We start from the raw sequence: 72,089 nt of genomic DNA on the forward strand, positions 1-72,089 counted from the left end.
TACCCATGCTTACAAGATTCGGCCACATTAGATTAAAAGGCTTGAGAAGCTTGGAACTTAGACTAAATGTACTTATGGTGATTCTCATGATATGTATTGATATGTTAGTATGAAGTTTAACCTTTTCATGTTGCTTGTAACCTGGAAACATGTTGCTAGGGTTTCGGCCATGTTAGGGTTAAAGGCTTAGAGAACTTGGAACCTAAATCAAATATGTTCAAGTGGTTTCTTATGGAATATGATATGAAAATTGTTAGGGTTTTTCATGCTTATATGTTGTTAATAACCCAAAAGGAGGCTTAATAAGTTTCGGCCAGGTTATGAAAAGGGACCTAGAAAGCTTGGAACCTATACCTAACATGCTTAAGATGCCTCTTATGTCATAAGAAATGATAGATGTTTAGGGTTCACATGTTCTTTTGTTGCTTGATAACCTAAACCACCTCTATATGTTTCGGCCACCGCTTGTCACTAGGGATAGAGACCTAATTTTGTGTTCTTCCATGAACTTCACATGCAATGCTTTATGATATGTGGAGAGTATGACATGCTGTGAGGTTCATTTATATATGTTAGGTCCTATTCATGATATGCTGTGTGCTAAGTTTCATGATATGCTATGTGCTTATTTTTATGATATGCTGTGTGCTAAATTTCATGAAATGCTATGTGCTCAAGTCTATGATATGCTGCATGCTAAATTTCATGATATGCTATGTGCTCAAGTTCATGATATACTGTGTGCTTAAGATCATGATAGGTTGTATGCTTAATTATGCATGTGTTCATGATATGCTGTGTGCTCAGAATCATGATATACTGTGTGCTCAATTATACATGCTTTAAGCTATGCCTAAAAGAGTTGCTTCCCTATAAGTGAGATCAAGAGCACTCTTCATGACATGAATATGACACGAGTGATATGGACTATGTAAATATGATATGCTATTTTACTTTTAAAGCTTGTACCAAGGGTCAGCTCCATAAGCGCCCCGGGGTCGATGGACTAAGAAACGGGTCTCGTTAGGGATGGACTCCTAAGTGCCCCTAGGTCGATGGACTAAGAAACGGACCTAGTATATGCCTTGTAGGGTTCAAGACTTGCTACCTTGGACCTACTAGGACGCGCGCATTTATGTACGTGGTACAAGCCGGGATCCCCCCCTTATGTTGAGATTATGTTTAAGTATCTATGCTATACGTTTTAAAAAGTCATGATGCATGTTTTAAAAGTTCACCTTGCATATGCTTTATGAATATGTCATGATATATATGATGATCATGTTATGATATGCCATGCTACCTTGTGTTTATGCCATGATTATGCCATGATATCTATGATTGTGCTCATGATATATATGATGATCATGTTATGATATGCCATGCTACCTTATGTTTATACCCTGATTATGCCATGATATCTATGATTGTGCTCATGATATATATGATGATCATGTATGATATGCTATGATACTTTATGCTTTGATATATGCTTTGTGATTGTTGACATGATATACGGATTTTGTGAGTAGGAAAGGAACTTACTGAGCCATGAGTGCTCACAGCTTACTTTCTTGTACCACAGATAAGGGCAAAGGTTGGATGGACTAGGGGAGCAGCAGGAGGGGCTAGCAGGATGTGTATGGTAGTGACTGGCTAAAGAAGAAAAGTCCTGCTTTCATTAAATATGAGTTGTGCTTGTTTGATATTTTTATGATTGTAACTCCATGACATTTATCATGTTAGTTCCTATATGTCTTGAAATAATGTAAGGTATGACATATGGATTCTATGTTTCAAAAATTTACAAGTAAGACTTCCGCTGTAATAAGTTAATAAGTTGTTAAGTAGGGTAAAGTAACCCCCGTGGCCTTAGCAGGAGGGGCGGGGCGTTACATGTCGGTTCACGGTTTGTCATGATTCGCCACAGTTCAAGAATATTATGTTAAAAAAAATAAAAATAAAATAAAAAATAAACATTAAAATTTTAAAATTACAAATTAAAATTTATTGGGGAAAAAGGCTTGCACTTATTTAAATTGCCTACATATCCCCTTAGGAGAATTAAAGCTCACGTAGCTCTGTTACATTTTTATTCTTTTACATTGCCACTCACTTATATTTCTCGTTCCTGTCGTATTCGTTCCTTCAGTATCAAAATCTTCAACTTCGTCATTTAAAAGTTGCATACACAACGAATATGAAAAAAATAAACCACCAATAATAGGTTGACAAATAAATTTTAGATCATCTATACAAGCGGTATTGAAACTAGCATTATCTAATGATATTGAAAATATTTTATGAGTTAAGTCATATTCTTCTAAAATTAAACATAATAATTGTGCGATGTTATGAACATTATATGATTCATCAAAAATTCTATAGGCTAACAATTTTTTTTGAGGTTCAAAGAGTTATCGATCTAATGGCAAGTCACGCTCATATACGAATGTGTTTGTCAATGATCACTTTAAATATCGGAACATAAAGAAACTTAATTATCTAATTTATTAAATTCATCAATTAAATTTTTTTTTTGTTTTACTGATTTTTTAATTGTACGAGTAAATGTAATTATATGAACACATTTAGCACATGGATTAAGAAATTCTTTAAAAAAATCTTCAAATGTGCATTTAAATCCAAAACTAAAAGAAAGATATTCTACGGAAACAAATTTAGCTAATGATTCTTTTAATTTATTATCCGAATATAAAAATAAATTGAAATTTATACTACCGCTAGTTGAAGAAAATTTTGATAATTGTGTTTGAGAATGGTCGAGTCTCAATTTCGTCGGGTGTTTCATTTCTACATGTCGTTTCAACGACCCATAGCCGCCACCGACTTGAAATTTGTAGGAAGTATTGCAGTGCTTACATTTTGCACGCATTTCTCCCGACAGAAGAGTGGTCTTCTCAAAATATTTAGTGAAAATAGAAGACTTTAGAAGAGGAAGTTCTCGAGCCTTAAGTAATTGCATCGGTACTTCCTTGTGTTTCGGGTGTCGGATTTGAAAGATGCTCGATCTCATCATCGTTGAATTGAATGTTGGGGTCCTCCTCCCGCGGATTCATTATTTTCTTTCCCTTCCGAGCTCGAGATGACGCATCTCCGCGGCCTCCTTCCATTGAAATTGAAAATTGGAAACGAAAGCGTGTAGAGAATACGATATTGAGATTAAGAGTAGAGAAGATGTGTGTGAAAATGATGAAATGAGCTCTCTATTTATAGAGTTTTGATAGTAACAGATATTAAATCATAGTCATTGATAAAAAAATAGTCAAATGATCCTAACCGTTGAAAAAAAATACCAAAAAAATCGCCCCACCTTCTCCCAATGGCTATGAACTGCCGGTTAATCGGCGGTTCAAGTCGTTCAAAAAAAACAAAGGTTGAACCGGTGGTTAATCGGCGGTTCGTCGATTTTGCACCAACAGAACCGGAACCTGTCGGGTCGGTTCCGATTTGACCCGGGAGAACTAGGTCAACGAGCAACCGGCCCCGTTGACCCGGTTACGGGCTCGGGCCGGGTCCAGGCCAGACCAAGCCCGGGGTCGGGTCTAGATCCAATTCATGCATGAGTTGCATGATTTCATGCATATTGCATCAATTTCAAAACAAAAGAGCAGGTTTAAGTTTTCATTGCTGCTCTTATTTAAACATGATCGGTTGTAGACTTTAAAGGACCAGGTAAAAAAAAAAAAAAAAAAAACTCATTTAAATTCAAGTAAGAAAATTTCATTTAAATCAAAGGGTTTACATGTATGCACTACTGTGTAGTATCGGTGGGTGAGGGCGGTGACGCGACGATGCGACAACGACAATGTTAGACAATGGCTATCAGTGTAGGCGAAGAGTTTGAGGGTGAATAAAAGTGGATTCCAAAATATTAGGATTTAGGAAAATAGAAATAGGAAAAGACTCGTCTATTCTTGTGCGATTTTTTTTCTTTTTTAGGGGCACCTTTATAAAAGGAATCCATAATATTTTAAAATTTATAATTATATCTTTTAATTTTTTTCTAATGAATATATTTTATTATCTTTTACTTAAAAAATATATAAACAAATTTACAAAAAAGGATCTCGCCAGAGGTGGGGCCCTATGCATTGGCCCCACTTTTATTATCTATAAACTATTGTAGATGTGAAGTTTATAGTTTAAACCAGCTCAACTATAAACTTCACATCTACATTAGTTCAAGGTTTTTTATTTAAGTTTTTAAATTTTACAAACCTCTCATAAATCTTACATTAGAGATGCCCTTAAATTTTTTAATAAATTTTTTATTGTTTTAAATATATCATATGACAAGTATAAAAACATACTATTTTTTCACAATAAAAAAAACTCTATATAACTTTTCATGAGTCCTACATTACAAATTATAAATTATATATCTGTATTTATTAATTTTTTCATTTAATATCTCTATATAATTTTTAATAAACATTTTAATTAATTATGATTTTGAATTTATTTTATTTATAATTTTTAATTAACTTATAATTTTTAATTTAATTTAATTTTTAATACTTAATTAACTTATGAATTTAATTTAAGTATAGTGCATATTTTTCTTGACTTATAAAATATATTTATTTTTAAAAGAAAAGGTATAACTTTAATTATTGTTAACCATTTATAAAATAAAATATTATAATTAAATATTCATCAAATAATTTATTTTTAAATTATTCTGAAAGGAGAAAACCTACTCTTAACTTAAAAATCTCAAATTTCCTACTATTAACTTAAAATTTCACATCCATAATTATTCAAGTTTTTTTTTGAGATTTTTTTTATTTTACGTACCTTTGACATCTTGATACTCTAAGCGCCCATTTCATAAGCCCAACAAATAGAAGCACGACACATGTAAAATTAATTTTCTTTTGCCGTTTTTCCTTGTTGAACTACACACTTTAGTCATGTTTTTATAGTCAGAAAAAGACAACATTAAAAAAATATAGATTTTTAGATATAATGGGTGTTTTGACTTTAAAAGGTAGAGTGTCTGATTAATTATTTGAAAAACACATGCATAGTTTTTTTTTTTTTTTATTTCCCGGTTACGGTGTGATGGTAGATATAGGAAATGTTCAAATCTTACTTTTTGATATATTACACCTTAGGAGTTTAAAGACAACTCTGTGACGCTGACTCATCCGTCGTAATCCATTAGATGTCTCGATTTTTTTTTTTTTTAAAAACTTTGTGATGCCAAGGCCGTCGGCAGGGGACGGCTTATCGAGTTATAGGATACCGAGCGATAGCTAGGTGGCCTTGGCTCGCTCTGTGAAGGATTCATCTTAATCTAAATTATAATTTGGATGAAAAAATTATCTTAATAAAAAATTATAATTAATTACGATTGAATCTTAACTATAATCTAGTCATAATTATATTGTAGACCATTCTTGATTAAAAAGTAAAAGAGATATGGAGTTTTCTTAAATTGAGATTTTCTTAAAAAAAAATCCATGTGGACCATACGATTTAACTCTGTTTATTTAATCTGATGATGAACTATAAAAGTGTTGGACTAATAATTTGTCGGAGATTTTGAGAATTTACATAATTTAAATATATTAAATTAAATTCACTTATCTGTCAAGATGACCCGCACAGATAATCTAAGACTACCAGCAGAGACTGATTTCTACTAATTATTAAGTGCAGACCGAGCTTCGAGTCTGAGCAGACTGAAGAGTCGGCCGGGCAAATAGTAGATTGATCGACCGGGAAGATAGGTCGAGCGGGCAGTTAGCCTTACAGTGGACGACAGGGCAACCTAAAGGCAGAGAGGTTGAGCGGTCCAAGCGAGCGGCTAGGCGAGTAGACCGAGAGAGCTACAGTTCGATGAGCGGAGCAGCCGAGTGAACAGAGGGTCGAGCGGTCGAACGACTGAGTGAATGAACGGTGGAACGAGCGTCCAGTCGATCGAACAAAAAGACCGATTGAGTTGGAGGCCGAGCGGTCAAATGACCGAGCGAGTTAACAACCCGAGCGGATGAAGTGGCCGGCAGGGCGATGCGGTCAGGCGGGTGAAGTGAACGTCCAGACCGAGCGAGTGAACGAGCAATCGGTCGGGTGATGCGATGGGGCGGGCGAAGTGAACATCCGGGCACGAGACCTTCCAGGCGAGCGAGTGTTCAGCTGAGCGGACTAAACGAGTGGTGGAGCAAGAGGACTTACAGTCGAGCGAACTGAGGCCTGCAATGAACGCAGTTTCCTTAAAACAGATTCGCCTTATCCCCGGCTGTACTTCGAGGTTTCCTTGGGTCGTCTGTTTCTTATGTACAACGGTTAACCGTGATTTCTATCAAGCACTGGTGGTCATGGTAAACTGAGTGGCACCAGACTGCTATCACTGGTATTCCGCCGAGCAAAAGTTGCATGACAAAGGAGGAAGAGAACGAAGGTGGAGAGCTTCTGCCTATATGTGTTTGTTGCTTGTGATCGTAGCATCCTTATATAGAAGTTCTAACCAATGGCAACGTTAATGATCAATTAATAATCATTATTTGCATATGAGTCAACATAGTTCAATGTAATCCGGGTCCTAAATTTGCACCTCTTGTACACCCACATATGAGAGAGAGTCTCTTCCTATACGTTTGCTCACATCATCAATACATGTGAATCAATATAAACCAACAAACATGCCATGAAATTCTTAATATGAGACTAAAATCTTATTCATAATGAAATTTTTATGCTCTTCCATCTCTTCTCCATTTATACATATCTAACAGAAATGACGATGTATTTATTTATTTTAAAAATAGTATTACTAATCATTTATATAGATAAAAATCCTCAAACCTAAGCCATAATCCTACTAGTATGGTCCAGGTTTTATTGGATTCAAAATAATGGCAACTACTTTTGAGTTGGATTATGGCCAACTTAGCCTAGTAGTTGGTGGACCAATGGTGCAATAAAAATTATTGCGATGTAAGTTTAGGATCATGAGTCGCAAGCACCATTTCTGGTGTATTATTGATCCAATATGATTCCATCCTTTTTAAGACTCTACAATGATGAAAAATTCGTGCACCGGACACTGTTTTATTTGTTTTTGCCATTTTATTAGAAGTCATAGCAAGCAACTTTATCAGGGTTGTAAAAATAAGAAGTTGAGTTAAGCTTAGTAATGTTAAAACTTAGTTTATAAGATAATTAATTGAAGTCTAAAAAAATAAGTTATTAAAATAATTATTCAAGTTTGGTTTAATTTTTCTTTTTTAGGTTGAGCTTGATTTAAGTTTTGATCATTTAGATATTAATGAATTTTCAATTCAAACTTATTTATATTTTAAGTTTGTTTAATTAATTCTAGAGTTTGATAATACAAATTGGTATGTTCATTTAAAAGTTTGTTTATTTAGCATTTGATAGAACATATTTTTTAAATATTATTTACAAACGTTATTCATAAATATTATTTATAAAGATTATTCATGAATATTATTCATAAATATTAACAAACTAAATACATATATATTGAAACTTATTTATTTAATTTAATAAATTATTTAAATTTATTCATTTAATTGATCTTTTATATATATTAAATAAAAATAAATAAACTATTATCAAATCAAATACCAAATCTAAATCGAATATCGAACGAATTTACTTATAAACGATCGATTCATTTACCGATCTAAGCTTCGGCTTTCCAAATAATAGAGCTAGCCCTGAGCCCATTGTGTACCTGGGCCTTTTCAGCCCAGCATGGTGCTACAATGCTATGTCAGTCCAAGCCTACATCTCGGCACGGGTCGACAGTAGCATTCCGAACCAAACGGACCACTTCGAAAAGAAAAAAAAAACCCGGTAAAACATGTAGAAAATAAAATCATCTTTTTAGAGTTTGTTTCCCCAAAAAATAATCAACTACAATTTGGGGTCATATTCAAGCAATAAAAAAAAATGTTATTAGATTTATTAAAATTTCAACTCAATGATTAAATATCGATGGTATATAAGAAAATATTGAGAGTTATTTTTTTCTCCTTTATTATTGTTGGAAGATCATATTATATATATATATATATATATATATAATTAGATATTTAATTAAAGTTTTAACTATGTTAATTTGAATTTGAGTTTTTGTTAAGGGCGACCATATAACTTTTATTCCAAAATATTAATTTATTCGGTCAAGAATTTGAATCAGACAAAGACTGGCTGAGATGGTACTGGTGTTGACGGAGAGGTGACTTTGACACACCTAGTGAATGTCCACCAAAAAAATAGACCCCCACATAGAACTTAAGGATAGTGGTGACGAAACCGACGATACTTAGTGTTGGGTTCGAAGCGCATCGGAAGACATATATTGAATCATGGATCTTTCGTGGTACATATAGTTTTACATAAAATAATATAAAACATACCTCGAGTCATCGATAGGTGTGAATAATATCACAGACAGATAAGAGAGATAAGAGCCCCACGTGTGACTCCTCTAGCGGTATCCACACGCACTAGATCACGAACTTGACGCTATCCGTTAGGTACTTGCCTCTTGGATCGACAAAGCCTTGGAAGTACTACGATCTCTTCCGCTACTAGTTGATCAAGATCTCTGAGATAGCGGACGAAACATCCTGGGCTACTAGTTGAAGTGTTTTATGTAAGCCCTCAAGGGCTATGCAAGCCCCTACCTGAGGGCGAATAGGTAATGGTTGGTCTTCTGATATTTCTTGTTACTGGCGAAATGGTGTAGGAAAGAGTTCTTAAAATCTTGAAAGCATGTGATGGATCCGACCGACAATCCGTCGAACCATTTTTATGTTGAGCTAGACAGAGTGTTTAAGAACACTCGACACTTGATGGTGTCGTTGTACTGATGTAACAATGCAGCGTTATGAAATTTATGAAGGTGATCCTCTGGATCCTTGTTACTATCATACTTTCCGATGGCTGGGAGCTTATACCCCTTCGGCAGTTTTTTCTCAAGCACCCTCAACAAGAAAGGCACTTGTAACTCCTCAGGCAACTCCCTCGGCTCCTCCCTGGCAACTATGACATTCTCTTTCTTTGAATCTCTGGGCGGAGAACTCTCGGCTGTGGAGGCCTGGTGTTGCTCCTTCTTGTTGTAATACTCCGGGCAGGGGTCACGATAAAAAGCTTGGGAGAAATCCCCGGGTTGTTTTCTCTTAGACCCCCTATCTGAAGCGTGGGTCTGGCCCTTTAAAACTCTAGGCATCTTATGTGGTTGTGAAGTAGTGGTGTGCCTCTCGGAAGTTGTTCGCCTCTTGACTTCCTTGAACATTTCGTACTCTCGGCTGTCATGGTGATATTGATTTTGCCAGTGTCCTCCATCGTCATGTTCCAGAATAGGCGAAGGAAATTTCCATAGACGACACCAAATTGATCTTGTCCGGAATCTGAGTCAAACGAAGGTCGTCTGAGATGATGCTGGTGTTGACGGAGAGGTGACTTTGACGCACCTAGCTAATGTGCACCGGAAAAATGACTCCTCACGTGGAATTTAAGGATAGTGGTGACGAAATCGACGGTTAGGCCCTACACACACTTAAACAAGTACACAGAGCGTTAGAGACCAGAAGCCAGAGAAAAAAGTCCCCAATGCAGGCCCTTTGACGCTCAAGTCAAGTTTTTTTCCCCGAAAAAAGAACTATAGAAGACGAGTTCGAATGTGCGTGTACCTGCTCAAGGGAGAGGGTCTCCCTTTTTATATGGTGATGCGTACTTCTGAAGCCTGACCGATGTCAGAGAATGTCGGGTGTCAGGGCCTGTCAGGTGAAAGAGGACATACGGTGGCTTCTTATTGGTGGAAGGAAGGTTTTATTTGCATGTGCTAGTAGACCACTGGAATATTCCCTAATGTAGATTAGTTATTCTTTGACAGGAGGTTATGATTCCCTGACATTGTTGTCGCTTAGCGCTTTCCGTCTTGCCTAGGTTCGGCTATAGATAGCTTGGGATGGTCGCTCAATTGTACCACTATGACTGGGTCTTGATGAGGAGAATGAGTTGTAGTGAATTGCCCGGGCTTTATTTGAGACCATGTCGAGAGACCCCTCCTTAATGGTTTGACCGTTTATAGAGCCTTGATCTAGGGAGGTTTAATCAGTCGGTAGCAGGTCAAGAACTAGTCTGAGCTCCATCTCACGTCACAACTCTAGGGACCTGCCCTGACTGTGCCCGATTGGCAATTCTACGTGAGGTGGTCTAACTCCATCATTCCCTTGACTATTGACTACCACATTATTCTGACTTTTGACCGACACATAGCCTTGACTTCTGACTGTCATATTTTCTTGACTTCTGACTGTCATATCCCCTTGATTATTAATTATCTGATCTCATCGGATCCCTCCTTTACACACTGTATCATTAATGTTACACAATACAAGCTTTACTAACCAACTTGAAAAATTCCTAGGCTCCTAACAAAACATAGCACGGGGAAAAAAAAGAAAACTTAGCTCACTGGCCTATTAAAAATTTTATCTCCATGACTTGTAATTAAAAAGCCAGATCACTTGATGGCTCTATGACTACTGGTACCGTCAATAGTGAATTAGATGATATAAAGATCTATTCAAGTCGTTTATCTTGAACAAACTGAATACCCTCAAGAATGACAATCAATTCTCCTTTACTATAAAATATGATTTTGGTATTGTCCTTTCAAAAGTTACAACCATTTGCCCAAGTAGTTTCGAATAACTCCTCCAATTCCACACCGATTATCTTTCTTTGTAAAATTGACATCTATTATAGTCGAAAAAATGATCGATTGATGATATATATCAATAATTCAATAATTCTATAATTGATCATGGCCGAAAGCTCATCAATTCTTTTGTGGCTCGTTGTTAGATTGATGATATATATCAATAATTCAGTAATTCTACGATAGATCATCTCGAGAGCTCATCAATTCTTTTGTGGCTCGTTGTTAATTTTGAGATTTCTAAAGTGTCAATTTTTTAGGAAAAAAATTTAATAAAAAAATTTATTTTAATTTTTGTTTTTAAATTTAAATAAAAATATTTTTTCTCTTTATCAAAATTTATGTTAAGTAAAGAGTTTGACATTTTAAAGTATTTCTTTAAGTGCAGAATTTGTAAAAGTGCTGAACAAGTAAAATGTATGACCGGATCAGGCGACAGTCTCCTTATTTGATTAAACAGTTGACCATAAGCTAGCTACCCGGAAATTGAACCCACCAATTTTCGCATGTCCCGGATGCGGCCCAACTCTCGGAGACTTTCAGCTGCCCCGGGTGGCCCCCACTTCCCTCCGTCAGATCCGCCCGTTGCGATTCTGCAGGACGCGTTTCCGACGACGCGGCAACGCTACCAAGTCACCGTCAACTCTTAACGGCTCCGTCAATCTCCGCCTTCCTGCTGCTCTTAGTCGCGATTCTAGAAAGCAGTGACCATCACCTAATCAAACTTCCCCAGGCCGTTTTTTTACTGGTAGCTGCAGACTCGGCCCACTACTACATCCAGTAAAAGGAAAGGGTAAATATTTGGGTAATTGTTTCGAGTGCAAAAGTGTCGATGAAGAAACCATGGTCCCCTCGGAGGGAGAGCCGATGCAGTTGAACGTATATAAAAAGCTAAGGTACAGGAGATGGCTCGCCCCCAAATCTATCGACGATCTCACGACGAAGTCCACGCTTCGATTCTGAAGTCTTCCAGGTCTGCAATTTCTTCTTCTTTTCTCTTTTTTCTTTCGGTATCCGTTGTGCTTTGTATCGCGCTTTTGTTGTAGTTTTTGTGGCCGATCGCCATTCATATGCTGGTGTGATTTTCGCGGTCGCGTTTTGGTCGCCCGTTGATTCTTTGCTGTTCTACGAAAGCTTTGTAAATTTGGTTTCTGTGTGATTGATTAATAGGAACATTGAAGAAGGAATTTTGGTGGTAAAGAAAGAGGGTGATGGACGACCATGTTGTGTTGCATGTTGACCGCTTGATAACGCCACAAACTATTGAAACAGTAGCAAAGGAGAAGGATCCGACACCTTCTTCTGAATCTTCCAGTCGCCCAGATCCATCCCGTTCTTCCACATCAGGTGTCGTCTCTGGCAAGGAGAAGGGAGGAGAGGAGAATATCAAGGTTTCTGAGGAAGAAGAACCTCTTATTCAGATGGTAGAATGCCGCATATGCCAAGAGGAGGATCACATGAAGAACTTAGAGGTCCCATGCGCTTGCAATGGCAGTCTGAAGGTTTGCAAATTTTAATGGTTTTGCTTCTTTGGGTTGGATTCTTTAATCATGCACTGTCATGCTAATCAGTTCGCCACTTTGCTAATCAGTTTCCCTTCAATCCAAGAGGAATTAGGTGTAGCTTGAATTAGAAGATAAAATGAATACAATATGTTGAGATGGTGTAGATGTGATTACAAACTACTAATAGTTAGCTAGAAGAGTTCAACCTATTAGAATGGAAGATGTAAGAAGTAGAGAAAGGCCGATGAAAACATTTGTCAATTTCGTAACAAAAATGATCTATTAATTTGAATATTAAATTAATATTTACTAGTGATATAGGTGTCTTTTCATTCAGATTAGGATTGGGACAAAAAGAAGAAATACATGCCAGTCCTGTAAATTGTCAGAGGAAATTTGTTCCAATTCTGATTCAAAGACGATCTTTGAAGTTAATAGTTAAATATTGTCATAGCCAGTCGAGAAGCTTATGTACAAGCTGTAGTAGACATCTAAGAAAGTATTCAAGTCATAGTTGATGGCTGTTGTGGCATGATGAGTCTCTCATCTAACCACCTAGACTGTACATAGAATAGTTAGTCACCTGATGTAGTGGATTGTCCAGTTGAACCCTTAGCATACAAGCCAAACTCCTTATGATCCCACCAAACTGATTATAGGTTCATCTTGATGCAATGGACTCAAGACTCATCACATAGACTAAACACATTCATAATATTATTCAGGTGGAGATTGTGGGTCATAGTTCAAAGAAACTTTATAGATTAAGCAGATTGGTACAAAAAGACAGGTGTAGGACAAGAAAGGACACCAGAAAAAGTCAATTGGGGATGATTTCTTGTAATCTAGTGACCTTAGCTAGATTGCAAGAGAAACAGGATAAGATTGCTTACTCTTATTCTTTGTTTCTGACTATTTTAATCTCGGAGAGGCATTACACTTGATAATGATTTAAAGCTACTTCCAGTTTCAGACAAATGTATTATGTAGTTGGTACACTAATAAGAATGGATTTAGAACTTGTAGTTCTCATAGATTATTATCATGGAATAGAACATATCCACTTGTTGCTTTGCTACATATTTACACTGAAATATGCTGGAATAACCCTTTGTTTTTCATTGAAAGAGACTGATCCAAATAACTTAACATGTCATGATTAGCTTAATGTTCCTGCATTTACTTACACTATTTGTGCAGGCAAAGCAACAAGTTATTATACTTTCTTTTTTTCACATATTATTGTATATGATTATAATTTAGCTGATTTTCATGTGCCTAAGATTTTCATCAAATTTACATGCTTAAAATTTTACATTATGCAGTATGCCCATAGGGCATGTGTGCAGCGCTGGTGCAATGAGAAGGGTGATATAACCTGTGAGATCTGCCATGAGGTAAGTTCCAATTCTGGAGATAGTTTCTCAGTATTCTTCTCTTGTGCAATTCATGCTCCTCCATGTATATGATGTGCATTCAAGTATATATTTGTTGATACTGTAATTCATAAGTTTCCAGACATTCAATAACTGTAGGAAGACTCTGAAGTTCTCCTGTCAGACAGGTTTTGTGTGTAATATTTTAGCTATCATATGATGTGCTATAATCTCAACCAGCCTATGCTCAAGGCTAACCTCTGCGTACTGTTTTTCATTTCATCTTGGTCATTGGGTATACCTTGATGTCCTGACTTTTAAGTGCTAATCTGATTGGACTGAGCAATCTCACACTTGTCATGAAACAATTATTGCAATAGTAGGCACTTTGATATGAAAACTTATGTTAATAATGAACCAACCCAAATTGTTGGGCCTTACATGGTTTGATGATGATGACGACATTTGTAACAATTCCTTCTCCATGGCCTGCAGCAATACAAGTCTGGGTACACAGCGCCACCGCTTGCCGATCCTGATGAAACCAGAATAGACATCAAGTATGTTATTGTCTTAAATTTTTGTAAAATACTGCCATATTTAGCAAAAGGAAATTGTATAATTTATCATTATGCTGACTTCTTTGTTCTTACGCTTCTCTCCCACTCTAGTGGTGGTTGGATAATCTCAGGTTCTTCTTTGGATTTTCATGACCCTCGAATTTTAGCAATGGCTACAGCACGCAGCCAACTGGTTGACGCTGAATATGATGAGTATGCTACGAATGCTAGCGGTGCTGCTTTTTGCCGCTCCACTGTTCTAATTGTAAGCCCATTCTTGAAGTAGAATTGGCAAGCATTACTGCTTTCACATATCATTTGTTCTTAATAGCTTCCAGTTTATCTGTTGTTGAAATCCATTGACAACCATAACTATATGTATTTTATCATCTTTCTCTAGTGATTTTTCAGTTGTGCTGGCATTAAATCCTGCAGGTTATTTCCATGTTGTTTTATGTTCTGTTTGAATGATATAAAGCCCACTGTTTTAATCAACAATTAAATTGGTTTCTTTCGTCTTAAATATCCTTGGTTTTTTTTTTGTTTTTATCCTTGGGTTGCCTGCTGGAATGATAGAGTATATGGTCACTTTATTAATCTACAAATAACATCTTAACAACTTAAATGTTATCTTCCTTGTCTATGATATCGTTGGGTCGAACTGCAAGACCTATTGTCATTGCAATAGTCAATAAGTATGTAAGTAATGTAGGAGGTTACTGGCACACTTTTACTTGAAGGATCAAATATAGAGTAGTACTAAGGAACGCTGTCTTTCATTTATAATTTCAATTCAATATCTAGTGAAGATTAAGCTTTTAGTGAGGAATTTCTTGTCTAACTACCAGATTTTTCCTAAACTTATGCTTTGTTTTGTATATCATATCTGTTAACAAACCATGTCATTTTATGTGGAGGCATATGACCGTTTTTTCAATCCCTGTTGCAGTTCATGGCTCTTTTGTTGTTGAGACATGCATTGACTCTTACTGACGCTGATGGAGATGAGGATGATGCTTCCTCATTCTTTTCGGTATGCCAAACTTGCAATACAATATGCTTTTCTTCAAGACTTAGCTTCTTCTGAATTTCGATAACTTGTGACTGTTTTCAGCTTTTTCTCCTACGCGCTGCTGGTTTTCTGTTGCCATTTTACATCATGGCTGGGGCTATAATCATCTTGCAACGTCGACGTCAAAGACAGGTCAGAACTCACTAAATATAAAACTCCAAAAAAAAAAATAATTCTACTAGGTGCAGGATTTGGTTTTCAGTTCGTGTATGATTTAACTTCTAAAAATTAAGTGCTAGTTGTTAATTTTTTATAATTTTGATTTTTTTTTTTAATTTCTTCACTTAGTGGGATAAGACTTGGTTGATGTTGTTGTTGTTGTTTCTCTACGTAGTTTTGAATGACAAAGCAAAGTTCATCATACAGAAATAACAAAGCCATAACCATAATCTATCATCTGTTGTTAGCTCACAAGAGGACCTCTTTCATTGCAACAAGTCTTTGGCATCTGAGTTCCAGCACCACCTCATAGATGGCAACCTATGTCTCAGCTGCCACACTAGGTTGAACGCCTATAACTCTGATCCTGTCCAAACTAACATAATGATTATCGAAGTAATTGGTTATAAGTTAACAATCATTTTTTTTTGGTCACTGGCTCATGTTCAGTTGAATATCAATTACACTTGCGAAGTACCAAGAGCCTATTATGGACACCACCGGTTCCTGAAGGAACTATTTCCTGATCAAACAACTCTGGCCAAAACTTGAGTATTAGAAGGGAGACAATTATGCACATCTTACATCTATAATTAATACTCGCCCATCACAAGCAGGTGAATATACTTAATTTGATCCACACAATCACTGATTAGCTGCCGAAAGCTTGAGTGATTAGGGGGGAAGAGTCGATCTATATGTTTATATTTCTGTATATCAATTTTCTCTACTGAAGCTTCACACGATGTTGGCCTGACAATGCGATGTTATTTTCCGTTGAAATGCACAGGAAGCCGCGGCTTCAGCAGCGACTGGAGTGGCCTTCATATTGCAGTCCGGTCGGCAAAGAGGGTTGCATCTCACATTAGCACCTGATTCGCCTGCCACTCCCCACCCAGACCCAGACCCAGACCCACACTCATAGATATCTCTCAAACATGTTGTATTTACTATTTTCCTTTTTCTTGTAAATGCCTATTTAGAACTTCCTCACTCGGCATTTCTTCTTTTTTTACTGGATGAAGATTTCATTTGTACTTTTTCAAATTCCTCCCGTAAATTAAATGTATGGAGAAAATAAGTGTTAAAGCATGGGTAGAGTTGTGTGCTTTTAATCCAGAAATTTAACCGGAGAGGATGGTACATAAAACAGTTGTCTATATGATCAGGACAGCATGGGGGTCTAAAGCGGTGGGGTTCTTTTCCATCCAGGTACGGTTTGAATGTGACGTTGGGCATTTTCGAATACTCGTGGTGGTAAAATGTGACTATCTTCATTTTTTTAGTGTTTCTATCAAAAATTAAATTATGAATAATTATTAATTTTTAGAATAGTGACCCTTATATAAGGGAATTATTTATTTTGATTATACTGAGATTTAAATTTTAAATGATGATAATATTTTATGTGCTAATTATTAGATGATTATATTTTCGAATACTCGTGAGTTGGAATTAAGATGATAATCGATTGAGATTGAATTTTATTTCCTCTAGAAGCATTACATATCCATCTTTCTATTTATACTCATTAAATAATCAAATATACCATGTAGTAATAAATTTTTTTATTTCCTTCAAACAATTATAATTTCATAAAGATATATTAGAATTAATATTATATATATATATATAATTAGGAAATAAATTAAATATCAATTTGATCTATTCCTAATGTTAATAAAAAACAATTAATAGATTTTAAGAATTTTTTTAATATATATTATTTAATCGGTAGTGATAATCTTACGTATCCTTCTCCAATCGGATATTGATTTCTCCATAGAATTAGAAAAAATTTATCATTCCTGCGTTGAATACATCGGGATCCATGATGCCGTGTGCTTTTTCAGATTTATTTGATTGGATGTTTATGGGATAAAATTAGATATCTATTAAATTAAAAAGGTTAACTTATCATTGGCAACTTTCCCAACGAATGAATAGTGTATGGCAGATGGGCAACTGTTAAATAATAAATTTACATTTTATCCTCTATAATATCAAAAATGAGTTGTTATAATCTTTAGTGATTATTATTTAAAAAAATAGCTTATGATTAACATAGTTCATTTTTTATATTTTATTTTAAATTTAATATAACGTTTAAAATTTTCCATATATATACAATATATTCTTTTTATTTTAACATATCTAATAGCCACTAAAATAATAACAATATATATAATTAAATTTAGAAATTAGGAAGTGATTTGTTTTTTTGGTAGAGGATATCAAATTTAACTACACCAAATTTGATTTTGTAAAAAAATTACTTTTAAAAATTTTATATTAGCGAATAAAAAATTAAACTTTTGTGATATTTGAAATATTTATAGAAAATTTTAAATTTTAAAAAGAATAAATACAAAATAACTAGTTGAGTCAAGACCAATGTGGTGTACTAAAAGTCAAAATAACTAAAAGTTAATTTTATTATTTTACCTGTAGTCAAAATAACTAACAGTCAAAACCGTGTTTAGATATTTCTTTTTTGTTCAGAAAAAAACAAAAAAATACTAGTAGTTGTAAACTTGTAATAATAATAATAATAAACGCGCAGCCTCCCCTGCTGCTCCGCCCCATCGCCTCCTCTCCTCCTCCACAATGGCCGCCTCCTTTGCCATCTTCACTCCTTCCTCCGCCAGAGCCGCGTTCTTCTCCGCAGCATCCGCCGATTACTCTCGCTCGCGCCTCTCGTCGCCTCTTCTTCTGCCTCCTCGGATCGCCAGAACACTTCGGCTGAGACCCGTCTCTTCTTCCATCCCCTCCCCCGTCCTCGATTCTACTTCCCGATCCAAGGTAGATCTGCGATCTCTCAAACGCCCTTCTCGATTTCTCACTTTGCCCTCTTTCCTCGGTTTTGATTTTTAATCTGGTCGTTCGCTTGCAATTGAATGGAACGGTCTACCTATTTCTGAGCAATTTATTTCGAACGCTTTGCCGATAATTGTTCTTTACTTTTGAGTTGTACTATTTCAATCAGAAAGATTGCTTTTTGCTGCCACATCCTTGCAGTTTGATTTCTAGGTTAGATTGAAAGATCGAGAGGAAATTAGTGATCACCATTTATGGATATCGTTAGTGATTAATGCGGTTCCTCTGTTCTAGACTGGTAAATGGGAGTGGAAGTTCAATGGAAATTCTGTGAACGTCTACTTTGAGGAGCACGAGGCGGAGAGTGCTGCAAATGCCAAACAGATTCTTCTCGTCCCCACGATCTCGGATGTTAGCACAGTCGATGAGTGGAGGACGGTCGCCAAAGACATTGTTGCACGAGAGGGAGATGTACGATGCCGTGCCACCATTGTTGATTGGCCTGGTCTTGGATACTCTGACCGGCCGTCGCTCGAGTACAATGCTGATGTTATGCAGAACTTCCTTGAGCAATTTATCAATGCACCAGACGGTCCGTTGGCAAATTCAGGTAGCAATCTTCACTTTAGTTAGTAAAATTGCAAGGTTTTATAATCTTTTGCCTCATAATCAGCTTTATATTTTCTTCGATGTTATAGTTCTCAAGAACTTGAAGGCGTAATTGTCGATGAAAATGATCAAATTGGAAGAATTGTAGTCTAATTCATCTAGTTTTGATTGTTATTAGACAGTAGGAACAAGAGGTTTTCTGAACGAACACTTCTCACAAACTGTGGGTAATTATTACCCTAATTCCTGAAGGAAGATAAGTAATAAATAAATTGTGTTGAATTTTCGTGATGAATGGCAAAAAGAAAATGTTTGTTGCTAAACGGGACAAATCAATGGACGTGATTAGAATTCACAAACTTGCTGATGAATTAATTTAGATTTTTTTGATTCTGTGATGAAAGCAACTGACCAAATAAATTGGACAAGTATATAGTTGAAAATATCCTAACAATTTGATGAACTGGCGAAGGATTAAGGAATATTAGATAATTAGAGAGATCAAAAGGAAACATATAGGGATCGATTGTGGGGTGACTTTCAGATTAACGATGAAATGCTGCACATTGGCACACTACTATAACTTACAATGAAAGCCTAACTTACTGGTTTTGATAAATGAATATCCTTTCCCCTACTAATGGTGTCATAGTAAAGATTGATTGAGGTGTTATTATGCCATTTGAAGGATCTACACTATCTGAGGTTTTCATCTTCCTATCATGTTTCACTTTTCTACACAAGCATTTTGGATGATCGAAGCATAGCAAATGTCTGTGCTAGGATTGCAAAATCGGATTGCAAGATGTATGTATAAAACTCTTGTTTTAACCGCAAAATTTATTGATTCTTCTCTTTATTATGGTCTGAAACTTCTTAATATGAGACTAATATTCCAAAGATTGTTACTTTATATAATTTCACCGAATGCAGGAGGCGAGTTGGTCATATTTGGTGGAGGACATGCCGCAACTATTGCCCTTCGTGCGGCTGGAAAGGGTTCGATCAATCCAGCATCCATTGCGGCTGTTGCACCGACTTGGGCCGGTCCTTTACCTATAGTCTTTGGTCGAGGTTCTGACATGGAAACAAGGTATTATCAGCAAACCAGGAATTATGTCTGCTTATTTCTGACTTTATTAGCTTGCTAAAAAATTATGAGCATATAGATTGCATTTATGATCGATTAACAACCAATGGAAGTTTTTCCAAGGATCCTTAATAATTATATTAGAGAGGAGCCATGGTAAGTTTCTTTCTTTCTTGGGCAATGTACTAGGTATGGACTCTTGCGGGGCACGCTGCGAGCACCTGCCGTAGGTTGGATGATGTACAACATGCTCGTGAGCAACGAAAAGTCCATCAAGTCGCAATACGAATCGCACGTCTACGCAAACCCTGAGAATGTGACTCCAAGCATCGTGGAGAGTCGGTATGCATTGACCAAACGGAAAGGCGCTCGATACGTCCCTGCTGCTTTTTTGACAGGCCAACTCGACCCTGTGAAATCACGCGAGGAGTTCCTCCAACTATTTGCAGAATTGGAAGGGAAGACCACTATACTGGTCGTTTCCAGTGCCAACGCCCCCAAGAGATCGAAAGCCGAGATGGAAGCGCTAAAAGGCGCCGAAGGTGTGACTAAGTTTGTGGAGGTTCCGGGGGCCCTTCTTCCACAAGAGGAGTATCCATTAGCAGTTGCAGAAGAGTTATACAAATTCTTGGAGGAGCAGTTTGGTTCAAAACTCTGAAGAATACAAGAGCCAGTTTTCTTCGATACACATAGTCGACAAATCTAAATTTTCTTCTATCCTTTTTCAATTTACCTCTTGAGTAATCTATGGAACTTATGAAACCATTTGAAAATTATGTGTTAGATCTTAGATGAATCCTCTCTTTATATCATCAATTCAATATGCTGCCTTCAGATAGGCATGATCATGTTTAAGAATAAAAGATTATGGTTTTAATGTATATTTAGGTATATTAATTAATAAATAAGTTACAACTGAGTCGTATATTTATTTGTTGATCATATTCTTTTTTTTATCCAACCCATTTAAATCAAATTCATTCATAAATTTATGAGTGAGTTGTGTTAGGCTAACAAATGAATAAAGTTCTAAGGTTCAATTTGTTTATGTTTAATTTTTAAAAAATAAAATCAATGAACAATTTGAAATTAATGAGTTTGAACCATTTATAAATAAATTTATTTATTAATTTGTGTGAAGTTTATACATTCTTATGGATTCTATAGTTTTATAGTCTAAAGATGACATGTTTCACTTGTAAACATTTATTAGATTATTTTTGAACTAAATTATAATTATAATAATATCTTTTATCTAATGTTGACTAATTATTGGATAATTGAAAATAAATTATAATTGTAATGATATTTTTATCCAATGTTGACTGATTGTTGGTTTATTGGAAATATTAATTATATGCCACTCAAGTTAAATTAATTTAATGGCGTATCAAACTATCTATCAATCAATCATTAAAAGTAGGTTTGCCTAACGATTTTAAGTTCGAAGTAGGCCATTGCTTATTAAATCCGAATTTTCTAGTTACATCTTCATCATTTTAAGGATTATTTCAAAATACTCTTCAATATTTTATCGATATTAAAGTAAAATTTTTATTTCACTATTAACATAAAATTAATACAAGTATTTTATTTTTACCTCTTTTATTTATTTATTTTTAAATTACTACCTAAACTGCTCGCTTGGGCATCTTAACACCAAATAAAAAATTAGATAAAAATTAAATTGGCATCCCAAATAATGTGAATAAAAAAAAACAAAGGTGTTCCTTAAAAAAAAAGAAGGAAAGGGCATCCTATAAGATATTTTATTTAAAAAATACCTTGCTTTCGATGTTATTGTAACGAGTACGATTTAAAATAATTTTGATAAAATTTAAATAATTTTAATCAAATCGATAAAAAATATTTTCACCAAATGGTTAAAGGGTGAGAGAGATTTTTTTCTCCAAGGACATGTATCAATCGAGAATTGACCCTTTGCCTCATTGTAGTAAAGTCAACCTCTAGTCAACTAGGTACCCTGTGCGGACTCAAATTAATGGATACTAATAAATTATCAGATTGAGAGAAAACTAGTTTCAAATGTATGTATAATTTATGTTGAGACAGAGAGGAAGATCATGTTAGACAATATGACAAATTAATCACTTGATGAACAGAAAATGACATTAGTGCAATTCATGCTTATCTCTCTTTCATCATTTTTTTTAGATAAATGAAGTAAAAAAAGGTAAAATACTAGCACCATTCAACTTGGGAATAACTTGTGAAATCTTCCAATTTGAAAAACAACATTTTAATCAATAAAAGTAAATGAACTTTAAGTTTAAAATTAGTTTTTTTTCCCCTAGTTATTTTCTTTCTTTTTTTTGTAAAAGATGAATTGAAGCCTTTTTTTTTTACTGAAAACAATCTAAAAATCAGAGCTAAGTAGTAAGTTAATTTGCCAAGCCAAAGACAACGTTAGAATAATGCTCTAAACGAACCTCAAAATTAAATAAGTTGTTAACATTTAAGAACCACTTTAAAATTATATCAAATTATATTGTGATCACGAAAAGAAGGAAAAAAGAGACAAAAAACAAGTCACCAAATTGCCATCTTAAATGGTTTAGCTGACAACACTTGGAATTTCTAATACCATGCACTCTTTAATTCCTAAATGATCAAGTAGCACTCACTTTGTGTGGTGGATGCTTATCCAATCCATCATAATTACTTTTAATCTGATTCTCACCTTTTGTTCTATGATTTTTTTTATTATTATTTACGATTTTCTCATCATCTTCAGTGTTAAGAGAGATCTGATGAACCCCACCAACCCTAGACAAAGATCTTTAATGAGCACAGTGAACAGGATTCAAGTAGCAAATTTAGGAGTAGAATTTAGAAAAAACAATCAACAACAGATAGCATGCCTTATCATTTATGGACATGTAGAACTAATAATTATGGAGGACCACAAATCTGACAATTTAGTTGGATTAGCATTTATCACTATGAAAGTCACATTCTTCTTGGCTTTCTCCTTCAATTTTGAATTCATTTCAAGTCTATAATTGAATTATATACAAGACATATTATTAGGTGGCACCAGCAGCAGCACTAATTGGGATTTTTTTGGAGTTCAAAGTTTCACAAAGAACAAGAAAGGCGTATGTGTCAGCAACAAGGAAAAGTAAGAAGTAATATTTCTAAATTGAAATAGATCAACAGGAACAACTTCAAAAATTCATCACATAGAAATTAAGTTACCCATGAGTAAAGCAATCACATCACTTTCCACATAAACACATAGCTATAAACTCCTAGACAAACAAATTATTTACATACCTCATTTTCCCCTCATTATCCTGAAGTGCAAGTCCAACTTTTGAGATCAAACAAATTAGAATAAATTAAGACATAAAAGAGTTAAAAGATAAATAAGCATGGAGAAAGTATAGCACTAATTAATCCATCATCAAATCCAAAATGTAGCTTTCACCCTTTCAGCACAACAGGCTCTAAATTAGATGCAGAAAGGCATCTTTGACCTTTCCATAATGTTTATTATATTCCATAAGGAACACAAAGAGACACTGAAGCACTAGATTGCTTCAGCTAATGAAGGAAAGAGCTCACTGTTTAGATAATAAAATATTCCCACTTACAACTTCCAAGGACATGATGATTGAAAGGATTATCTAATTGATTGGGCATCTTGGCTGAATAATTTATTCCCTCTCTGCTAATTGCGGCTAAACGTTTGTTAGATCATTAATATTATCCAAATGATTATTCTTGAACAGATGGGATCCCAAGATATATATATATATATATATATTTTTTTATTTATTTATTTATTGGGATTAGTTAAAAAGGCTAAAACTATTGCAACTTCTAGATTCACTAATACTTTAATTTTGAAAAGCCAAGTCTAGTTCCTTTGAGACACTAATGGTTCATGAGAAAGTAGATACTAAGTCCTTATACAAGAGCAAGTTTAACAGAGGATTTAAACATAAAGTTTGTGATCACTAACAGCCCTATAAACCTAAGTGTAGCAAGCCATGATTTGCTGTTTCATTTTAGTTCTTCATTTAAAACCTTTAAAAAAAACATACTAAGAAGACAAGCAAGAATTCAACAGCTAATGTAATCAACTAAGTTCTCTAATCCATCGTCATTTACCAACAACCTTCGTGGAAAAGATTTCATTTTTATTGAAAAACAGGAAAAGAAGCATTAGCAACCTTAAAACATAATGCTTGGATTCCTCTCTCTTCTCTCTTCATTATACTCTAATCTACTTCATATAAGCAGCTAAACTAAAGTTAACAGTGAACAAAGGGGCTTCAAAGAACTCTAAATTAACCGTGCATGAACTACTTACTGATAACTAGTAGTGAATACTAGTGCAACAACAACAGCAACAGATGCAGAATTCCAAAGGGAGACTGAGCTCAGCTCAGCTCAAGAGGAAAAAGAATCGTTCACCACATGCCCGTTGTTGCCATCAGCATCGTCCCTGCCGCTGTGGTGGACGCCGTCGCCATTGCTGCTAGGGCTGTTCCTTTCTGTTTGGCCACCGCCGGTAGCGCCGCTGTTTCTCCCACGCCGAGAGAGGCCGAGGAAGGTGTGCTTGTTGTTATGCATCCAGACCTTGAAGACGCCCTTGTCGACGCCAATCTCGCGGCACCACTCCTCCACCATCCCCTCGTCCCGCTTCTGCATCCGCCACCCCAGCCGCTCCGACAGCTCCTGCATCCGCCCCTTCTGCTCCGGGCTGAACTTGCTCCGGAACCTCTTCCGCGGCTGCGGAGCTGCGGTGGTCATGGCCAGGGAAGGTACGGCGACGGGCCGTGCAGGGATGGGCAACGGAGAGGGGCCGCCTGGGATGCCGGCGCTGAGGGCGAGGAGCATGTGGGGGGCGGAGTGGAAGGGTGGCGGAGGCGGCGAGCGCGAGACGCGGTGGTGCGGCAGGGGGATCTTCCCGTCTTCTTCCTCCTCCTCTTCCTCCTCCTCCTCATCGTCTTCCTCCTCGTCGTCATCGGTGCCGCCGCGGTCGTCCTCGGCGCCGTCGCGGCGGTGGGGGCCAGGGAGCCGGCGGTGGAAGTTGCGGTGGCATCCGCAGGCGGCGCAGCGGAGGGAGGTGGGGTCCGCTGGGTCGGCGGAGGGAGAGAGCATGAACTCGCCGCATCCATCGAGGGCGTGGCCTCCGAGGCTGGCGGCGTGGTTCTTGAGGCACTCGCGGTACATGAACTCAGCCGCCGGAGCAGAGCTCGGCGGGCGGTGGTGGTGCTGGTGGTGGTGGTGCTTCCGCAGTGCGCCGTTGGGGAGGACGAAAGGCTTGACCCTGGCCTCGGCCTCCGCCGCGGCCTTGGGAGCCTCCTCCATGCCGAAAGCTAGGGCTTCTAAATCACCGAAGTCGATTTTATGAGCTCAATACAAATATATAATAAACCCCTTATTTTTACAAAAAATATATAAAAAAAAATGACTGAGATGATTAGATTGAGGAGAAAGCAAAGCAGAGTCAGTCGAGAAGAAGCAGAAGAGGAGGAGGAAGAAGGAGAAGGAGGAGCATTTAAATTGTTGATTAAAAGAGAGGATAAATGTAAATAATTAGAGAGGAGGCAACAAAGTGGCAGTGGCGCTTGGAGAGCCACATGTTATGATTTTTTAAATTATGGAGGTGATTTTTGCAGAATTTCTGCTCTAATTTTTATGATTTAGGCCAGGCCATATTTTCTTCGTCCAATTTTGATTAATTTCTTAATAAAAAGAATATTTATATATATATATATAAAAGAAAAATACAAATTTTATTTATTTATTATTATTATTATACACCGTTAATAAATTAACCAGAGATCTCTATGCAATAATTAAGCCAAATGCGAATTTTTATTGACATTAACAGCTTTTGTTTCGTTTTCAAATGAAAATATCACCATTGAACAGATTAAAATTATGATAATGACAGTGAATGATACATTGATTTTGTTTTCGCATTTAAGGAATTAAATTCATAATTAAACCTCAACGCACACAAAGAAAAATAATAATAATAGGAATTAAATAATATTAAATTAAGATCGAAGAATTCATGTAAGCGTTAGAGAAACGAAACCTAACAATGAAAATCATAGTTAGCTGACTGGTTGCTAAAATATTCTTCTTTGGTTGAGAAAATTCTGAAAAAAATATTCTTGTTTGGTTGAGAAAATTCTAAAAAAATATTTTATTTTGGTTTAGAAATTTTAAAAATATATCAAAACTCTTATCATTTTAGCTACTGAATTGTATCATATTTTTTTAAAATATTCATAAATTTGTGATAATAGAAATATCCTAACAATTTTATAATAAAAAAGACATTTAAAAAAAGGGTTTAATGAATTTTTCTCAAAACTTTTATTTTACCTATTGTTTCAAATACACCATAGCTTCAAAAATATTAAAACACTCCAAATTTTATAAAACTTTGCCATTATATCTTTGATATATTAATTTGCATTATTTTAATAATTTTAAAACTTTTATGAGATATTTCAAAAGGAGTTAATGATGGCGGCAAATTGAAAAAAAAAATTCAAACTTTTAGAATAGAACACCAAAACCTAGCCTGAAATAAATCATCACTGAGTAGAAATGGGGGAATGCAATAAATAGGAGGAAGGAGACGTCTTAATTGGGGAGCATAAGAGTTGTTGGGGTAATTTATTCTTGAGGGGTGTTACTACAATTGTTGTAAATTTCAGTGGAAAAAGGATATTGACCATACTTACAGTTGCGAAATTATCAAGACCTTCTAACTTTTAAATTTATCAAGAGACATACTTATTTTTCATTTTAGTCCTTCTGTCTACCACTATAATATTGCAATCAAAGAATAATATCATTGTGATGCAACATTTCAAATATCAACACCATGATGATGCTAATTTTATGGTTTATCAGCACTAAAGTGAAAAATCAACACAACATTAGTGTTATTCTTTGACTTACAGCACCATAATAATACTGTTATTTGAAATCCAGCACAATGGTAATATTATTCTTTGAAATTTAATACCATAATAATTAGTCGAAAAGAGTAAAATAGAAGATCCGTCCTTAAAAAAAAATAAAAAGTTAAATAGGCCTTTTAAAAATTACACAATTTTAAATCGTCCTTCGGTCAATTGTTATTAAATTTGCATTTAAGTGAGTTTGATTAGGCATGAGAGGGATTCGGAAATTGTTGTCATCTAGTGTTGAATTAAGACCAAGACCTCGGAGATTGTTGCCTTAAATGGCCCAAATGAAGGATAAAGAATGAAAGATTTGACAAAGTGCAATTTTAAAATAAATAAATAAATAAAATCTTAGTCATTCACTTGTCCCTTTCATGGTGACCTTTCAAACCTATTTATCTATTTTAGGTGGAAAAAACTATTGAATCCTAAAAGTTTCTTAACTAAGAAATAAAAATAAGAAAAGTTATGTGGCCCATACATTATCACCCATCAAATCTAAATGTTTTTTTTTGATATATTTCCAAGTTTTTTGTTTTTGGTTTCATCAAGTAATTACATTTATCAAAAAGACAAAGATTGCAATATTGATTTACTAAAATTCAAAGATTAAATTAGATGAGCTAAAACCATGCAATAAATCCAATAAAGAAAGGCATAACAAAATCTGTGTAGCTTTCAACCTACAAATGATGGACACCCCTAGTGCAGCCTGTAAAAGTAAGAGAATCAATTTAGATCTTTGTGAAAGCCTGATGAACCATAAGACCACTTAGAAATGAATAAAAGAAGAAGAAGAAGAAGAAGAAGAAGAATAGTGAGGGAGAACAGGAGGAGCTTGAAACCTGCAATTCTGGGGTTGTTCATGTGGGTCACTGCTTGTGGAGGTATCAGAAGAGTTGGCAAACACATTAAAGAGCAGAGCACTGAGATCTGATTAGTGCATTGGATCCCCTCCATCTATCTCCACTATCATCAAATCACAAATCTTTAAGGATAACAAGATGCATTCATGTAGCAGTGCATTGGATCACCTCCATCTATCATCCACTGTCACCAAATCACAAATCTGTAAGGATAACAAATGTGTCTGATACTATTGAATGTGCAATAACCTACATCCCAAATCTTTATTTCGGAAAATAAAGTACAATGAATCATGATCTCTTAACATCTCAAACTAGACAGAGAAAAATAAAATCCTCACCTTTAACACTTCTGCTCCCGGGTACTATCAAATTCTTTTAGAGAATAAAATTTTCTTCTTTGTATGCTCTTGCTCTTTCACAATTTCCAAATGATGCTGCATCTCCTAGGTGCCAAAACACTCCATGAGTGAGAAATTCATAATTTTAGCCATCACCATGTACAATATTTAAAACATAAAAAAACCAACTTTTAAAATAGAATTTATTTGACATTTGGACTTCTGTAATTGGCCTGCTAACCCAATGTGATGTGGAATCTAGAGCCCATCAAGTATCACAAGAACAAGGCACAATTAAGTAGCACAGCACTATTAATATTGTTAAGAATAATTTATATGCATGTGCAAAAAGGTATAGGCATGTGGGGGTGTCGCCACATCAAAGGGACAGATGATGGAAACCAATGGAGTTTAGATTTGGATGTGGTGGATTTGCTGGGGCCATGATCTTCTAGCTATGGCAACAAGAGCATTAGTAGAGAGCTCAAAACAAGTGACTACTGACTAGGACCTACCCAAAATCTTTAATGTATATCTTTTATGGTTTAATCCTTCATTGATTGAGGGCAGTTGAACCAGAAAATGAACGAACCATACTTAGATTAATTTTGCTCATTAGTTGGGTTTAAAAACATGGGAGCAAGTAGGGTCCACCCATATGCCATAATAATGTGAAGGCAGAGTAGTTGGACCCCAGTTTGGCCTTTCATCATGTGATGGACAGGGCTCAGCACATGCACCCCCAGTTTTGCCATTGTCCGCAAAGTGAGTTCTCTGATGCTGCTACATTTATTTTCTCCTATCCTAAGGACCCCTGTCTTCCCCCATCTAATCTATAAATATGAACACTTTTGCAACTTCCTATCATATCTCTTCTTTCTCTCCATTATCTATTGAGCTCTAGGAAGCACAATGGCCATGGCTAAACTTGTTCTTGTGCTTGCCATGGCTCTCCTAGCCATGGCCATGGCTGATTCCAGTCACAAGGTTAGCTTCTACTATTACCAAAACATATTCTTGACATCTACAAATCTTCCTAAAGTTTTATAGATCTAAAGCTTTAGTTCCCTTGTTCCAGGTTCTTGCCAAAGCTACTGATGGTTCTTCAGAGCAATACATGCAGGTATTAAAGTTTGCTTTCTAAACATCTTCCTAAAGAAGGTAGCAATACTTATTCTGAGCATTTTTCAGGCTTTAAATGGGCAAGGATCCCTCCGAACCTTTCGTAAGTTATCTTACATTTCATTCCTACTATTCATGTTTCAGGAATGTTTCTTGAGTAATATTAGCTGCTTCAGGAAAAAAAACAATTTACCAGGGTAGTTAAAATCATCAGAAAAATTTACTGGATCAGAAAAAAAATAGTATTCAATGCATAAAAAAAAATAAAAATGGGCAGCCCGGTGCACGAAGCTCCCGCCATGAGGGGTCCCGGGGAAAGATCCATTATACGTAATCTTATCCTCTTTTTGCAAGAGGTTGTTTCCAGGATTCGAAGTCGTGACCTTTTGGTCACATGACAATAACTTTACCGTTGCCAAGGCTCCCCTTCTTAGTATTCAATGCATAGAAAAGTTAAAATTCTAATAGAATAACAAGAAGAAGATGCAATGCGTATCAAATTCATTGGTGGACTAGACGTGTCAGTTTTTTTTTGGATGTTTATGTGTTAAATATTCTTGAACAGAATGCCCATCACAATGTTCAAGGAGGTGCTCTCAAACGCAGTACCACAAGCCATGCATGTTTTTCTGTCAGAAGTGTTGCGTGAAGTGCCTGTGTGTGCCCTCAGGTTATTATGGCAACAAAGGAGAATGCCCTTGCTATAACAACTGGAAAACCAAGAGAGGAGGACCCAAATGCCCTTGAGTTGAATGGTTTAGCTTTGCTCTAACCTTTTCATATTGTTCTAGTGTTTTGTTGCACCTAAACATTTGCCAAGTATTACCATCCAGCTGCTCCAACTTACCTCACTCTAGTTTGTTAGTGTGGTTTGGGGAAATATATATTGTATTAAGAAGCTATATTTATATTTGGCCAGTAATGAGCTATAATTTCTCAATTTTATGGAGAAAGCAATGGTTTCTGAAATTCAAGAAATAGAGCAGCAGAGAGGATAAAATGTGAGAAACTTATAGATGACAAGATTATAACTAGCACTAATATCACAGAATCCAACAACTAAACTGGGAAATTGAAAGATGATTTGAGAATTTTATTCTTAAAGAATGTGAAATGCTCCCAGAATTGAACAAACCTTTTGTACTCAGTATCAAGAAAGGCCACATGAGCTCCTGATCTGCTCCTGAAATTGAAAATGCACACTTGGCTAACATGTGATTCCAAAGTTCCAAAGTGTATGCATATTGCGGTTAGATCCATCATCCATGCCTTGAGGCTCGAAGAACACATTGGACTTGGGAGTTTGTAGAACAAAGAAACAAGCCAAGCAAAAAAATTAGATATCGAGAGGAACTCTATGTCCATAAAATTTCCGAAGACATTTTACAAGGTCCATCTCCGTTGATTGGTATCAGGATCATTGCTATACTTTATCGAAGTAGAAAATAATAAATATGCTGAATCTGAAGACAGACCATTGGCAAGGGTCACCTCAAGTGTATATACTTAATCATAAATTGACAAAAACTTAGGGTGCGTTTGGTTTGCATGTTTTTCATTTTCATTTTTTGAAAAACGCGTATTTCTGAAAAATGGTGTTTGGTTTGCATTTTTCATGTCTGTTTTCTAAAAAAATAGATAGCATTTTCTAGAAAAATAGAGAATGACGAAAAGTTATTTTCTATTTTCTAGAAAATGCACGTTTTTCAAAAAATGAAAATGGAACATGCGTAAACCAAACACACCCTTAGCCTTTCTACTAAATAAAGAATATCTATGGTGATAGAGCTATTTAACAACACATTGAAAAAGGCAATTGCTGAAGAAAAGTATATTATAAAACATATGAAATGAAAAATGTGATGTATGCTGATGCAATTTCACCCCATGCACAAGGATATTAGTTGGAAATGTAGATCTATTTCTTTAAACTAGTTATATTGCAGGTGAATCAAGAAAAAACTCTGTTTGCAAACACAACCAGACTGTCTGAAAGAGCATTGTGAAGTATGCTGCAGCACTAATTAAACATGAGAACGCGGATCAATCGTAGCCTGAGAGAGAGCGGATCGATGCACCTTCAAAGCTTCATGAAGCCGTAGTTGAGACATCGGATAGTTTATCGCATGGATCGCGTGCCCGAACAACGTCAAGTGCCTGCACTCTTCTTGTAGCCCCAAACCGCATGGCCAGCGACCATAGCACCACCGGCGATGCCGCCTCGCATCGAGCCGATCGGAAGCCGTCACAGGGAATCGAGCGGACTAGAGAGGGGGAGAAACGGCGAAACCCGAAAGAAGTGGGCTTTCTCGGTCCAGACCAGGCCCAGAAGCGATACATAGGCCGCACCCAAAATTCCCCCAATAAGCCCTGTTTACTCGAGAGGATGAAAATAAAAATTAATAGAGAGATTTTTAAGGTGGAATTTTTTTTCCTATTTATTTAGTTTTCCTTTTTCTTATTTACTTAATAGATAAACCGATTTAAAAATCTTTTATGATATTTTTTAACTATTTAAATCGGGCGGAAAATAATTTCCTCTCTATGAATGTTTCCCTCCCAACTTGCCTGATCGTGATTTGGCCTCACGTGGGTATAGACGGTGGCCCCGCCGATCACAATCGACGGCCTCCAGCTATGGCTAAAGGGCCGTCAACTCTTTTTTTTTTCTCTTTCCTTTTCATGCCTTTTCTTTTTTCCACTTTACATATCTTTTCTTCCCTATTCCATGCAGTAAAGAGAGGTAAGTGTTTAATTAGGGTTTAGATTTAGAGTTTATTTTTATTTGGAAATTAAAAAAAATCAAAATAATTCATAGATCTACCACCATAAGTTATACCTCTCTAAGTAAGCACAACAAAAACCCCATGAGCATAACCCTAAAAGTGGAAGGGGAACAGTACACCTGAGAGAATGACCTGTGAGTTCATAATAAGAAAAGCATCACTCTCAAGTTTAATTGCCTCAGTGCGTCCATGTGGTGTGTCTGGAGCCTTCCCTCAGTTTAGGAAGCCAAAATACAAACACACACACACAAAGTCCAAAGGATAGATTGATAGATAGAGTATGCAATCAAATATTATTGCACCATAACTTTGCATTTGTATCTGTCGATCTGACACACCCGGCCTGCCCCTCCAAATCATTAATTGCTTTACTGATCAGGGGTGCTGCTGTAGCTGGTGCCTTTAATTTGGCCAGTTAAGAGTAGGGCACCCCCTTATGACAAGGTGACCCTACATGTATTGGCTAGGTTTAAGGTGAGCACTCGCATGCATACCTACCTTTCATGCACGCACAGCAGAGTAGCGATGGCAGGTTCCGAAAATCTCGGTTCTATCGAGCTAAATTAACTATATATAGTGAAGTTGATGCATTTCATTAGGATCGATCATAGGCAAATGAGGTTAGTACTTTGAAGGGAGAAGCGATCAAGAGTCGTGTTCCAGAACATGGTCAATGTGAGTCTTGGTTAGTCCGGGTCAAGATGGTCTAACTTGGGGTGAGCTCGTGTTAATTAGGTCAGACTTGTCCTCTCGAGTTCATTTCTAGGAAGAGTTCAGGTCATTCTACCTTGTGATGAACTCAAGTTAGGTCTAATTGTTCTTGTTGAGCTAATTCAACAAGATGGTTGAGAATCCATCAGTTAAGGAATTGAAGAGTGGCTAAATACAGGAAGACAACGATTAACAATGGCGCATAATAATGGTGCTAATTAAAAACGGAGGCACCTAGGTTACAAATATGTCTCTTATGTTCTATTTACTCTAAAACACAGATGGAAAAGGAAAAGAAATTTATGATGAAAAATTATCGTTGGAGGAAGAGAAAAAAAAGAGTGAAGAAATTCCTTTCTTTTGTTTATTTTGATAGAGGAAGGTGGATATATGTGATTTAATTTTGTAAATAAAAAATGATGCATGCGTAATTTTTTAATACATGATGTAATTTTGTGAGTTAAAATAAATACATGCATTATTTTTTTAATATATGATGTAATTTTGTGAATGTAAAGACATACATACGCGTTTTTTCCATCCGTTATTTTCAGTCTGATTTTGAGATGATCCATTTTTGTTCCAAAATTATTCGTTGATGGATTACGTACGTTTATCTTCTCTTTGAAAATTTTAATGAAATAAACTACAGAAGCTTTTTCATAGTAAAAATCTTTTTTTAATTTTACTTTTACTCTCCCAAATAAATTGACCATTAGAGAGATTTGACATGTCTCATCCATTTTCATATAAAGGTAATAGTGTCAACATATATAGAAGGTATATGAATTTCAAACTCATCATTTTTTACTTTTTATAGTCTCTCTTGCAACTCTTTTCCTCCTCAACTGACTTGAACGTGGAACAAGCCAAGATACACTTTAGCCCCTTCTAATCTCCTTCTAAGTTTTTTCAATTATCATCATCAAAGGCCGACTCATCAAAAATTAATTCACTAGAGACAATTCGTCAGAAACCGACCCTAAAAAAGACAATCCGTCCAAAGCCGATCTAACAAGAGATCGACCCATCAGAGACTGACCTAACAAATGACTGACCCACTAGAAGCCGACCCGATAGGAGATGACCCCCCATGACTCAAGTTGACATGAGATGATTTGATAAGAGTCAACCCATCACTTGATCTCGGATAGGATCAGGGCAATTAGACAATAAGACAAAGTTTAGAAAATACCTAATCAAATAACATTATTTAATTTGCTGATAGCACCCCACAAATATAAAACCAAAACATTATGGGGCCCATGACAGCTTTTCTCAATTCCTCTTTATATCCATTATATAATTTGTTCTTATATATTAACTCTTCATTGCCCTTCTATTTTTATAAAAAATACTAAATTTCATTAAATTACAGGTGCAATCTCCTTATGTCCTTCCTCCTTTTTTCTATTGACCTACTTAAAGTAATCTCCTCCTTGTTTTATTTAATTTTTATGTGAATTAATTTTAGTAAGGTTTAAAATTGCAGGACCATGTCTTCTACAAATCCATCATTAGCCCTTTTAAAATCTACCTAAAAAATAAATTTATCTTATTTTAAAGCCACAAGCAATTAATCATTATTTTTCAAAAAGGTTATTATGTCATATGGAAAACCCATACAAACATGATTAATTAATGTCTTCACCAAATTAATGACAAGATATAAATGATATAATATTATGCACGATGGCAAGCATTATGTATACCTTAAACCTAATTAATTAAGAAATTAATTAATGCAAGAAATAATATTAAGGCTTGGTTGGTTTAATTTAATTAATATGTGGTAGGTGGATTATGTGGCTCGAGAAGGCCCCCATGCAATGCCAAGTTTTTGATGCTTCAACAACATGCCCTTGTCTCCTCTAATTTTGTTTGTTTATGTGTAAATCCATATCGATTCGATCTAGAGAGTGTCATTGTTGTTTGAACCTAAACAAGAATATATTAAGCCAAGTAAAATATGGAATGGATACAAGGTAAGTTTGACTACGTTTTTCAATTTTCATTACTTTTATTTCAAGCTTTTCAAGTTCATTTGATCGAATCAACTAAACCTATACAACCCCTAACACTCAAAATCATTAGGCTAATGTCGCCACATACTTCAAATACTCTACAATATCGAATATATCATTGACTTAGGGGTTGAAAGTTGTTTCACCAAGTTAATCATGAATCCTTTTTCAAATGTTAAGCACTCAAATTAGATGATAATGGAAAAGGTAAAGCAAAAGGAGAAAAAAAAAAAGAAAAAAGAATTGAAAAAAAAAAGAAAGGGTAGGGAATGATTATTGTAGGGAAGGGTATGGGACCCTCTTCCTCATCGCCTATATATTTTTCCTCCTAATTTTTATTATTTTAAAAATTACCAAGGGTCCCACTCCCTGCAGTGTCTTTGGTGATTGAATGACAAAGAGCAGCACCACACGTGGAATCTGACCCAAGTGACAGAGCCAGTAGCAGTACTGGCTGCCAGTGAATTAATATTATTCAGAAAAAAAAAGAAAATAAATAAATAAAAGGGAAATTATATTTAATACGACATTTATTAATATTTTTAAAAGTAAAGGCCTAATTTTAAATGAAATGGTATAAAAATATATATATTTATATTTAATTATTTCGGAGGTGTATTTCTTTTATTTTGTTCATCGTCATTTATATTCCGCTCCTGCTACGTGAACTCGATATCGATCGAGCGCATGGATTCCGGCGAGCCGCCCCGGCGGACCAACTTCCTGCCGCTCCAGCTCCAGTTTCTCGAGAAGAAGGAGCTCGTCGACTCCTGCTCCACCTCTGCGGCGTCCTCGTTCCCGTCCCCGCTCGCCATCTGCGCCGCCGCCGGGCGCGACGAGAACAGCAACGACGGTGCCGCGGATAATTCTCAGCCGGAGGAGGCCCCTCGGAGCAAGCCGCCCACGAAGCGGAGCTCCACCAAGGACCGCCACACGAAGGTGGACGGCCGAGGGCGGCGCATCCGCATGCCGGCGCTCTGCGCCGCCCGCGTCTTCCAGCTCACCCGCGAGCTCGGACACAAGTCCGACGGCGAGACCATCGAGTGGCTCCTCCAGCAGGCTGAGCCGGCTGTGATCGCCGCCACCGGAACCGGTACTATCCCCGCCAATTTCACCTCTCTCAACATCTCCCTCCGCAGCTCCGGCTCCTCCTCCTTCTCCGCCCCCAACTCCTACTCCTCCGCCGCCGCGGCGCCTCTATCCGGCTACCCCCTCGGTTTCCGAAGCGAGTGGGACTTCTCGGGGACGACGACGGCGTCTTCTTCCTCCTCCTCTGTTACTCCCTTGCTCCTCAGCTTCGGTACTTCCAGCGCTTTTATCGAATCCGCAGCACCGGTGAGCTCCGACACCGCCGACCTGGCCAACGCCAGGAAGCGGCGGTGGGAAGAAGAGTTAGTGCGCCGCCGCCGCCACCACCACGAACCACCACAGAACATTAATCAACCCATGGCACAGCCTGGCAGAGTGTGGATGGCCGTGGCAAACCCTAACAACCAACAACCCGCCATCATTACCACTAGCATCACTAATGCTGATCAATCACCGACAACTTGGTCATTCCCAAACGTCGCCGCCGCCGCTTCCGCCTCCAGCGCCACCGCGGCCGTCTTCAGGGGAGCGCTCCCCGGCGGGCTTCAGTACTTCATGAACTTCCCCCAGCCGCCCGCCGCCCCCGTGGCGGTGCTGCCGGCAGCTGCTCCGCAACACGGAGAGGGACACATGGGGATCCTGGCGGCGTTCAACGCCTACCGACCCCCGACGACCAACGCCTCCTCGCCGGCGTCTTCCCACCAGAGCCAGTGAACGAGTACGTACATACTGCGATCGCATGCACGTAGTAGTAGAGTATCATTTAATTTCTTCCCTGTCTATTAATTAATTTGCGGCATGCAATTCTATGGAGACCATGCATTTCATGTTCATTTCATTCCAATTTTTGTTTTTTTTAAAAAAAAACATTTTTCGCCTCTAATTTTTTTTCACAATTAAGTTAATTAAAGACTGTTATATTATATATTTATACATTCAGCTGGTTGATATATATATATATATATATATATATATATATATATATATATATATATATAATTTAAGAAAAAACTAATTATAAATGACATTTTAATTTAATTCTTTAGCTTGATTATATTACTTAGTCATGTAAGCAAACCTGACAGTGAGCAGTTGGCTTTGTTGAAATAGCATGATGATGATCCACTGGAATTGCTCTTTAAATTCCACCTCTTCTTGTTATGGGCAAAAGCTTCAGTTCAAGCTTTTGGCTTTTACCACATGCATGATGCCTCAGCTTTTGGCCTCTACCTCCACTTTCAAACTACTCCATCACCTCCATTTGATGGTTTCATCATATATATATACTAGCTTAGCTTCCTCACTCTTCAATTTATTTCATAAACTTTTTATTGAAAAAAGAAAGAAAGAAAGAATGTTGGCAAATAAACATCTATCATTTCTTCAAATTATTTCATCAAAGAGTTTCACAAACTCAGTAACTCCTCAAACACACTTTTGTGTTTTCATGAATTATGGATGACAGGTATAGCAAAAGGGAGTTTTGATGAGTAGAAAGGTTCGTAATTGATAGGTTTTTGTTTGGTTGGTTTTTAGAAAGATAGGCAAAAAATGTTCATGGAAATTCAAAGTGTTGCAGTTGCTTTGTTTAGCTCGATCTCTTAGAATATCTTGACCTAATTAAGGAACTCATCACTTGTAATTCAATGACAAGTCAAGAGATCAAACCATGTGGAGTATTTTGTATCACTACATGGATTTATATTCCTTTATAGATTCTAGATATACCCCTTTAATTATGAGTCGTAGATGTACACCTTCATTATCATTAGGGTTGTAAACAAGCCCAACTTTAAAATGTTCAAGCTTGTTTGATAAGGTAACCGAGCCGAACTAAGTTGAGCTTAAAATGATTGTTCAACCTTAAGTTGATTTATTTTTTATAAGCTTGAGCTTAGTTCAAGCATGACTTTAACTTGGTTCGTTTAGATATTATTAAATTCTCAATTCAAGTTCGTTTGATTAATATTTGATTATTGAGATTGTTTTTATATTTTAAGCTTGTTTGATTGATTATTGAATTTAATAAGATAAATTTATTTTATTTTTTATTATTTAGCATGTTAATAAGAGTTTTAGAGAAGAATATTATTTACGAATATTGTTTATGAATATTAATTAGCTGAACACATATATATATATTTAAATTTGTTCGTTTAATTTATAATAAGTTTTCAAACTTGTTCAATTGATTGATCGTATGCATATTGAATGAATATACGAAATCTTATGTATATTGAACGAACATAAGTAAATTTTTACTAAATTAAATATCAAACTTGTTTACGACATTTAATTCATTTACGATTCTAATGATCATTTTTATTACTTTTGTTCACGATTGACTTATAATATTATTGGTCTAGAATAATCCATTTTGGACCTCGTCACACTATTTCAGGTTAGCTTATATGATATTAAGGGCGATTTTGTTTTAGAAAAAAAATAGTATTACTTATTCAAGTGTTTATGGATTATTATTGATAATTGTTCTTTAAAATTCAATGACTAAAAATATGAACATTTTAAATTTTAAGTCCCGTAAACTTTCGAAATCAAGACTTTTTCGAAAAGAAGGAGAGAGAAGCTAAAAGGAGAAATAATAAATTGAACATAAATAAGTGAGTTGAGTCACACATTTTAAAAACATGAAATATTAGTTAAATCTATCAGCTTAATTTAATTTATTAATTGTAAAATGATAAATTTAATTATTTAATCTCATTTAAATTTCAATTAAATTAGATTTTTTTTTCTCTACATAGTTTTAAAATTGGTCAATTGCATTATATCAATCAATTTTACATCTTTTATTGATCCTATAAGAAATATTATTTTTACATAATCAGTTAGCGTTCGTACACTTACATTCTTGTTGAACGAGCAGATCTCTTAATTTTATTAAAATTCATTTCATGTCCAATAATGAACACCATGGGGTAACGGAGCTTCAAAGTGTTAATTAGATGGTCACAGACGGGCGCAGTTGGTAAATATATGGGATAATGATTGCAGTGGTCGGAAGAGTTAAGTTTATCATCTCTACCAATCTCTGTCCATGTACTTATAAATTTGGATTTTTACTGTGGTGATAAGAAGAGCTTACTTGGTGCAAATCAATTACCATGTTGAAGAAAAGTTAAAGAGATCAATACGTAAAAGTAAGCAAGGTACAGTGCGGGTGTCTTGGTTGATCGGAGAGATTACTGTACGGTCGGCAGCCGATGCTCTAATTTATTTACCCGTCGAATGGGCCAGGAGCCGTGCCGAACAAGCTTGTAATACAGGCCGATTGAGGCATCCGATCGGCTCTGAGTACGACGTTGGCATTGTATTCATAAATGGACCGTTCGACTAGTGCAAGAAATAACACTAAGCAGGAGGAAAGATACACTACAAAAATAATCAGGATTACCGATGGAAATATCCGTCGATATTTAATATTACCGACGGATTTCCGACAGAATTATAGGTGTCGGAAGCTGATTTATCGGAAATGACATTACTGACGGAATAGCGTATTCTGTCGGTAAAATTCTACCGACTGACAATCATTCCGTCGGTAATAATGCCGGAATAGTAGAATGGAATCGTCGCAAAATACCGATGGAACCTGTGTTTCGTTGGTAAATACCGACAGAAACACAGATTTCGTTGGTATTTACTGACGTAACTTACATTTCCGTCGGTAAATACCGACAGAACTCATATTTCCGTTGATAAATACCGATGGAACTCGTATTGCCGTCGGTAAATACTGACAGAATACGAGTTCCGTCGACAATTTATCGGAATAAATCGTTGGTAATTTTTTCGATAATTTCCGACAGAAGTTAGTTTCTGTCGGTAATCCGTCGGTAAAGGAAAAAAAATTGACATAACATATCGGTTTTCTCACTTTCCCTATTTACAATTTTCAAATATCCAAAGCCATCACAAACGATGGCATTATAGTCCATTACATACAATCCACACATAAAAAAATAATCCACGTACACATATATCATTTAACAATCACATACAAAATCCACACATAAAAATAAAATCCATACATCTTAACAATTCATTCTTCTTCGTACAAACATATAAAGACAAATAAACTAACATTTATATTATAAAAAACAATCCAAATCATCTAAACTAAACAATTCTGAAGAATACAAATACAAATATCCATATATAAATCCAAGTTTATAGAATACATACCGAATACAAGAAACAAGATAATAGAGAAAATCTTGCCAAAAGACAAATATAAAATGATCATGTTGATGTATAAATAAACATTTTTTATATATGTATAACAAATTTTATTTATAATAAAATGATACCTGAACAGTAGAATGAGCATACGATTGTTGGAGTGTATACTGAAAGCCTAAGCTTTGTAAACATTCATTATGAATAAAAATCACATTTGGTCAAATTGTCTACATTTAGTTGTAGTTGTTCAATTAATTTATACTGTAGATAACATAGTATGTGGTGCCATATGCAGAAGATGATGTTATCAGTACCTTATAAATTATAAACAGTAGCTCACGACCAAAATGGAAAGGAACAAACCATTAGAAGGTCGTAGTGTAATTTGGTATCAGTTTATCTTGACTGTATAATTACACTAGTACACTTAGAGTGTATTGAGTAGGACCATTTGAGGTCGTTTCTTTTATACTGATTTTATAAAGAAACAAAGACCTCGGTTATTATGGAAGTTTGTGCTCTTAATCCTGATATAATAACAAGCACATATATTTGATATTTATTTCTTTAATTTATCAATGGGTGAGATTTAGTTCGATGAATCAATAAGCCCGATAAGTTGGGAAATGGTATCACTTATAATGTGTGTTGTTGATTATAGAAGGAAACTGTGTCCTAGAGATACTAGGTTGATAATGTCCCCAAGAGGAGCTCATAAGGATTGTCATGTTAAACCCTGCAGGTGGACTTAGTCCGACATGACGATAAGGTTGAGTGGTACTACTCTTGGACTAAGATATTAATTAAATGAGTTGTCAGTAACTCACTTAATTAGTGGACATTCGATATCTTAAACACAGGAGACTAACACACTCATAATAAGAAGGAGCCCAAAATGTAATTTGGGATTGGTGCGGTAGTTCAATAATAGTTCTCTAGTGGAATGATTATTATTGATAAAATTAAGTTGTGTGTTCGAACACGGGATGCTTAATTTTATCGGAGACCAAAACCAATTCCTCCTCTCGGTCCCTATCGTAGCCTCTTATTTATAGAGTACTATACCCACCTATACCCACCTTCTATACCATGCTAATGGGGCCGACCAAGGTAGCTTGGGAACCAAGCTAGGGCCGGCCTAAGATTTGGGTGGTAGGCCCTAGCTTGAACCCAAGCTAGTGGGGGCCAGCCAAATTAAATTAAAAAAGAAATTTAATTTTAATTTTTATTATGTGGAAGATATAATTTATTAAAGAGAATTAAAATTAAAATATCTCTCTTGTAAAAGATCTACAATAGATTAAAGAAAGAGATTAGATCTCTTTCCTTATTTGTAGATTGGTGAGATATTTTATTTTCTCTTTAAAAATTATTCACATGTTGTAAAATTAAAATTATGGAAATTTCTTTTTATCAACCATGAAGAGATTTTTGAAGAGAAATTTTAAATTTTAAAATTTCGGAAACAAATTAGGAAGTTTTAATTGTTGATTGAAACTTGTCCAATTTGTTCTTCATGATGTGGTCGACCACTTGAATTTAATTGGGGAAATTTTATTTTATTTTTCTCAATTAAATCATGTCAAGGAAATTAAGGAAATTTTATTGTAATTAAATTTCCTAATTTGCCTAGGCCAAGGAATATAAAAGAAGGGGTGAGGGTGCCTTCATGAGAGACAACCTCTATTGTTTCTCTCCCTCTTTTGTTCCTTGGTGTGGCCGGCCATCCTTTCCCTCTCTTCCTCTTGTGGTGGCCGAACCCCTCTCTTTCCTTGGAGCTCTTGTGGTGGCCAGATACTACTTGGAGAAGAAGAAGAAGAAGGAGAGGAAGCGAGCATCTCTTGGAGCTTGGTTAGTGTTTTGATTTTCTTCCTTGGTGAAGCTTCTTTCTTTGTGGCCGAACCTAGCTAGGAGGAGAAGAAGGTGGTTGATGGTTTCTCATCTCGGAAGATCGTTGCCCACACAACGTCCGAGGTTAGAAGAGGAATACGATAGAAGATCAAGAGGTCTTTCTAGAAGGTATAACTAGTAGTTTTTCCTTTTCCGCATCATACTAGTTATTTATGGAAATAATACCAAATACAAGAGGCTTACGTTCTAGTATTTCGAATATGTTTTTCGATGTTGTGTTCTTTTGTTTTATTTATCCTTGTGATTTGATTGTTCTTTTCGGTTAACCTAAAGTTATTTTAGGAAATTAAATATCAGCTTTCTATAAAAGGTTTTGTCTAGTCGGTGGTGGTTGCTCCCATATCCAAGAAGGCCATGTGTCTCGCCACGTCAGTACTGGGAACCAATTATGGAAATTAATATTTAATGGAATTAATAACTTAAGGTGATTTGGGTCGAACGTGTTAAGTTCCGCAGGAGATCCAAGTCAAAACCTAAAAGAACAAATAGATTAAGTTTTGGATCAAACGTGTTAAGTTCCGCAGACGATCCAAAATTTAATTTAAAAGAACACATGGTAGCTAGGAAAAGGTTCAGACCTTTGTACAAAATTTTTGTACAGTGGAACCTCTAGGCTTTCCGAGTAGCAACCAACAATTGGTATCAGAGCTAGGGTTTTGCTTCTGTGTATTTGGTATTAGTTTAATTATGCACATGTCATACATAATTTAGGCAGGATAATAGTAGGATGTGCTAACTTTGTGGATGCAGGATCCAACTATTATGACTTTTAGTTATTATGTGTGTGATTGGACTCTTGGACATGTCAAGGGCATTTATATGTGTGTGCATGATTGTATTATAAAATACAGCAGGAGCTGTATTTAGTTTTATTAGGATTTTATTTTTGATCTAGATACATGTACATTCCTTTTATGGAATATAGGATTAAAAATGTAAAATTCTATTTATGTCGCGGATCGAATCTTGCAAAGCGTGGAACCTTCTAAGGACCAGAGGTGCAGCGGAACTAGGAGCAAGATGGATGCGACAGCTAGACCCGGTGGCGGTGGCCAAATATGGCAGCAGCTTAGGATGACAACACACGGAGGACAACTAGAGATAAAAGCCATAATAGTTGAAAATTAGATTTTCTATTTATTGCTTTTATATTGTGCTGTGTGTGCATGTTGGTTTACATATTTAGTAGGCTAGCATAGTTAAAATTCCTCATTTATAAATAACTAAGTGGGAGAGAGATTTTTAAGTAAATCCCATGGTCTCCATTACTGGTTTGTAAGTGATGCAAACATGCTTGCGCGTTGGCTCTGAGTGCCTTCCTCCATAACGGATGAGCTTGTTTGTGGATCACTAGAACAGACTTCCATTTTTGGATGACTATAGGAAGTTAATTAAGAGCGTGTGATCTTCCCCAACGGAAGGGGCATAATCTTATTAATGGACTTAGTGTCAAGTAATGGTATACACTTAGACACATTTAATCGTATCCTCCCCAACGGAGTCACTACTATCACTTGTGTGACCAAAGGGAAACCAACTATTGATTTGTCATAAAACTAGATTGGCAATATAATAAAATTAATAAACCCCTCTTACAAATGTTTGAATTTGTATACGTCCACACTAACGTGGCATACAAGATTCATGGTGTTTGAGGTAATTTTATTTGTCAAAAAGTTATATTGACAAGATAGTCAATGGGTAAAACTCTCCTCTTACAAATGATGAATTTGTATACGTCCACACTAACGTGGCATGCAAAATTCACGGTGTTTGAGGTGTTGGTGAATTTAAATAATATTGTTTGAGGAATCAATGTTATTTTAAATTCAAAGAGTTTTGGCCAAATATTTGATCAAAGACAGATCAACTATTAATTTTATTCGTCATAAAGTAAAGTTGACGAGATAATAAAATTAATGAATAAAATCTCCTCTTCGATTTTGTATACACAAAATTCATGGAGATTTTAAGGAGTTGATCTTGACCAAATATTTTTGTGATTCTTAGGATGTTTGTCAATCCCTAGTAGTCATACTATAGAAAAAGACTTAGTAGTCCCAATTGTAATGATTAAAAATAGGACTTGGACATTAAGGTAGACTGTCTTCTTAGAACTAAGAACAATTTAGGTGTATTTAATTCATTAGTTGAAACATGTCTAGTGGTGTTATCTACCAGAACCTGGAGTGTAGATACAAGATGCCATTAATCATGTCTGCAATTCATTGCAGGGTTCCAGGAAACCCGACAACTAAATGAAAGGTAAATCACCGTCCACATGGGCACTACTGTAAAAGTGGTAGCTGTTGCAGTGGGAGATGTTTATCTTTTGATAAGAATAAAATATGGATTTTAAGTAATTGTCTTTACGTACCAAGTTTAGAAAGAACCTGATTTCAGTTTCTAAACTATTATAGATATTGTGTCTATTTTGATAACAAAGTTGTTATCAAGAAAAATAGGGAAGTTATCTATTCTGGTATGATGGTTGACAATTTATAATCCAATAAATCCCACGATGCAACAAATGGAAATTAGTAACACATCTTTTAATTTTAAGAGAAAGCAACCTTTAGAAATGAACCAATTATATCTTTGGCATCTAAAGCTAGGTTATACTTGAGTAGGATTCATTGGTAGCTGATGAACTTTTGGGTTCATTAGTAGTGGAAATCTTTCCAACCTGCGAGTCTTACTTGGAAGGAAAATAACCAAGAAGCTTTTAAGTCCAAGGGGTATGGAGTCAAAGATATGTTGAAAACGGTTCATTCTGATTTGTGTGATCCTATGACTATCCAGACAAGAGGTAGTATTGAATATTTTGTCTATTTTATAGACAACTTTTCAAGATACAAATAAATTTACTTAATATACCGCAAGACTAAGTACTTTGATTAGTTCAAAGAGTACAAGGTTGATGCGGATAAATGTTAAAGTAAAAAGTCACTATGGAAGATCGTAGTGGCAAGTACCTCTTGAGAGATTTTAGGAGTCACTTATCAGTAGTTGGATTTCAATCCCAACTAACTGCATCTGGTACACCCCAACAGAATGGTGTAGTAGAAAGAAGGTAAAAGACTCTTATGGAATAATTAGATAGATGATGAGTTATTCAGAAAATTACCAAATTTGTTTTAAGGATAAACTCTGAAAACGAAAGTGAACATAGTACCTTCCAAGTTAGAACTCTCTACTCATATAGAATTGCTGAATAAGTGAAAACCTATTTTGAAGCATATTCGGATTCGGGAAATCCAGCACATATGTTATAGAGAGACAATGATAAGTTGGATAGGAGTTCACTTGTTTGTAAGTTATCCTAGATAAACAAAAGTAGAAATCAGAAGGTCATTGTTAGCATCAATGACTGATATAATGAACCACGTGCTCATAAGTAAATTTGTTCTTAAGGAAATAATAAATGACATGTCTAACCTAGTACCAACTGTACAAGATGTGATACCACAAGAAAACTGCAACACGTATCACAAATGATACACAATTGCAGAAAGTGCCTTGTCGTAGTGGGAGGGTTGTTAGGCAACCTAAATAGGTTCATGTTTTGGGAGAGGTTTTGGATTTGATCCCTGGAGGACATGAACCTGATCTCCAGTCATATGATAAAGTACTCCAAGATAAAGATGCAAGCATCTTGGCAAAGAGTAATGAATAACAGAATTAGAATATATGTATTCTAATAAAATCTGGAAGCTTGTAGAACCACCAAATGGTGTAAAAGCCTTTGGGTGTAAAAAGGTCAATAATAGGAAAAGAGGGATAGAAAAGAAGGTAGTAACTTTCAAAGCAAGGCTTGATGAAAAAAGAAACTTTTTCACTGGTAGCCATGCTTAAGTCTATCTGGATTCTTTTATCTATTTGGCAAGTGGATGTCAAGACAACATTCCTTAATGGAAGTCTTGATGAAAGCATGCATATAAAGCAACCAGAAGGGTTCATTGCAAAGGGCTAAGAGCATCTTGTGTGCAGGCTCAATCAGTCTATGGACTGAGGCAAAGCTTCAAGGTCTTGGAACATCCGGTTTATCAAAGTAATCCAGACCTATGGATTTATTGAGTAAACGGATAAGTTTTGTGTATACAAAAGGTGTGATGGAAACGTGGTGGTATTTCTTGTACCATACGTAGATAACATTTTTGGCAGTTGGAAACAATATCAAAATGTTGTCAGAAGTTAGGGTATGGTTGTCCAAATAATTCGATATAAAGGACTTGGGAGAATGCATATATTTTTGAGATCAAAGTAATAAGGGATCGAAAGAAAAAAAATATATTTTACTTATCCCAAGCTTGATACATCGGAAAATCCTTGCTCGTTTTAAGCATGCAAGACTCCTCGACAGGTTTCTTACCTTTTAAGCATGGAGTGTTTTTGTCTAAAGAGATGTCTCCGATGACATCAAAGGAGATTGAGGACATGTAGGCAGTTCTTTATGCTTCGGCAGTTAGACAACCTAATGTATGCTATGCACGAGATCAGAAATCTGTTTTGCCAAGGGCATAGTTAGCAGATATCAAAGTAACCCTAGACAAGGACATTGGACTGCAGTAAAGCATAAATTAAAGTACCTTAGAGGCGCTAGAGATTATATGCTAGCTTACAAGGCAGTTAATTTGGTCCCTGTGGGTTACACAGATTTTGACTTCCAATCGCATAAGGATAATAATAAGTCAACCTCGGGGTTTTGTGTTTACTTTAGGAGGTAAAGTCATAACTATGGAAAAGTGATAAGCATAGGTGTTTTTCTGGACTCCACCATAGAAGCTTAGTATATGGCAAGCCTCTGAGGTAGCCATAAAAACTGAATGACTCAATAACCTCAAGATAGACTTAGATATGATTTCTGGTTTGTCCAAAGATTATTACAATTTATTGTAATAATGTTGGTGCAGTAGCAAACTCGAATAAACCATAAGTCTATAAGGCAAGTAAACACAATAGAGCGCAAGTACCACTCAATACGAGAAATCGTATAAACGAGGAGAAGTTGTTGCCGCCTAGATTGCATCAGGTAATGACCTATATATCCTTTCACTAAGGTCCTTAAGGCAAGAGCTTTTGATGGGCATGTTGAAGGGTTGAGAATCAGATGTATGGCAGCAGATATGGTAGCTTAGTCTTTTAGTATAAGTGGGAGATTGTTGGAGTGTATACTGAAAGCCTAAGCTTTGTAAACATTCATTATGAATAAAGAATCACATTTGGTCAAATTGTCTACATTTAGTTGTAGTTGTTCAATTAATTTATACTGTAGATAACATAGTATGTGGTGCCACATGCAGAAGATGATGTTATCAGTACCTTATAAATTATAAACAGTAGCTCACGACCAAAATGGAAAGGAACAAACCATTAGAAGGTCGTAGTGTAATTAGGTATCAGTTTATCTTGACTGTATAATTACACTAGTACACTTAGAGTGTATTGAGTAGGACCATTTGAGGTCGTTTCTTTTATACTGATTTTATAAAGAAACAAAGACCTCGGTTATTATGGAAGTTTGTGCTCTTAATCCTGATATAATAACAAGCACATATATTTGATATTTATTTCTTTAATTTATCAATGGATGAGATTTAGTTCGATGAATCAATAAGCCCGATAAATTGGGAAATGATATCACTTATAGTGTGTGTTGTTGATTATAGAAGGAAACTGTGTCCTAGAGATACTAGGTTGATAATGTCCCCAAGAGGAGCTCATAAGGATTGTCATGTTAAACCCTGCAGGTGGACTTAGTCCGACATGACGATAAGGTTGAGTGGTACTACTCTTGGACTAAGATATTAATTAAATGAGTTGTCAGTAACTCACTTAATTAGTGGACATTCGACATCTTAAACACAGGGATACTAACACACTCATAATAAGAAGGAGCCCAAAAATATAATTTGGGATTGGAGCGGTAGTTCAATAATAGTTCTCTAGTGTAATGAATTATTATTGATAAAATTAAGTTGTGTGTTCGGGGCGAACACGGGATGCTTAATTTTATTGGGAGACCAAAACCAATTCCTCCTCTCGGTTCCTATCGTAGCCTCTTATTTATAGAGTACTATACCCACCTATACCCACCTTCTATACCCACCAATAGGGGGCCGGTCAAGCTAGCTTGGGAACCAAGCTAGGGCCGGCCTAGGTATAAGATTGGGTGGCCGGCTCTAGCTTGAACCCAAGCTAGTGGGGGCCGGCCAAATTAAATTAAAAAAAAAATTAATTTTAATTTTTATTATGTGGAAGATATAATTTATTAAAGAGAATTAAAATTAAAATATCTCTCTTGTAAAAGATCTACAATAGATTAAAGAAAGAGATTAGATCTCTTTCCTTATTTGTAGATTGGTGAGATATTTTATTTTCTCTTTAAAAATTATTCACATGTTGTAAAATTAAAATTATGGAAATTTCTTTTTATCAACCATGAAGAGATTTTTGAAGAAAAATTTTAAATTTTAAAATTTCCGGAAACAAATTAGGAAGTTTTAATTGTTGATTGAAACTTGTCCAATTTGTTCTTCATGATGTGGCCGGCCACTTGAATTTAATTGGAGAAATTTTATTTTATTTTTCTCAATTAAATCATGTCAAGGAAATTAAGGAAATTTTATTGTAATTAAATTTTCTAATTTGCTTAGGCCAAGGAATATAAAAGAAGGGGTGAAGGTGCCTTCATGAGAGACAACCTCTATTGTTTCTCTCCCTCTTTTGTTCCTTGGTGTGGCCGGCCATCCTTTCCCTCTCTTCCTCTTGTGGTGGCCGAACCCCTCTCTTTCCTTGGAGCTCTTGTGGTGGCCGGATACTACTTGGAGAAGAAGAAGAAGAAGGAGAGGAAGCGAGCATCTCTTGGAGCTTGGTTAGTGTTTTGATTTTCTTCCTTGGTGAAGCTTCTTTCTTTGTGGCCGAACCTAGCTAGGAGGAGAAGAAGGTGGTTGGTGGTTTCTCATCTCGGAAGATCGTTGCCCACACAACGTCCGAGGTTAGAAGAGGAATACGATAGAAGATCAAGAGGTCTTTCTAGAAGGTATAACTAGTAGTTTTTCCTTTTCCGTATCATACTAGTTATTTATGGAAATAATACCAAATACAAGAGGCTTACGTTCTAGTATTTCGAATATGTTTTTCGATGTTGTGTTCTTTTGTTTTATTTATCTTTGTGATTTGATTGTTCTTTTCGGTTAACCTAAAGTTATTTTAGGAAATTAAATATTAGCTTTCTATAAAAGGTTTTGTCTAGTTGGTGGTGGTTGCTCCCATATCCAAGAAGGCCATGTGCCTCGCCACGTCAGTACTGGGAACCAATTATGGAAATTAATATTTAATGGAATTAATAACTTAAGGTGATTTGGGTCGAACGTGTTAAGTTCCGCAAGAGATCTAAGTCAAAACCTAAAAGAACAAATAGATTAAGTTTTGGATTAAACGTGTTAAGTTCCGCAGGCGATCCAAAATTTAATTTAAAAGAACACATGGTAGCTAGGAAAAGGTTCAGACCTTTGTACAAAATTTTTGTACAGTGGAACCTCTAGGCTTTCCGAGTAGCAACCAACAACGATGATGTGAAGAGTCAATATGTAAATAGAACCAAGCTTGACTCCTAAAACACATAGTAATAAAATATTTAGAAATGTGCTTATTATAATATCAACACAGAATAAATATATTATCACGATTTATATATGATAAATAAAAGACTAAGGTGTAGTTGAACATACCAATGTAGTTGAGCATACCTCAGAAAAAGCTAATCATTAGTTGAGCATACCTCAGAAAAAGTTAATCATCACCGTCTGATAAATCTTGAGTCTCCTGTGACTCAAAACCATATGATGCCTGAGTGAAATTTGCCACGTCGCTCGCATCTGGGCCATGAGATCTTCATTACTCTTGTCACGTTCGGATTTCTTCTTCTCCTCATCAACTCTCCACTGATCTATATCGGTCATCCTCTGATCTATTGATTTCAATTGAGTGCACAGTTCTTGATTTCACGTCTTAAAGACTGCATCTAACTAGAAGAAGAGGAACTCGCACGACCTGTCGGATTTCTCAAGCAATCAAATGCAACTTTGGCTTGAGAGCCAAGGTCATAGAGGGTAGAGTTTTTTGTCCTTCCAACGACAACATCATAATAAATCTTATTTAGAGCGTCGGTGGATTGAGATTGTGACTCTCCCCCCTCTGCTAATGACTGAAATGCCTGAGCCACCGACAACATCATAATAAATGTCTCTCCACTTCATCATTCTGAAATGGATCATGATTTTGAGGAGTGACTGTGTTCGACATTTCTATGATTGAGCGAGACTTGATTCGACAAACAGACAACCATTTACTAGATCTTCTTCTCTTCGTTGGGTATTCAAGATAGAGAACTTGACCCACATGTATCCCAAAAATAAAAGGCTCAAACTTGTTGAATCTTTTGTTTGCATTAACGTACAAACACAAAACAAACAAAAGAACTATATTGTGTTACAGATTAATATACGAACATAACATATATCTAAATTAAATCATGCTAAATAATATAAAATACAATTTACTAAATTATACCTGAAGATGTGAAGGCCTACCGGAGAAGAGCAGCAAATGCTATCTGTTTATAAAATAAAAATAATTTAGTATAAAATTTATCAAGCAAATAACAAGTAGAAAGACGACCCGCACATGCCGGCACAACAACATCCGACACAATCGTCAGCAAGTTGCTAGCGGTATCCGGCACGACTAGGGCTAGCGTTCGACATAGTAGTGTCCGACACAGCAGCGCCCGACACAGTAGCGTCTGGCATAGCCATATCACCAGCATTCGACACAACAGCCAGCAGGTCGCCATAGCGGCCGGCACAACGACCAACAGGCCGCTGGCGGTAGGCAACGACTAGCACCGGTCGACACAAAGGCCAGCAGGGCGCTGGCTTCCACAGAGAGAGGAGACACCGCTTCGGAAAATCGAAGAGAAAAAGAGGGGAGAGTTGTCTCTTACCGGCGAAATCGAGGAGGAGAGGAGCCGCTGCACATGCGTGGAAAGAAAGGGAAGGGGCTAGGGTTTAGCTTTAGCCGACTTTACCGATGGAATCTAGATTCCGTCGGTAAACCTTATATTTAAAAAAATAGTTTACCGACGTCGACGGAAGTATATACTTCCGTCGGTAATATCCGGAATTACCGACGGATAACAAATTCCATCGGTAATATCTGGAATTACCGACGGATAACAAATTCCGTCGATACGCTCGTCGGTAAAGTTATATTTTTTTGTAGTGATAATTAATAAGGGGAAGAAAAAACAAAAGAGAACACGACATCTGTTAATAAATATGTAGAAGACAAGACAAAGATGTCTTCGGTTTGTTATTAAATCATACCATTAAATAAGGAAAGACAAAAGGTCATCTAGAAAGGTATAAAAAAAAGGTAGATCCGCTACCTTAGCGGCCCCCCTAGTGCCGGCTCCACGGATATGGAGGGAGGCTCATGCAGGTACACAGGCCATAGGCGCACGGCGAGGTAAACCCCAGGTCATCAGTTCCTGAGAATCGACCCTTGGCCATTACGTCAGAGATACCATGCACCCACCATCTGCGCTACGCCCTGGGGGCATCTAGAAAGGTATAAAAAGAGTCTACAGTATGTGAAACATGCAAGAAAAATATTTTTGAGTTCTATAATTTTTTACTTTCTTACTCTTTTTCCCTATACTAATTTAAGCATCGAAAAATCAATATCAAAAAATCTTAATTTTATTTTATAAGATTCATCGGAGTCTTCTTTCTCTTCATGATCATCCATTTTTAATTTTTCAACTTTCTTTCTTTATTCGGACGGGATTATCTAGTAAACTCTTTTTCATAATATGGAAGGTGACACTAATACGACGATACCTTATTTTTTAAAACGATTAATTAAATATTTAAAGTTCCAATTTGTTTACTATTAATTGATTGGAAGAGCAGAATATTTAGATGGTTAAATAATAATAATAATAAATAAATAAATCTACTTCTTCATTGCTTGTGGATCTGAAGTCACCGGCTCCGTTGAGGCGGAGGACGAGACTACCATGCGGGCCTAGATATATTGACCGTTAGATTGGAATCTCCATTGTTATGGGACACGTGTCATTTAAGATGCGTGAGGCGACTCTACAGTAACGGATAGGGGTTCTCTGTTCGTTCTCGAGGAGGCGAGCGGATCGTGAGACAGAGCAGGTTCATTCACCGCCAGCGAAGAGGAAGGCCGATCCTGGCATCGCGGAAAATGAGTTCGTCACCGTGAATGTCAGCTCCAAGGTGGCGGAGGTGGAGGGCCTGCGCGGGAAGCTCACCCGGCCGCGACTTCAAGCACCTCAACCCCGACTTCGAGCTCTTCGAGGGCGGAAGAAGCTGAAGGAGGGACGCCATCCTCACCTCCATCGGTCACATCCAAAACCCGATCACCGGATCACAAAGGGGTACCGCTCCACGATGAGTTTGGACCTTTGGTCATGGCGTCAATACCCCCCTTCCCATCAACGCCTTCTTCACCACCAACAGCGGCTGCATTAAAATCAGGAACTTGGGGAGAAAAAGGTCCGATCTATTTTTGTCTATTTTTATTGTCGTCATTTCATGTCTAGTAGTTACGTAGAATCTTTGTGGATCAAGAGATACTGTCACCTGTTTCAAAACTTCCTTCTATTTTTTGTCATGAAAGTTGGCGATTGGAGGTTTGATTTTTAGTTGCCAGAGGAAATATACGTTGGATATATGAGAATAGAGAAGAGGTGAAAGATACACGAAGTTTCATTGTGAATGAGATTTTAGTTCTGAAGTTTCAAAATATATTGGTTGACTTATATTGATTCACATACATTGATAATATGAACAAATGTGATCCTGTCCGAGCGCTGAGTCGATGGACGCTGGGGACGTAGCGCTCTCCTTTATCTCCGACCAGCTGAACGGATCTCCGGAGAACCTGCAAGGAAGTCGAGCAGGGAAGGGGTTCCCGGCGACGACCCTCCGACGCTCAAGTCAGGCAAGAGGAAAACGATGAAGTGGCTCCAAAGAAGAGGGATCGCGTACCTCCGGCGAAGTCTGCGGGCTCTTATATAGAGCTGTGGGGAGGCTTATGCACACCTACCGAGGCGTACATGTGTCCTTTACCATACCTTAGTATGAGCTTACCAGAAGAGCATGCCTGACACCATAGTGCTACAGTCCGAGCACCTCTCTGATAGGACAGCAGAACCTTCCGTCGTAGGATTCTGCGTATGGCTTGGTCGTCGAACATGTCTGTTGTCAGAAGATGTTCCCCAATGCCCCCTTGTCCTTGTCTCTTTTTTCCCCGAGCCGAGCGTTCATCCGCTCGGTAGGCATCGGTCCGACCGGGCGTAGGTATCGGCGCCCCGACCGAGAAGATTTCACTCCATCGCGTGCTCGGCTGAGACTGTTCCTTCACAGCATTGCTGCTTTATGCCTCGGTCGAGCGGGCTACCCGCTCGGCCCGGCGATCCTGTTCACCATGAGCGTCAGAAACCCGACTCCCCATCGGGTTATCTTTGATTCCGCTCGAACCCGTTCGACCGGTTGACCCGACCCTTCTCCGATCGGCTGGCCCTCAGGCTGACCCTTTTGACTTTTGACCTCTACGTGTCATTGACTCCCCTCAAAGGGGGTCCCCCGTCCTTACTGCCGGATCACTTGTCTCCTCTTCAAGTCTAGTCGAAGGAGGCGATTAGTCCGACTGACTGGACCGCCAGTTACGCCGAGCGACGTCTCTGTGAAACTATCCTCCGCTCGACCCCCACGGGGGTAGTTATGACCTCAGTCAACGCCAACATTTCTCGGATCTCTTCGAAATTTGTGCCAATCTTCGACATTAAGGCCAGGCATGCGCTCTGTGCCTCGTGAGGGCGCTTATTAAATGCACTCCAGTGGCCGAATGCCACGTGGCGCTGTTGCCGTCATCGTACGGCGGCGGCATCGCGGGCGACGAGACCAAGGCGGTTTGAAATGGACGGCCCGATAGAGTCCTTGGTTTTTGCGACCTGCATCCGACGACTGAGGCCGTTCGGGCCCAACCCTATAAAGCTTTCGCCTTCTTCCTCCGCCACATTCCTGCTTTCGCGTGCCCAGAAGTTTTCTCTGCCGTTCTTGCTCCAGTGATCCTGCTGCTGCTTCTTCCGGCGACCTCTCACATTCTTCCTTCGATCTCCGTCTGCTTCCGTAAGGTCCTTTTGCCATCTTCTTTTCATTTCTTGTTTTTCCTCGTGCTTTCTTCTTCTCTTCGCGTTCTCATCTCCTGGTTACGATTCTGTCTCCTTTCTTAAACTTTTTGCCCTTTCGTCCATCTCTTGCTCCTTTTCCTGCTCGGCTTATGGCCAGCTCTTCTCAACCTCAAGACCCAGCCCTCGGCCCATGGTATACCACCATGAAGTCGCGCTTCGATCGGCGCGACGCCGAGGTTCTGATGGACAATTTTGACATCCCCTCTGACTTCAAATCGCCGCGCGGAGCTATCTGTTTTTTCCGCGACCAGTTCATAGCCGGTCTGCGATTTCCACTCCATCCCTTTATCGTAGAAGTCTGTAATTTTTTCGGCATTCCGCTCGGAAGCTTAGTCCCTAACACCTTCCGCCTTCTATGTGGCGTTGTTGTCTTGTTCAGAATCCACAACATTCCCCTCCGACCGGAGGTCTTCTATTATTTTTATTATCCTAAACAGTCCGAGCTGGGTACTTACATGTTCCAGGCTCGACCCGATTTAGTCTTCTTTAATAAACTGTCCTCTTCCAATAAACATTGGAAAGAGTACTACTTCTATCTTCGTCTCCCCGAACGGGCCCTTTTCTGAACCCAGTGGCAGATCGGACCGCCAACCTCCCTTGAGCTAAAGAGGTTCAAGACCCGACCAGACAATCTTCACGCTGTCAACATGCTAGCCGGTCTGAAGTTTGACATCAATAAGTTCTTACCTGAAGGGGTGATGTACATATTTGGCCTGAGTCCGATCCGGACTCCCCTCCCGAGCAGCTTCGGTAAGAATTTTACTTATGCATTCTGTTAGAATGTATACTAAAAGCCTAGCTTTTGGTATAAAACATTTATCTAGAAATAAGAATCACATTGGTCAAATGTCTACATTTGTGATAAATGTAGTTGTTTAATTAATTTATATTTTAGATAACATGGTGTGTGGTGTTACACACAGAAGATCATGTTATCAGTACCTTATAAATTATAAACAGTAGCTCACGACCAAGATGGAAAGGAACAAACCATTGGAAGGTTGTAGTGTAATTAGGTATTAGTTTATCTTAACTATATAATTACACTAGTACACTTAGAGTGTATTGAGTAGGACCATTTGAGGTCGTTCCTTTTATACTGACTTTATGAAGGAACAAAGACCTCAGTTATTATGGAAGTGTGTGCTCTTAATCCTAATATAATAACAAGCACATATATTTGATATTTATTTCTTTAATTTATCAATGGGTGAGATTTAGTTCGATAAATCAATAAGCCCGATAATTTGGGAAATGATATCACTTATAGTGTGTATTGTTGATTATAGAAGGAAACTGTGTCCTAGTAATCTAGGTTGAGAATGTCCCCAAGAGGAGCTCATAAGGATTGTCATGTTAAACCCTGCAGGTGGACTTAGTCCGACATGACAATGAAGTTGAGTGGTACTACTCTTGGAGCTAGATATTAATTAAGTGAGTTGTCAGTAACTTACTTAATTAGTGGACATTTGTTATCTTAAACACAGGGAGACTAACACACTCATAATAAGAAGGAGCCCAAAATGTAATTTGGGATTGGTGCGGTAGATCAATAATAGTTCTATAGTGGAATGAATTATTATTGATAAAATTAAGTTGTGTGTTCGGGGCGAGCACGAGATGCTTAATTTTATCGGGAGACCAAAACCAATTCCTCCTCTCGGTCTCTATCGTAGCCTCTAGTATATAGAGATTTATACCCACCGCATACCCACATTCTCACCCATCTAATGGGGTCGGCCAAGCTAGCTTGGAACCCAAGCTAGGGCTGGCCAAGACCAAGTGGATGAGCCATGTAGGTGGCCGGCCAAAGCTTGGGTCCCAAGCTTAGGTGGCCGACCACTAGAATATTAAAAAGGATTTTTATTAAAATTATTTCTTATGTGGATATCATGATTTTAAAAGAGAGTTTAAAAATTAAAAATTTCCTTTTATAGCTTTCTACAAAAGATTAAGAGAAGAGATTAATCTCTTTCCTTATTTGTAGTTTAAAAGGATGGTTTTAATTTTTGGTAAAAACTTTCCTTATTTGTAAATCATCTACATGTTTAAAAGAGAGTTTAAAATTTGAAATCTTTCCTTATTTGTTGATTAAAGGAGGATTTTAAATTTTAAGAAAACTTTCCTTTTTAACCATGTTCATGATTTAAAAGAAAGTTTAAAAATTAATAATTCTCTTTTATTAGTTTCTACAAAAGATTAAGAAAAGACTTGATATCTTTCCTTATTTGTAGATTAAAAGAGATTTTAATTTTTAGAGATAATTTTCTTTTTATCCACATATTTAAAAGAAAGATTTTAATTTATTAAATTTTCTTTTTATAAACCAATCATGAAGGGATTAAATTATTGGAGAAATTTTTATAAATTTTCGGAAACAAATTAAGAAGTTTTTAATTCTTGTTTTAATTAAAACTTTCCTTGATTTGGGGCTTGAGGTGGCCGGCCATTGTATTTGAAAAAGAAAATTATTTTTAATTAAATAATTTTTCTTTTCAATGGAAAAAGAATTAAGGGAATTTTTATTAAATTTTCCTTATTTGTCAAGACCAAGGATTATAAAAGAGGGGGTAGAGGAGGCTTCAAGGTGAACGACTCTATTCTATTTTTCTTCCTCTTTTCCTTGGTGGTGTGGCCGACCCTTCCTTCTTCTCTTCTTCTTCTCTTTGTGGCCGAACCTCTTCATGCTTATGGAGTTTTAATTGGTGGCCGGATCTAGCTTGAGGAAGAAGGAGAGAAAGCCTACATCCCTTGGAGCTTGGTTGGTGGAAAAGATCTTCATCTTTTGGAAGCTTTGTGCTTGGCCGAAATTTGAAGAAAGGAGAAGGTGCTTTGGTGGTTTCTCATCTCAGAAGATCGTTGCCCACACAACGTCCAAGGTTAGAAGAGGAATACGGTAGAAGATCAAGAAGTTTTTCTAAAAGGTATAACTAGTATTTTTCTTTCCGTATCATACTATTTATTTTTGAAAATAATACTAAATACAAGAGGCATACGATTCTAGAGTTTCGAATTTGTTTTCGATATAGTGTTCTTTTGTTTTTCTTTTCCTTGTGATTTGATTATTTTTTTTGGTTAACCTAAAGTTATTTTAGGAAATTAAATATTAGCTTTCCATAAAAGGTTTTGTCTAGTCGGTGGTGGTTGCTCCCATATCCAAGAAGGTCATGTGCCTCGCCACGTCAGTACTGGGAACCAATTATGGGAATTAATATTTAATGGAATTAATAACTTAAGGTGACTTGGGTCGAACGTGTTAAGTTCCGTAGGAGATCCAAGTCAAAACCTAAAAGAACAAATAGATTAAGTTTTGGATCAAACGTGTTAAGTTCCGCAGGCGATCCAAAATTTAATTTAAAAGAACACATGGTAGCTAGGAAAAGGTTCAGACCTTTGTACAAAATTTTTGTACAGTGGAACCTCTAGGTTTTCCGAGTAGAAACCAACAATTGGTATCAGAGCTAGGGTTTTGTCTCTATGTATTTGGTATTAGTTTAATTATGCACATGTCATATATAATTTAGGTAGATTAATAGTAGGATGTGCTAACTTGTGGATGCAGGATCAAACTATTATGGCTTATAGTTATTATGTGTGTGATTGAACCCTTGGACATGTCAAGGGCATTTTATTGTGTGTGCATGATTGTATTATAAAATACAGCAGGAGCTGTATTTAGTTTTATTAGAATTTTATTTTTTGATCTAGTTACATGTACATTCCTTTTATGGAATATAGGATTGATGGATGTAAATTTTATTTTATGTTCGATCTAGTTTACATGTACATTCCTTCGAGGAATATAGGATCAAAATGTAAAATTCTATTTATGTCGCGGATCGAATCTTGCAAAGCATGGATCCTTCTAAGGACCAGAGGCGCAGCGGAACTAGGAGCAAGATGGATGCGACAGCTAGACCCTGTGGCAGTGGCCAAATATGGCAGTAGCTTGGGATGACAACACACGGAGGACAACTAGAGATAAAAGCCATAATAGTTGAAAATTAGATTTTCTATTTATTGCTTTTATATTGTGCTGTGTGTGCATGTTAGTTTACATATTTAGTAGGCTAGCATAGTTAAAATTCCTCATTTATAAATAACTAAGTGGGAGAGGGATTTTTAAGTAAATCCCATGGTCTCCATTACTGGTTTGTAAGTGATGCAAACAAGCTTGCGCGTTGGCTCTGAGTGTCTTCCTCCATAACGGATGAGCTTGTTTGTGGATCAGTAGAACATACTTCCATTTTTGGATGACTATAGGAAGTTAATTAAAGAGCGTGTGATCTTCCCCAACGGAAGGGACATAATCTTATTAATGGACTTAGTGTCAAGTAATGATATACACTTAGACACATCTAATAGTATCCTCCCCATCGGAGTCACTGCTATTATTTGTGTGACCAAATGATACCAACTATTAATTTTATTTGTCAAAAAGTTAGGTTGACAAGATAATAAAATTAATGGGTTAAAACCCTCCTTTTACAAATGTTGAATTTGTATACGTCCACACTAACGTGGCATGCAAAATTCACGGTGTTTGAGGTGTTGGAGAATTTAAATAATATTGTTTGAGGAATCAATATTTTTTTATTCAAAAGTTTTTGACCAAATATTTGATCAAAGATAGATCAACTATTAATTTTATTTCGTCATAAAGTAAAGTTGATGAGATAATAAAATTAATGAATAAAATCTCCTCTTCGATTTTGTATACGTCCACACTATCGTGGCATACAAAATTCATGGGGATTTTTAAGGAGTTGATCTTGACCAAATATTTTTGTGATTCTTAGGATTTAAAATGTTTGTCAATTCCCTAGTAGTCATACTATAGAAAAGACTTAGTAATCCCAATTGTAATGATTGGAAATAGGACTTGGACATTAAGGTAGACTGTCTTCTTAGAACTAGGAACAATATATGTGTATTTAATTTATTAGTTGAAACATGTTTAGTGGTGTTATCTACCAGAACCTGGAGTGTAGATACAGATGCCATTAATCATGTCCGTAATTCATTGCAGGGTTCCAGGAAACCCGACAACTAAATGAAAATTAAAACACCCTCTACATGGGCACTACTGTAAAAATGGTAGCTGTGGCAGTGGGAGATGCTTATCTTTTGATAAGAATAAAACATGAATTTTTGAGTAATTGTCTTTACACACCAAGTTTAGAAAGAACTAGTTTTCAGTTTCTAAACTATTCAAAGAACTTGATATTCTGCCTCTTTTAATAGCAAAGTTGTTATTAAGGAAAAGAGGGAAGTTATCTGTTCTGGTACGTTGGTTGGCAATTTATAAATCCAATAACTCTCACGATGCAACAAATGGAAATTAGTAACACATCTTCTAACTTTAAGAGAAAGTAACCTTCAAAAATGAACCGATTATATCTTTAGCATCTAAGGCTAGGTTATATTAACTTGAGTAGGATTCATTGGTAGCTGATGAACTTTTGGGTTCATTAGTAGTGGAAATATTTCCAACCTACGAGTCTTACTTGGAAGGAAAAATAACCAAGAAGCTTTTAAGTCTAAGGGATATGGAGTCAAAGATATATTGAAATTGGTTCATTCTGATTTGTGTGATCCTATGATCATCCAGGCAAGAGATTGTTTCAAATATTTCATCTATTTTATAGACAACTATTTGGGATACGGATATATTTACTTGATATGCCGCAAGTCTAAGTGCTTTGATTAGTTCAAAGAGTACGAGGCTGATGTGGAGAAACGACAATGTAAAAGTATCAAGACATTACGGTAAAATACTAGTGGCAAGTACCTCTTGGGAGAATTTAGGAGTCATTTAACAGAAGTAGGGATTCAATCCCAACTAACTGCACCTGGTACACCCCAACAGAATGGTGTAGGAAAAGGAAGGTATAGGACTCTTATGGAAATAAGTAGATTGATAAGTTATTAAGAATATTATCAAAATCATTTTAAGGATATACTCTGGAAACGGGAGTGAATATAGTACCTTCTAAAGTCAGAACTCTCTACTCATATAGAAATGCTGAATAGGCGTAAGCCTATTTCGAAGCATATTCAGATTCGGGTAGTCCAGCACATATACAGAAGAGAGACAATGATAAGTTGGACAGGAATTCACTTGTTTGTGGGTTATCCTAGTGAAATGAAAGTAAGTTTATAGTCTTAAAAATCATAAGGTCATTGTTAGCATCAATGACCGATTTTTAGAAAAGGACTATGTAATAAACCATGTGCCCATAAGAAAATTTGTTCTTAAGGAAATAATAAAAGGCATGTCTAATCTAGTACCAACTGTACAAGATGAGATACCACAAGAAAACTGCAACACATATCATAAATAATACACAATTGCAGAAAGTGCCTTGTCGTAGTGGGAGAGTTGTTAGGCAACCTAAAAAGATTCATGTTTTGGGAGAATTTTTGGACTCGATCCCTGGAGGACATGAACCTGATCTCCGGACATATGACGAAACACTCCAAGTTAAAGATGCAACATCTTGGCAAAGAGTAATGAATAATAGAATTAGAATATATGTATTCTAATAAAATCTGGAAGCTTGTAGAACCACCAAATGGTGTAAAAGCCTTTGGGTGTTAAAAGGTCTAGAGGGATAGAAAGGAAGGTAGTAACTTTCAAAGCAAGGCTTGATGAAAAAGGAAACTTTTTCACTGGTAGCCATGCTTAAGTCTATCCGGATTCTTTTATCTATTTGGAAAGTGGATGTCAAGACAGCATTCCTTAATGGAAGTCTTGATGAAAGCATCCATATAAAGCAACCAGAAGGGTTCATTGCAAAGGGCTAAGAGCATCTTGTGTGCAAGCTCAGTCAGTCTATGGACTGAGGCAAAGCTTCAAGGTCTTGGTATATCCGGTTTATCAAAGTAATCCAGACCTATGGATTTATTGAGTAAACGGATAAGTCTTGTGTATACAAAAGGTGTGATGGAAACGTGGTGGTATTTTGTACTATACGTAGATAGCATTTTTTGTAGTTGGAAACAATATCAAAATGTTGTCAGAAGTAGGGGTATGGTTGTCCAAATAATTCGATATAAAAGACTTGGGAGAATGTATATATTCTTGAGATCAAAGTAATAAGGGATCGCAAGAAAAGAATATTTTACTTATCCCAAGCTTCATACATCGGAAAAATCCTTGCTCGTTTTAAGCATGCAAAACTCCAAGAAAGGTTTCTTACCTTTTCAGGATGGAGTAACTTTATCTAAAGATATGTCTCTGTAGACATCAAAGGAGATAAAGGAAATAAAGGCAGTTCTTTATGCTTCGACTGTCGGAAGCCTAATGTATGCTATGCACGAGATCAGAAATCTGTTTTGCAGATATCGAAGTAACCCTGGACAAGGACAGTGGACTGCAGTAAAGCATATATTGAAGTACCTTAGAGGCACTAGAGATTATATGCTAGCTCACAAGGCAGTTAATTTGGTTTTTGTGGGTTGCATGAATTTTGACTTCCAATCGGATAGGAACAATAATAAGTCAACCTCGGGGTTTGTGTTTACTTTAGGAGGAAAAGTCATAACTATGAAAGAGTGATAAGCATAGGTGTTTTTCTAGACTCCACCATAGAAGCTGAGTATATGGCAAGCCTCTAAGGTAGCCATAAAAGCTGAATGACTCAATAACCTCAAGATAGACTTAGATATGATTTCTGGTTTGCCCAAAGATTATTACAATTTATTGTAATAATGTTGGTGCAGTAGCAAACTCGAAGAAACCATGAGTCTATAAGGCAAGTAAACACAATAGAATGCAAGTACTACCCAATACGAGAAATTATATAACGAGGAGAAGTTGTTGCCGCCTAGATTGCATCAGATGATAACATAAAGTACTTAAGGCAAGAGCTTTTTAAAAGGCATGGGAATCAGATGTATGGCAGCAGATATGACAGCTTAGTCTTTTAGTATAAGTGGGAGATTGTTAGAATGTATACTAAAAGCCTAGCTTTTGGTATAAAACATTTATCTAGAAATAAGAATCACATTGGTCAAATGTCTACATTTGTGATAAATGTAGTTGTTCAATTAATTTATATTGTAGATAACATGGTGTGTGGTGTCACACACAGAAGATCATGTTATCAGTACCTTATAAATTATAAACAGTAGCTCACGACCAAGATGGAAAGGACAAACCATTGGAAGGTCGTAGTGTAATTAGGTATTAGTTTATCTTAACTATATAATTACACTAGTACACTTAGAGTGTATTGAGTAGGACCATTTGAGGTCGTTCCTTTTATACTGACTTTATGAAGGAACAAAGACCTCAGTTATTATGGAAGTGTGTGCTCTTAATCCTAATATAATAACAAGCACATATATTTGATATTTATTTCTTTAATTTATCAATGGGTGAGATTTAGTTCGATAAATCAATAAGCCCGATAAGTTGGGAAATGATATCACTTATAGTGTGTGTTGTTGATTATAGAAGGAAACTGTATCCTAGTAATCTAGGTTGAGAATATCCCCAAGAGGAGCTCATAAGGATTGCCATGTTAAACCCTGCAGGTGGACTTAGTCCGACATGACAATGAAGTTGAGTGGTACTACTCTTGGAGCTAGATATTAATTAAGTGAGTTGTCAGTAACTTACTTAATTAGTGGACATTTGTTATCTTAAACACAGAGAGACTAACACACTCATAATAAGAAGGAGCCCAAAATGTAATTTGAGATTAGTGCGGTAGATCAACAATAGTTCTCTAGTGGAATGAATTATTATTGATAAAATTAAGTTGTGTGTTCGGGGCGAGCACGGGATGCTTAATTTTATCGGGAGACCAAAACCAATTCCTCCTCTCGGTCTCTATCGTAGCCTCTAGTATATAGAGATTTATACCCACCGCATACCCACCTTCTCACACATCCAATGGGGTCGGCCAAGCTGGAGACCCAAGCTGGTGGCCGGCCAAAGCTTGGGACCCAAGCTTAGGTGGCCGGCCACTAGAATATTAAAAAGGATTTTTATTAAAATTATTTCTTATGTGGATATCATGATTTTAAAAGAGAGTTTAAAAATTAAAAATTTCCTTTTATAGCTTTCTACAAAAGATTAAGAGAAGAGATTAATCTCTTTCCTTATTTGTAGTTTAAAAGGATGGTTTTAATTTTTGGTAAAAACTTTCCTTATTTGTAAATCATCTACATGTTTAAAAGAGAGTTTAAAATTTGAAATCTTTCCTTATTTTTTGATTAAAGGAGGATTTTAAATTTTAAGAAAACTTTCCTTTTTAACCATGTTCATGATTTAAAAGAAAGTTTAAAAATTAATAATTTTCTTTTATTAGTTTCTACAAAAGATTAAGAAAAGACTTGATATCTTTCCTTATTTGTCGATTAAAAGAGATTTTAATTTTTAGAGATAATTTCTTTTTATCCACATGTTTAAAAGAAAGATTTTAATTTATTAAATTTTCTTTTTATAAACCAATTATGAAGGGATTAAATTATTGGAGAAATTTTTATAAATTTTTGGAAACAAATTAGGAAGTTTTTAATTCTTGTTTTAATTAAAACTTTCCTTGATTTGGGGCTTGAGGTGGCCGGCCATTGTATTTGAAAAAGAAAATTATTTTTAATTAAATAATTTTTCTTTTCAATGGAAAAAGAATTAAGGAAATTTTTATTAAATTTTCCTTATTTGTCAAGACCAAGGATTATAAAAGAGGGGGTAGAGGAGGCTTCAAGGTGAACGACTCTATTCTATTTTTCTTCCTCTTTTCCTTGGTGGTGTGGCCGGCCCTTCCTTCTTCTCTTCTTCTTCTCTTTGTGGCCGAACCTCTTCATGCTTATGGAGTTTTAATTGGTGGCCGGATCTAGCTTGAGGAAGAAGGAGAGAAAGCCTACATCCCTTGGAGCTTGGTTGGTGGAAAAGATCTTCATCTTTTGGAAGCTTTGTGCTTGGCCGAAATTTGAAGAAAGGAGAAGGTGCTTTGGTGGTTTCTCATCTCGGAAGATCGTTGCCCACACAATGTCCAAGGTTAGAAGAGGAATACAGTAGAAGATCAAGAGGTTTTTCTAAAAGGTATAACTAGTATTTTTCTTTCCGCATCATACTTTTATTTTTGGAAATAATACTAAATACAAGAGGCATACGATTCTAGAGTTTCGAATTTGTTTTCGATATAGTGTTCTTTTGTTTTTCTTTTCCTTGTGATTTGATTGTTCTTTTCGGTTAACCTAAAGTTATTTTAGGAAATTAAATATTAGCTTTCCATAAAAGGTTTTGTCTAGTCGGTGGTGGTTGCTCCCATATCCAAGAAGGTCATGTGCCTCGCCACGTCAGTACTGGGAACCAATTATGGAAATTAATATTTAATGAAATTAATAACTTAAGGTGACTTGGGTCGAACGTGTTAAGTTCTGTAGGAGATCCAAGTCAAAACCTAAAAGAACAAATAGATTAAGTTTTGGATCAAACGTGTTAAGTTCCGTAGGCGATCCAAAATTTAATTTAAAAGAACACATGGTAGCTAGGAAAAGGTTCAGACCTTTGTACAAATTTTTTGTACAGTGGAACCTCTAGGTTTTCCGAGTTGCAACCAACAATTGGTATCAGAGCTAGGGTTTTGTCTCTGTGTATTTGGTATTAGTTTAATTATGCACATGTCATACATAATTTAGGTAGGTTAATAGTAGGATGTGCTAACTTTGTGGATGCAGGATCAAACTATTATGGCTTATAGTTATTATGTGTGTGATTGAACCCTTGGACATGTCAAGGGCATTTTATTGTGTGTGCATGATTGTATTATAAAATACAGCAGGAGCTGTATTTAGTTTTATTAGGATTTTATTTTTTGATCTAGTTACATGTACATTCCTTTTATGGAATATAGGATTGATGGATGTAAATTTTATTTTATGTTCGATCTAGTTTACATGTATATTCCTTCAAGGAATATAGGATCAAAATGTAAAATTCTATTTATGTCGCGGATCAAATCTTGCAAAGCATGGAACCTTCTAAGGACCAGAGGCGCAGCGGAACTAGGAGCAAGATGGATGCGACAGCTAGACCCTGTGGCAGTGAATATAGCAGCTTGGGATGACAACACACGGAGGATAACTAGAGATAAAAGCCATAATAGTTGAAAATTAGATTTTCTATTTATTGCTTTTATATTGTGTTGTGGGTGCATGTTAGTTTACATATTTAGTAGGCTAGCATAGGGAAAATGCCGCATTTGTAAATAACTAAGTGGGAGAGGGATTTTAAGTAAATCCCATGGTCTCCATTATTGGTTTGTAAGTGATGCAAACAAGCTTGCGCCTTCCTCCATAACGGATGAGCTTGTTTGTGGATCACTGGAACATACTTCCATTTTTGGATGACTATAGGAAGTTAATTAAAGAGCGTGTGATCTTCCCCAACGGAAGGGACATAATCTTATTAATGGACTTAGTGTCAAGTAATGATATACACTTAGACACATCTAATAGTATCCTCCCCATCGGAGTCACTGCTATTATTTGTGTGACCAAATGATACCAAATATTAATTTTATTTGTCAAAAAGTTAGGTTGACAAGATAATAAAATTAATGGGTTAAAACCCTCCTTTTACAAATGTTGAATTTGTATACGTCCACACTAACGTGGCATGCAAAATTCACGGTGTTTGAGGTATTGGAGAATTTAAATAATATTGTTTGAGGAATCAATATTTTTTTATTCAAAAGTTTTTGACCAAATATTTGATCAAAGATAGATCAACTATTAATTTTATTTCGTCATAAAGTAAAGTTGATGAGATAATAAAATTAATGAATAAAATCTCCTCTTCGATTTTGTATACGTCCACACTATCGTGGCATACAAAATTCATGGGGATTTTTAAGGAGTTGATCTTGACCAAATATTTTTGTGATTCTTAGGATTTAAAATGTTTGTCAATTCCCTAGTAGTCATACTATAGAAAAGACTTAGTAATCCCAATTGTAATGATTGGAAATAGGACTTGGACATTAAGGTAGACTGTCTTCTTAGAACTAAGAACAATATATGTGTATTTAATTTATTAGTTGAAACATGTTTAGTGGTGTTATATACCAGAACCTGGAGTGTAGATACAGATGCCATTAATCATGTCCGTAATTCATTGCAGGGTTCCAGGAAACCCGACAACTAAATGAAAATTAAAACACCCTCTACATGGGCACTACTGTAAAAATGGTAGCTGTGGCAGTGGGAGATGCTTATCTTTTGATAAGAATAAAACATGAATTTTTGAGTAATTGTCTTTACACACCAAGTTTAGAAAGAACTAGTTTTCAGTTTCTAAACTATTCAAAGAACTTGATATTCTGCCTCTTTTAATAGCAAAGTTGTTATTAAGGAAAAGAGGGAAGTTATCTGTTCTGGTACGTTGGTTGGCAATTTATAAATCCAATAACTCTCACGATGCAACAAATGGAAATTAGTAACACATCTTCTAACTTTAAGAGAAAGTAACCTTCGAAAATGAACTGATTATATCTTTGGCATCTAAGGCTAGGTTATATTAACTTGAGTAGGATTCATTGGTAGCTGATGAACTTTTGGGTTCATTAGTAGTGGAAATCTTTCCAACCTACGAGTCTTACTTGGAAGGAAAAATAACCAAGAAGATTTTAAGTCTAAGGGGTATGGAGTCAAAGATATATTGAAATTGGTTCATTCTGATTTGTATGATCCTATGAACATCCAGGCAAGAGATTGTTTCAAATATTTCATTTATTTTATAGACAACTATTTGGGATACGGATATATTTACTTGATGTGCCGCAAGTCTAAGTGCTTTGATTAGTTCAAAGAGTACGAGGCTGATGTGGAGAAACGACAAAGTAAAAGTATCAAGACATTACGGTAAAATCGTAGTGGCAAGTACCTCTTGGGAGAATTTAGGAGTCATTTAACAAAAGTAGGGATTCAATCCCAACTAACTGCACCTGGTACACCCCAACAGAATGGTGTAGGAAAAGGAAGGTATAGGACTCTTATGGAAATAAGTAGATTGATAAGTTATTAAGAATATTATCAAAATCATTTTAAGGATATACTCTGGAAACGGGAGTGAATATAGTACCTTCTAAAGTCAGAACTCTCTACTCATATAGAAATGCTGAATAGGCGTGAAGCATATTCGGATTCGGGTAGTCCAGCACATATGCAGAAGAGAGACAATGATAAGTTGGACAGGAATTCACTTGTTTGTGGGTTATCCTAGTGAAATGAAAGTAGGTTTATAGTCTTAAACATCAGAAGGTCATTGTTAGCATCAATGACCGATTTTTAGAAAAGGACTATGTAATAAACCATGTGCCCATAAGAAAATTTGTTCTTAAGGAAATAATAAAAGGCATGTCTAATCTAGTACCAACTGTACAAGATAAGATACCACAAGAAAACTGCAACACGTATCACAAATAATACACAATTGCAGAAAGTGCCTTGTCGTAGTGGGAGAGTTGTTAGGCAACCTAAAAAGATTCATGTTTTGGGAGAGTTTTTGGACTCGATCCCTGGAGGACATGAACCTGATCTCCGGACATATGACGAAACACTCCAAGTTAAAGATGCAACATCTTGGCAAAGAGTAATGAATAATAGAATTAGAATATATGTATTCTAATAAAATCTGGAAGCTTGTAGAACCACCAAATGGTGTAAAAGCCTTTGGGTGTTAAAAGGTCTAGAGGGATAGAAAGGAAGGTAGTAACTTTCAAAGCAAGGCTTGATGAAAAAGGAAACTTTTTCACTGGTAGCCATGCTTAAGTCCATCCGGATTCTTTTATCTATTTGGAAAGTGGATGTCAAGACAGCATTCCTTAATGGAAGTCTTGATGAAAGCATCCATATAAAGCAACCATAAAGGTTCATTGCAAAGGGCTAAGAGCATATTGTGTACAAGCTCAGTCAGTCTATGGACTGAGGCAAAGCTTCAAGGTCTTGGAATATCCGGTTTATCAAAGTAATCCAGACCTATGGATTTATTAAGTAAACGGATAAGTCTTGTGTATACAAAAGGTGTGATGGAAACGTGGTGGTATTTTGTACTATACGTAGATAGCATTTTTGGTAGTTGGAAACAATATCAAAATGTTGTCAGAAGTAGGGGTATGGTTGTCCAAATAATTCGATATAAAAGACTTGGGAGAATGTATATATTCTTGAGATCAAAGTAATAAGGGATCGTAAGAAAAGAATATTTTACTTATCCCAAGCTTCATACATCGGAAAAATCCTTACTCGTTTTAAGCATGCAAAACTCCAAGAAAGGTTTCTTACCTTTTCAGGATGGAGTAACTTTATCTAAAGATATGTCTCTGTAGACATCAAAGGAGATAAAGGAAATAAAGGCAGTTCTTTATGCTTCGGCTGTCGGAAGCCTAATGTATGCTATGCACGAGATCAGAAATCTGTTTTGCCAAGGGCATAGTTAGCAGATATCGAAGTAACCCTGGACAAGGACAGTGGACTGCAGTAAAGCATATATTGAAGTACCTTAGAGGCACTAGAGATTATATGCTAGCTCACAAGGCAGTTAATTTGGTTCTTGTGGATTGCATGGATTTTGACTTCCAATCGGATAGGAACAATAATAAGTCAACCTCGGGGTTTGTGTTTACTTTAGGAGGAAAAGTCATAACTATGAAAGAGTGATAAGCATAGGTGTTTTTCTAGACTCCACCATAGAAGCTGAGTATATGGCAAGCCTCTAAGGTAGCCATAAAAGCTGAATGACTCAATAACCTCAAGATAGACTTAGATATGATTTCTGGTTTGCCCAAAGATTATTACAATTTATTGTAATAATGTTGGTGCAGTAGCAAACTCGAAGAAACCATGAGTCTATAAGGCAAGTAAACATAATAGAACTCAAGTACTACCCAATACGAGAAATTATATAACGAGGAGAAGTTGTTGCCGCCTAGATTGCATCAGATGATAACCTAAGGTCCTTAAGGCAAGAGCTTTTTAAAAGGCATGGGAATCAGATGTATGGCAGCAGATATGACAGCTTATTCTTTTAGTATAAGTGGGAGATTGTTAGAATGTATACTAAAAGCCTAGCTTTTGGTATAAAATATTTATCTAGAAATAAGAATCACATTGGTCAAATGTCTACATTTATGATAAATGTAGTTGTTCAATTAATTTATATTGTAGATAACATGGTGTGTGGTGTCACACACAGAAGATCATGTTATCAGTACCTTATAAATTATAAACAGTAGCTCATGACCAAGATGGAAAGGACAAACCATTGGAAGGTCGTAGTGTAATTAGGTATTAGTTTATCTTAACTATATAATTACACTAGTACACTTAGAGTGTATTGAGTAGGACCATTTGAGGTCGTTCCTTTTATACTGACTTTATGAAGGAACAAAGACCTCAGTTATTATGGAAGTGTGTGCTCTTAATCCTAATATAATAACAAGCATATATATTTGACATTTATTTCTTTAATTTATCAATGGGTGAGATTTAGTTCGATAAATCAATAAGCCCGATAAGTTGGGAAATGATATCACTTATAGTGTGTGTTGTTGATTATAGAAGGAAACTGTATCCTAGTAATCTAGGTTGAGAATGTCCCCAAGAGGAGCTTATAAGGATTGTCATGTTAAACCCTGCAGGTGGACTTAGTCCGACATGACAATGAAGTTGAGTGGTACTACTCTTGGAGCTAGATATTAATTAAGTGAGTTGTCAGTAACTTACTTAATTAGTGGACATTTGTTATCTTAAACACAGAGAGACTAACACACTCATAATAAGAAGGAGCCCAAAATGTAATTTGAGATTGGTGCGGTAGATCAATAATAGTTCTCTAGTGGAATGGATTATTATTGATAAAATTAAGTTGTGTGTTCGGGGCGAGCACGGGATGCTTAATTTTATCGGGAGACCAAAACCAATTCCTCCTCTCGGTCTCTATCGTAGCCTCTAGTATATAGAGATTTATACCCACCGCATACCCACCTTCTCACCCATCCAATGGGGTCGGCCAAGCTAGCTTGGAACCCAAGCTAGGGCCGGCCAAGACCAAGTGGATGAGCCATGTAGGTGGCCGGCCAAAGCTTGGGTCCCAAGCTTAGGTGGCCGACCACTAGAATATTAAAAAGGATTTTTATTAAAATTATTTCTTATGTGGATATCATGATTTTAAAAGAGAGTTTAAAAATTAAAAATTTCCTTTGATAGCTTTTGACAAAAGATTAAGAGAAGAGATTAATCTCTTTCCTTATTTGTAGTTTAAAAGGATGGTTTTAATTTTTGGTAAAAACTTTCCTTATTTGTAAATCATCTACATGTTTAAAAGAGAGTTTAAAATTTGAAATCTTTCCTTATTTGTTGATTAAAGGAGGATTTTAAATTTTAAGAAAACTTTCCTTTTTAACCATGTTCATGATTTAAAAGAAAGTTTAAAAATTAATAATTCTCTTTTATTAGTTTCTACAAAAGATTAAGAAAAGACTTGATATCTTTCCTTATTTGTAGATTAAAAGAGATTTTAATTTTTAGAGATAATTTCTTTTTATCCACATGTTTAAAAGAAAGATTTTAATTTATAAAATTTTCTTTTTATAAACCAATCATGAAGGGATTAAATTATTGGAGAAATTTTTATAAATTTTCGGAAACAAATTAGGAAGTTTTTAATTCTTGTTTTAATTAAAACTTTCCTTGATTTGGGGCTTGAGGTGGCCGGCCATTGTATTTGAAAAAGAAAATTATTTTTAATTAAATAATTTTTCTTTTCAATGGAAAAAGAATTAAGGAAATTTTTATTAAATTTTCCTTATTTGTTAAGACCAAGGATTATAAAAGAGGGGGTAGAGGAGGCTTCAAGGTGAACGACTCTATTCTATTTTTCTTCCTCTTTTCCTTGGTGGTGTGGCCGGCCCTTCCTTCTTCTCTTCTTCTTCTCTTTGTGGCCGAACCTCTTCATGCTTATGGAGTTTTAATTGGTGGCCGGATCTAGCTTGAGGAAGAAGGAGAGAAATCCTACATCCCTTGGAGCTTGGTTGGTGGAAAAGATCTTCATCTTTTGGAAGCTTTGTGCTTGGCCGAAATTTGAAGAAAGGAGAAGGTGCTTTGGTAGTTTCTCATCTCGGAAGATCGTTGCCCACACAACGTCCAAGGTTAGAAGAGGAATACGGTAGAAGATCAAGAAGTTTTTCTAAAAGGTATAACTAGTATTTTTCTTTCCGCATCATACTAGTTATTTTTGGAAATAATACTAAATACAAGAGGCATACGATTCTAGAGTTTCGAATTTATTTTCGATATAGTGTTCTTTTGTTTTTCTTTTCCTTGTGATTTGATTATTCTTTTCGGTTAACCTAAAGTTATTTTAGGAAATTAAATATTAGCTTTCCATAAAAAGTTTTGTCTAGTCGGTGGTGGTTGCTCCCATATCCAAGAAGGTCATGTGCCTCGCCACGTCAGTACTGGGAACCAATTATGGAAATTAATATTTAATGGAATTAATAACTTAAGGTGACTTGGGTCGAACGTGTTAAGTTCCGCAGGAGATCCAAGTCAAAACCTAAAAGAACAAATAGATTAAGTTTTGGATCAAACGTGTTAAGTTCCGCAGGCGATCCAAAATTTAATTTAAAAGAACACATGGTAGCTAGGAAAAGGTTCAGACTTTTGTACAAATTTTTTGTACAGTGGAACCTCTAGGTTTTCCGAGTAGCAACCAACACATTCGCCTTGATTGCTAACTGATTTTCTCCTTGTTCTTTTGTAGCGGACATTGTCATGGAGTCCGCGATGGCCGGGATTTTGAAGAGGAAAGCGGCGGCGCTCGAGGCCGCAACTGCCAAGGAGATG

The 72,089-nt window shown here is 36.4% G+C and overlaps 5 protein-coding genes and 1 long non-coding RNA gene across 6 annotated transcripts; 4 read left to right on the plus strand and 2 right to left on the minus strand.

Annotated features, from left to right (window-relative positions):
• Nucleotides 1-11,543: 11,543 nt before the first annotated feature.
• LOC121997333 lies at nt 11,544-16,516 on the plus strand. The gene is made up of 8 exons (XM_042551687.1): nt 11,544-11,702; nt 11,900-12,231; nt 13,560-13,631; nt 14,106-14,170; nt 14,282-14,435; nt 15,120-15,203; nt 15,285-15,374; nt 16,192-16,516. The coding sequence occupies exons 2-8, from the start codon at nt 11,941-11,943 to the stop codon at nt 16,324-16,326; spliced, it is 891 nt and encodes a 296-aa protein (XP_042407621.1). The 5' UTR covers nt 11,544-11,702; nt 11,900-11,940; the 3' UTR covers nt 16,327-16,516.
• A 1,428-nt stretch (nt 16,517-17,944) lies between these two features.
• Nucleotides 17,945-20,844, plus strand: LOC121997334. Its single transcript, XM_042551688.1, has 4 exons — nt 17,945-18,203; nt 18,513-18,828; nt 19,761-19,920; nt 20,107-20,844. The coding sequence occupies exons 1-4, from the start codon at nt 18,009-18,011 to the stop codon at nt 20,573-20,575; spliced, it is 1,140 nt and encodes a 379-aa protein (XP_042407622.1). The 5' UTR covers nt 17,945-18,008; the 3' UTR covers nt 20,576-20,844.
• Nucleotides 20,845-24,062: 3,218 nt separating this feature from the next.
• On the minus strand, nt 24,063-25,429 carry LOC121997335 (zinc-finger homeodomain protein 9-like). Its single transcript, XM_042551690.1, has one exon. The coding sequence runs from the start codon at nt 25,258-25,260 to the stop codon at nt 24,337-24,339; it is 924 nt and encodes a 307-aa protein (XP_042407624.1). The 5' UTR covers nt 25,261-25,429; the 3' UTR covers nt 24,063-24,336.
• Nucleotides 25,430-27,475: 2,046 nt separating this feature from the next.
• Nucleotides 27,476-30,841, minus strand: LOC121997339. The gene is made up of 4 exons (XR_006116261.1): nt 30,347-30,841; nt 28,090-28,194; nt 27,728-27,932; nt 27,476-27,594 (listed from the first exon to the last, which is right to left on the minus strand). It is a non-coding gene; the product is annotated as an uncharacterized LOC121997339 (long non-coding RNA).
• LOC121997338 (gibberellin-regulated protein 6-like) lies at nt 28,889-30,151 on the plus strand. The gene is made up of 4 exons (XM_042551691.1): nt 28,889-29,076; nt 29,168-29,212; nt 29,281-29,314; nt 29,777-30,151. Exons 1-4 carry the CDS (start codon nt 29,002-29,004, stop codon nt 29,956-29,958), a joined length of 336 nt encoding a protein of 111 aa, XP_042407625.1. The 5' UTR covers nt 28,889-29,001; the 3' UTR covers nt 29,959-30,151.
• A 4,528-nt stretch (nt 30,842-35,369) lies between the features above and the next one.
• Nucleotides 35,370-36,648, plus strand: LOC121994290 (transcription factor TCP14-like). The gene has a single exon (XM_042548379.1). The coding sequence runs from the start codon at nt 35,420-35,422 to the stop codon at nt 36,533-36,535; it is 1,116 nt and encodes a 371-aa protein (XP_042404313.1). The 5' UTR covers nt 35,370-35,419; the 3' UTR covers nt 36,536-36,648.
• Nucleotides 36,649-72,089: the final 35,441 nt, after the last annotated feature.

Source organism: Zingiber officinale, chromosome 6A (assembly GCF_018446385.1).
Source record: "Zingiber officinale cultivar Zhangliang chromosome 6A, Zo_v1.1, whole genome shotgun sequence".
NCBI lineage: Eukaryota > Viridiplantae > Streptophyta > Magnoliopsida > Zingiberales > Zingiberaceae > Zingiber > Zingiber officinale.

What these genes read in the sequence shown, in the direction of transcription:
- LOC121997333 (XM_042551687.1), top strand. Translation starts at nt 11,941, where the DNA reads ATGGACGACCATGTTGTGTTGCATGTTGACCGCTTGATAACGCCACAA. An exon ending in GCCGCTCCACTGTTCTAATT is followed by an intron (nt 14,436 to 15,119) that starts GTAAGCCCATTC and finishes TCCCTGTTGCAG; the next exon opens with TTCATGGCTCTTTTGTTGTT. An exon ending in AACGTCGACGTCAAAGACAG is followed by an intron (nt 15,375 to 16,191) that starts GTCAGAACTCAC and finishes TGAAATGCACAG; the next exon opens with GAAGCCGCGGCTTCAGCAGC.
- LOC121997334 (XM_042551688.1), top strand. Translation starts at nt 18,009, where the DNA reads ATGGCCGCCTCCTTTGCCATCTTCACTCCTTCCTCCGCCAGAGCCGCG. An exon ending in ATTCTACTTCCCGATCCAAG is followed by an intron (nt 18,204 to 18,512) that starts GTAGATCTGCGA and finishes CCTCTGTTCTAG; the next exon opens with ACTGGTAAATGGGAGTGGAA. An exon ending in GGTTCTGACATGGAAACAAG is followed by an intron (nt 19,921 to 20,106) that starts GTATTATCAGCA and finishes GCAATGTACTAG; the next exon opens with GTATGGACTCTTGCGGGGCA.
- LOC121997335 (XM_042551690.1), bottom strand. Translation starts at nt 25,260, where the DNA reads ATGGAGGAGGCTCCCAAGGCCGCGGCGGAGGCCGAGGCCAGGGTCAAG.
- LOC121997338 (XM_042551691.1), top strand. Translation starts at nt 29,002, where the DNA reads ATGGCCATGGCTAAACTTGTTCTTGTGCTTGCCATGGCTCTCCTAGCC. An exon ending in TGGCTGATTCCAGTCACAAG is followed by an intron (nt 29,077 to 29,167) that starts GTTAGCTTCTAC and finishes CCCTTGTTCCAG; the next exon opens with GTTCTTGCCAAAGCTACTGA. An exon ending in AGGATCCCTCCGAACCTTTC is followed by an intron (nt 29,315 to 29,776) that starts GTAAGTTATCTT and finishes ATTCTTGAACAG; the next exon opens with AATGCCCATCACAATGTTCA.
- LOC121994290 (XM_042548379.1), top strand. Translation starts at nt 35,420, where the DNA reads ATGGATTCCGGCGAGCCGCCCCGGCGGACCAACTTCCTGCCGCTCCAG.